The sequence below is a fragment of the Bacillus rossius genome, chromosome 3 (genome assembly GCF_032445375.1).
Source record: "Bacillus rossius redtenbacheri isolate Brsri chromosome 3, Brsri_v3, whole genome shotgun sequence".
Lineage (NCBI taxonomy): Eukaryota > Metazoa > Arthropoda > Insecta > Phasmatodea > Bacillidae > Bacillus > Bacillus rossius.
The window spans coordinates 49,465,048-49,537,136 of record NC_086332.1 but is presented as its reverse complement, the minus strand read 5'-3'; the positions used below and the strand labels follow the sequence as shown (position 1 = coordinate 49,537,136).

Sequence of the window (72,089 nt, the reverse complement as noted above, 5' to 3'; positions counted from 1 at the left end):
TATAAAGTTTTATTGAGTCTATAGCTATTAAAATACAAAATTAAGGTATACATGAAGAAAACAATTAATAATAACGTTTTCTTTTTGAAAAAAAGGCTGCGTTTTTTTGGTTTTCGTTCATGATTTTTTATTTCATCTCTGTGTATCATCCAGCAATAGTCCACCTTCATATTAACGTCCCAACTGCCTTGATATCTTCTTTCTATTTCTTTTATGTCCTGATGAAACCGTTCACCTTGTTCTTCACTGTAGTCGCCTAGATTTTTTGGTAAACAATCAATGTGAGACTTCAAAAATGAATTTTCAGACTCATATTACAGCCTAAATTTTTATAGGCGTTTAACATTTCCTGGACAATATTTTTATACGCAGGATCTTTTGTGTTGCCTAGAAACTTAGATACAACATTTTTAAAGCCATGCCAGGCATTTCGTTCCATGGTTGTCATCACTTTTTCAAATTCTGTATCCGTAATCTGTTTCCTGATATTAGGTCCTGTAAATATTCCCTCTTTCAACTTCGCATCAGATAAGCTAGGGAAACATGAACAAAGATACTTGAAAGTATTTCCATCTTGTGGTAATGCCTTTACAAACTGTTTTATCAAACCAAGTTTGATGTGTTGGAAGCAATATTTTTTCGGGATCCATCAAGCTCGAATTGATGACATATTTTACTCCAACTTTCAATTCTATTCTAATTTTCCAATCAGTTTTTTTCCAATGTAAATTTCTTGCTCTACTGTCCCATTCACAAATATAACAGGGGAATTTTGTGTAGCCTTGCTGTTGACCAAGTAGCATGCATATGATTTTTAAGTCACCGCAAACTAACCATTTGTGTTCGGTGTATTTTATTTTCTCCAAAACATTTTTCAAGTTTTCTTAAGTTTCTTTAAGATAAAATGAATGAGCTACAGGTATCGATGCAAATTTATTGCAGATATGCAAAAGGACAGCCTTTAAGCTTCTTTTTGAAGAATCTATAAAGAGTCACCATTCTTGTGTATTGTATTCGATATTGAATTTTTGTATTAAACCACCAATATCACAGCAAAATACTAAATTATCCTCTTTCTTAAAATACTCCACAAATTCTTGTTCTCTGCTTCGATACCAATAAAATGTAGTTGCAGCATCTAATAAATTGTTTTCTTTTAGTTGAGAACCGAGAAGTTCTGCAGCGTCCTTAGGTAATCCAAGATCCCGTACCAAAACATTCAGTTCTTGCTGTTTTAAAGGTCGAGTATCATTTGTAGGGTGAAAAATTTCACCACTGCTTTGAAGATGATCACTTTGTTCTGAGTTTTGTGATAAAGGCATTTTAAAGTTGTTAGTGTTAGTAGGAACTGGTATGGGTAATTCGGGTTCATGTGGAACTGGCTTTGTTACAGACCAAACATCAAGATACACACTTACAAATCAAATATGAACTTCCTTTCCACAAGAATTGTCAGAATATATAATTAGACAATTTTCTAGCACCTTAAAGTTCTTAAATCAACTTTTTTTTTTTCATATAGCAAATATTGAATTTTCAAAGACATGGAACTAAATGTTTTTCCTTTTTGTTCCCCCTTCCCACCCATGGTTATGACTACAAATATTGAATACAGCAGGATGATTTAAAATAGATACACTAAAACTTTACCAACATGAAGTGTTACTCTATGAACTGGCCTAAACAATCAATATATTCCAATGAAGAGTATTGAAACAAAAGAATAACTGGCAGAGTATTACCTAGATTGCTATTATTTTAACAGCAAACTTTGAAGGCAGTTTAAAATTTTTAATATATCTTCAAGTCAAGAAAATGTTTAATAGTAACTCGAAATACGGTCACAAGTTCTGTTTTTGAATGTTTGATGCAAGTCTTATTCAAGTGTGGCTTATTCGTGTTAATACAGTAAAAAGATAATGATGGCTTAGAATTAGATGATTCCTGACTGTGAATGAAATTCTGTCATTTAATTTAATAAAAGTTGAGAACTCTTATTTATCACTCAAATGAAGTATTAAAAATTAATCAACATATTGTATGCTTTTGTAGTACATTTTATTTAAGAATTGTTTCGATATGACTTTACACATACATAATATGTTGCTATGTCTTAAGAGATATATACATATATATTATTTGTTGTGACTAGTGTAAAATAATTATTGCAAACACAGTTGCTTTTAACTTCAGACAAACCTTCAAATGTGTACATATTGTACCTTGGAGTCAATTTTTATAACAAACCACTAAATAAAGATGCAATGATGAAGAAATGTGGAGTATTTTGATAAGTTGTTTATACTGGCCAAAAAAAAATACTTTACCTTATTTTTCTACAGGTATGGTTAATTTTCAATAAATTTTATTTGGCTATGGTTGCTCATGGCAAGGTGCATCTACTTTTATGAAAAGCAAGATGATTTGGGGAATGTTTGGAAAAATTCATACAATTTTACTTTACTAATAATTTTCGTTGGTAATGTACCGTTAATTTGATTCCATTTCAATTCCTATGCAACCCAGTGCTGACGGTTTGTTTTTATCGTCAGTTATATACATCTTGTCATGTAATCAGTACAGAAATGCCTTTGTGCTTTGACAGGTAGCACCAGGCAATAAACATAGAAATGTGAAATTAGGCAGAACTTGAAAACTTACAAATAATCAATTACTGTTGATCAAGCAGTAGATTTATTTATGTGTATAGTTATTCTGCTTGGAAAACTATGTTTGTTGAATATTTATAAAAGTTGTAGTGTAAACTTCCAGTAATGTAGTGAAATTGTTTTCCAGGGAGATCCATTAAAGACCGGGTAGTGCAAGTATTGTAAGCTGTTCTCCAAGACATTTGTTGAAGAACTGGTGGGGTGAACCTGAAAACATTCATTCCATGTTTGAGAGATGTTACTTAATGTTGTTAATTATGTATGTAAAGTAATTTTGTGTACAGTCTGTGTATATTATGTGGGGAATCAAGTTAATTTGTAAATATAGTAATTGGTAGTACTGGTGAGTGGAATCTGTATTGTGTAAAAGTGTCTCCTTGGTAGTTAATTTTTGCAGATGTGTATAATGCCTGCTAACCCTGCCAAATACATAGCTTTTTAAATTAATCATAAAATATTCATCTAAACATACTTGCTTTAAATTATTTAATTTTTTCTTCCACTTGACATATTTATATAATTATCATACGAAAAAATGGCAATCTGTTTTGGGCAAAGGTTGATTTTTAGTATAGAAGTTTTTCTTGTGTTAACTGTTGCTGTTTGAGTATAATGTTTTATAATGACATTAGAAAACTGTAAAACAAGTTTCTTATTGCCAAACCAAACTCTTTGGCTGTGATGCAGTTAATATAATGTGGAGTAAATTGTATTTCAACATGTTGTAAATCAAAGGGGAAAAAAAAAAAAACCAACACTGCCAAAATTCAGCTGTTCATTATTTTTCTACATGTATAAGTAATTTTCGAATGAATTTAATTTGGCTATGGTTGCTTATGGCAAGCTGCATGTACAGTGGAACCTCGTGATTATGAGTACAGAATACTACCCTTCGAAGTTAACACCAGTTTGTAATGCATGTCAGTTTCACTACATAAATCACATTAAACGAGTTCTTCCTTGTTGACCCTTTCATAAGTATGAATGATTTAAATGGCATCTTCAAACAGGGAAATAAAGCAGTCAGTTGGAATTAAAACAAAATGCTCAGAGTGTGCATGCTGGGTGGCTAGGCCAGTGGACTGGATCACTAGCTGGTAGCAGCCGAGCTAAGGGGTAGTAAGTGGGCGGAAGTCTGGTGACAAACAAACAACCAACCTGTTATTTCCCTTTCTGTCCCGTTGCTTTTACTTCTGCTGTGCTTGCTTTTGGTAGAGAAAAGGGGGGGGGGGGGGGGAAGTGTGTGTGTACATGTGATCTTGTATTCTTCCCCCCCCCCCCCCCCCTCCCTACAAGCAACACAAGCAATCTTCATGTATTCCAAATACTACCTGTTTAGAACTGTGCCCCAACAACATTGTTTTTGCTTCAATATTACTATTCTATTAATAGCAACAATTCACGCATGACTTGACAGAATTCAATGTTTTTTTTTTCTGCTAGATATTTTCATAACAGAAACCTACATGTATAGAAATAGCCAATAGTGGTTAGTTAAGAGAGGGGAGAAAATAATTTTTTTTTTATACTAAATAAGAGCTGGAAACCAAAAAATTATATAATAATTTTTGGGTGTAAAATTATTAAAATCATATAAGAAAAACCTCTACAATAACCAATTCTTAGGGGGAAAATATATTAAAATTTAGGCTAATTTGAACGTATGTATTAAAACAATGTATTTAGCAATTGTAAAAGAAAATAATTTTATTATATTTTGTTGTTACTACAGTAAAACCCGTTTAAGACGTCAGGATAATAAAGAACGAAAATTTTCTCATACACTTTATCTTAACATAGCTCTTTTAATATGTTTTTAGGTTTTTTTGATTTTCCCGCTTAATAAGCACTAAAGAACACACAATGCTTCAATTTTTCTAAAAAAAATCTTTCCCCAACACTTGCCTGAATGCAACTTCACTGTCGCCAAGGTTAAGTTGTACTATTATCATTGCATGTAGTGCACATAAGCGCCATCATTTATTTCTCAAACAGTTTTTAACATAGCAAAATAAGACCGTCAGCGTTTAAATTGTGTTATACCTCTACACACATACAAATTTAAAAACAAGTTAGGATTTATTATGTATTTTACATTTCCGTAGAAACAAAATTAAATACGCATTACATTTGGCGAACCTCTGTAAACATAGTTTGTTTTGTTATTTGCGGGCCTAGTATGTACCTAACTAATTTTACACCAATTAAGTTAGGAACTGTTACGGAGTTTAAATGAATAAATACTAGAGATGGACGAGTTGAGGTTTTTCCGGCATCGAGCCGAGTTTAGCAATTCTCAATTCATATTTCGAGTCGAGTTCGAGCCACACAATTTTTGAAGAGGTCGAGTCAGTTTGAGTTTAATAATTTTATATTTTTTTGCATCAAATATGATAAATAAAATATTACTACACATCCATTGATATAATATTTTAAATTATTAATTAGCAAATCATTATGTTATTTAAATATAAAAAAACTAAGCTTATGTGGTACTCACTTTTCTTAGAACCTTGAGACAATATTCATTCTTGAAATTACACTTTTTAGTTTTTAACTTCCAAAAATTAAAATATAAATTTACAGAACATGCACTTTTTTTTTACTAAGACTAGTGTCTTCTAATGTTACTTTTATCACTATTACAGGTAAGATGATACCTGTAATTAATTTCCAAAAACAGTTGTGTCTTTTGTTTAAAAACTAACATTATCGTGCAAGAACACTAGTTTCTCGACAAGTTTTGGGCTCAAGTTTTCCCTTCTTTGTATGACAGTTAAACCTGCTTTGGAGAAGAGTCTTTCACTAGCAACTGATGTTGCTGGTATTCCCAAGTAATGTTTTGCCAGCTTAGAAAGACGTGGGTGACTGTTTTTGTGATCATTCCACCAGTTTTTGTGACCATTCCACCAGTTCAGTGGGTTTTCATGAAGTCCAATAGTTGGTAACTGCAAAAAATCATCCACCTGGGAAAAAATACATAGGTTATATATCAGTAGTTATACTGTTTCAGTTAATTTACAGTTTTCATTTAGGTCAACAATTTTATTTATCAGGATTGAAGGCTATTTGAATCTTGTAATACGTACCTCTCTTTCGACATTGTTGCTGCTCTTTTCTCTCTTTGGGTTCAATTATTGAACTTTTTTGTTGAGAAACCCCCAAAGGTTGTTCGTTAATGTTGAAGAACTTGATGAAACAGCATTCTCTATGTTGTGACTGCTGCTTCCTGAAGCATTGTTCTCTTGGTCAGAAGACTTTGCTGCTGTGAGATTAAGAAGTTTATTCTTGATAGCCAATTCTTCATGCTGCTCAAATATGATCATCTTGTATCGAGGATCAAGACAGGTAGCAAGTTTATGAATCATTGATTGTTTTGTTTCATAAAAACGAGCATGAAATGACTTTGAAAGACACCTGGCCAACTTCATTCCACTTTCCAGGTCTCCAATGTGGCCATTTATATACTGTTTCAGTCCTTCCTCCAAACTATAAATTAATGGGAGCACCATTGATAACGTTGGTGTGTTTTCCTTGCAGAGCTCCCGAGTAGTCTGAAACATTGGTTTCAGAAGTAACACATAACTCTCAATAAGCTGCCATTCTGTTGCAGTGAAATTGTCTTTTCCACTCTTTGCAATATCTGCAGATACTGCTTCTCTTTGTTCTAAAAGTCAGCTGAGCATCATATATATGCTGTTCCATCTTGTTTTGACCATTTGATGGAGGGAATGTTGTGGCAGACCTAGTCTAACTACAGTGACTCCAAGCGCTCCCTCGATTTTGTACTGGATTTGTAGTGCCCAACAATGGATCGACATTTTTTGAGCAAGCTACCCATTTGAGCCTCTGTTACTGCATCATTTATACCAAGTTGCAGCGTGTGAGCCATGCATAATGTGTGTGTTATTTTTGGAGACGCAAATGTGAATGCAGCACTTAAATTTCTAGCATTGTCACTGACAACATAGAGAGGAACCGCAACATCACTGATTTTCCAGTCTTCCAATAGTTCAACGACTTTTCCATGGATAGCTGATCCAGTTTGTTCACCTGGAAAATGTGAGCACTGTGGTGTCGTGTTTTTCATGATGAAATCAGTTGTCAGATAGTGAGCTGTCAAGGATAAATATGGATCACGTGACCTTGAAGTCCAAAGATCCATTGTGAAAGATAAAACTCTCTGCAAGTTGTATGTCTGTGCACAAAATATCTGAAACTTTTGTTTTTGTTTCATGTAGGGATGGGGCGAATCCTGATTTCCTCGAATCCGAATCCTAACTCGAATCCTCGACTGGAATTGCCGAATCTCGAACCTAAACCCGAATCTTTTAATAGATGATGTCCACATATCTAATGTAAGTGAGATGTATTCTGCTTGCACTAAAAATCCCTTGACTTTATCACATAGTTTGGTACATTTCTGGTGTAAGTGTGTATAAAAACAACAATTTTTTCTTGAGAAATTTCAGTTTTAGTACAGATTAGCGGTTAGGATTTTTTCTATAAATAAGCTAGAGGTCTGCGAGCCTAAGAATTTTACTTCGAGCCGAGCTCGAGCTTTTGTGGTACAGTTACACTTTTGGGAAATTATTTTTATCTTAAACTTAGTATCATGTTTGAATAAAGTATTAAAATGAAGTGGGCTTATTAATTTTGGGTAACTATTTACAGTGTGTGTTTACATTTTGCACTGCTAGAAAAAAAAAACATTTTTTTTTCATTGAATCTTACCTGTTTCCATTGGTTCATTAGTAACTGATATCATCCAACTAACATAACCAAGTATATGTTTGTGTAAATGTAACATATCTTTGGAAAAATTTCACCCTTGTCAATTTTTCTGGAGTCCTTACTGAGCTTCAACAAACTTAGCACCAAAAATCATGTTGTTTGAAAAGTACATTCACATTGTTTCAACATTTCCACTTTTCAGCACAATAATTCTGAGAGAGATTGTCACAGAGTATTAAATTCTGTTCTTTAATCTATCATTCAGAACAATAATTTGTTCTGCACGTTCAGGAGTTAAATTAGCTCTACGATTGGAGATAGTGTCTCTCGCTGGCAACCTGCTTGGCTGAAATGCTTTAGTAAAATTGCTTAACCTCAAAATTAGTGTCATAAATATCTGTAACTGGTCATTAAAGTTTAATCAATTGAAAGTAATAAAAATAAATTATTTTACTTCATTCGATTTACACTTGCAAAAAAAACATTACACACAATAAACCTACATGGAAATTAAAGTCTTTTTCAATATCCTGAAGTCTGAAATATGTTTACTCATGTCATTAAATGTAGAGCTGTGCTGTATTGAAGAAGCCGATTTTGCCAATATTTAGTTGAATCGGCATTTCTGCCGACTTCCGATACAGTACGCTCGTTAATTTTCGGCCGATATTACTGAAAAACGAAAGAGACTGCCATAACCTAAAAATCCACGAGAACCATTTTCACTTTTCGTAGTAGTACTGCATTCTTTCAGATCGCATTATTTCTTAGCAACATGTGCCAACCGTACATATCAAAGTTTAACATCCTTTTTTTTTTAACAATGTTTTTTAATTTAATATGTCATAAATAAATAATACATTACTATCACGGTAAATATACATCTCAGTTGTTACGGTAACTATAGTGCAAATATGGTAGCTATCATGCTTCTGTAGTAATTATGGTATTCTACAAAGAATCTTTAGTTCTTTTTATGGTAATTATCTTAAAATAACTATTGGGTTTGTACTGTAGTTATGGTACATCATCCATATTTCTTCGTATGTTGTTGTTCATTTGTCTTTTCTTCATATTTACGTGTGCCGCCATTATTTGAGACAGGAAGTTTCAGAAAAAATTTTAACGGACATTATATCACACATTTAATGGCGTAAATGACGAGACCTCGAGCAATTTAAACGCTTTATACGGAAAAACCTACCATGCGGGACCTCGTAAGCGAGTTTTACTGTATTTTTTTCCTGTAAATAGTAAAAACCGAATCCTTTGACGAATCCTATATCAGACCCGCCGAACCTTCGAATCCCTAGGATTCGGCGGATATTGGATTCGGTCGCCCCATCCCTAGTTTCATGGAATAGTTCAGGTACATATTGACGTGGCCGGGGGTTGTTGTTAAGATGTTAGGCTGAATTTTAATGGGCGCCACCACGTGTAGGGGCACGTGGACCCGGCAAGACTCCTACCCCAGGGCGTGACGTCGCCCGTGTGGAGACGTGACTCGTTTCCCCCCGAATACTGTCTATGCAATAACCAGACCCACAGCCCGCTCTCAGCGTCGGGCACGCTTTAATCCCTACCGTGGGCTCTTAAGGCGTCCCACATGCCCCTAGGTACTCGGGTAACACACACGTGGTCAATCACAACACAAGTTACGCGTCTGGGTTTTTATTGGCCTTGCATACACATAGGCACGATAACTCCTTACATACTCCTAGTCTCGTCGTTTAACAGTCAAAAGCCTTACGGCGCAATAGGCTTAGGTGAGGCCGGCCACCACGTGGCCGTGGTAGAATGTTCGCAAAAGTTTCAAGTCCCGTTACCGGAGTTAACAGATATTAATCAAACAGTCGGCTCCCGAGGTAGGCCCCGGGGATACACGAAAGCGTTTTAGAGTACTTACTAGTCGACAGAATTACTGGATCAGTTGAATATCAAAGTTGAAGTCCCCGGAGTGCGGCGTGCTTCCTACCTCGGTGAGCGCTAGAGATCGACTGGGGCGAGCAATGGCCGTCGGGGTGGCTAGACAATGACGCAGCGCGCCAAAACGGATGGTACCGTTATTCGGGCCGTATTGCGCCGAGGCTTACTCAAGAAAACCCTAAAAGCTATTCTTTAATCTCTTACATAGAATTATAAAATATAAGAATTACATTAGAAATTTATTATGCAGTTCTAAATAAAAGGTGAAGATCGGTTTTGCATTATGGCCTCGGCAAGTCTACGTCTCTGGCGGCCTGCAGGATACGTCATCAAGACACTTAAAACTTACGTTAATTATTGAAATGACAAATATTATAAAAATAACAGGGGTTAAAAAGGAAAGCGAATTACAAACATCCAATTACTAATAATTTAAGGGTACGAAGCACTGATTCTACTGCGCCCTCTTCCTGTGGTTCGCGGCGCCCTCACACGCACACACACACATGTCGGCGGGAGATTCAAACGCCAGGGAAGGAGGGGAGTGGCAGGGTGTGATGGCATATCGAGCTGGGCGTAGCCCCGGACGATGTCAATATTAAAACTCTTGAGAATTGTTTTCTCGAAGGGATTTCGTACCGTGGCTCAAGTGTGTTCATCAGTTCTTGAAAACCATTGTTATTAACAATAGATAATGGTTGATAGTCTTCTACATTTTTGAAGTGATGAGTTTTGCACGAGCACTGTTTGCTGGTAGTGGGAGTTGTTTAATAAAAGTACTCTCAATACTAGTCTTCTTTTCCAACTTCGGCTTGGCCTGATTGGCAAGATCAACAATTTCGTCATACTTTCGTTTTTGTGATCTGTAGATGTTCAAGTGCCATATGAGTGCGAAGAAGTTCAGCATGATGGTGTCGTAAATTTTTGTACACGCGTTTCATTTTGCTTGCATTTCATCCAACTTCTCGAAAAAATTCCAAATTGCAGCCCTGGTTTTAGATTTTGGTCCACCAAAAAGTTAGTCACTTTGGTTGCTAGAACCTGCAGCTCCTTCATCTAAACTATTTGTACAACTTCTACTTCTCTCTTCTCTTAAACATTTTGAATTTGGAACAACTTAATTAGATACCTTGTTTCTACCGTGTTCCGATTTTTTCTCCATGTAAAATCCACTTAATATTTGTATCAGTATTTACTTTTGCCGATATTCGTATGCCGTTTTTTGCGGGAAGCCTTCTTTTCAAAAAGACGAGAGAGCCAAACGCCCGATCGTGCATCTTCGGTTTTTTTTTGTTCTTGTAAATAAATATGGCGGTGTTGATAAAAGGATACTAATGGTCAATTAGGTTAGGTTAGCTAAATTATAAATACTTTAAAACATTGTGGACAGTTGATTTGGTTAGGATAGCTACATTAAAGATACAGAAAAAAAGCATGAACTTCGGGGAACTTCGGGTTTTGGCTCTCTCGTCTGTGAAAAGAGGGCTTCCCTCCGCGGCAAGATTATTCGCCCGTAAGTGTTACAACTACAAGAATATCAATATGTTTAATTAATAAATATTTCATGCATTTGATTTGGCAATTAGTAACTGATTGCCAAATAAAATGCAAGAGCGTTATTATTATATTTTATTCAAACAAAAAGAAAGTAATTTTATCTTAAACGTTATTGACATGCAGCGCTGCGTAGCGGCGCACAGCTAAATTTAGTTCCAAAATGCAAGGCTGGCTGGCCTAACACACAGCCATTTTTACGCTTCACGGCTTGGGTTTTTTTTTACTAAATATGAGGTTTGTTTGACTCGAGGTCTCGTTTTGACCTGTAAACTCTCAGGGTGCCCTTTTCTGGATATGGCGGATGGTCGTTTTACTCGCGGGGGCAAGTTGCTCTCAGGTCACTCAGGTCATGCTCTCGATGCTCCTCCTCTCGAGGAAGAGTTGCGAGGGCAAGTCGTCTGCTGGTTGTTTTGGCGCGACTTTGACGATTGAGTCAATATGTTATCAAGCTACATTTGGTGATGACGGTAATATTTTAATAGATGACGACATTGAAGCGGAAAAACATTTCAATATAACTTATTTGGCGTCCTTTATTTAACAATCGCAAGATTTGCAATCGTTTCCTAGTACAGGTTAGCTTATGCATACCACAGGCGGTTTAAAGTCAAAAAGCAATATTTATATTTTTTACCTTCATCAAGCTCTCTCATAATTTGTAGTCCAATATTTGGTAAACCAATAGCAGCTTCATCTTCAGATGAATCTTCATTTCCAAACAAATTTCTCACAATGTCTGTTATATTTTCCGCCATCATTGTTTTACAACAAATAGCGCTTTCTTCGTGTATTAAAAGTTACCGACTCTTTTTGCCCTCGGGTCAACTTGCTCCCAACTCTTTCAACTTCCGAGGAGCATGAGAGACCTCGAGTCAAACAAACCTATTATAATATAATTATTCAGTGTTTTTATTTTTAGGTTACGGAAATCTCTTTTTTATATGAGTTATAATAAACGGGGCATGATAAACGTGAAAATTATTAATAGATGTGCGTTTTGGTACAAATTTTTCTTCAGTGAAAATCCATTGACGTATCTTGTAAACAAATGCGGGTACCGTATTTGAAGTAAACACAGGATGTAAAACAAAATGAAAACAGTGATCCAAGTTTTTTTTTAATATAAAATGGTCATGTGACACAGTAAAACTCGCTTAAGACGTTCCCACGTAACACGTTTTCCCGTTTATTTTAAGTTCAAAATATTATTCCCTTGATCACTTCCATATATCCCTAAGTTAATATTTCCCTTTCATAATGTTTGTCTTTATATATGCTTCCCGCATATAACGTTCAGCATTTGTGGGGAAAAAATAAAATAATATCGTTTATCTTTAAGCTTTTGAACAATTTTTCATGTTAATTTTAAAAATTTACATATTTCCAAACGTTTAATACAGTATTGGTCCGAATATAAGGCGGCCATTTTTACATAAACGAGAGATGCGAAAATTGGAAGACGCCTTATTTTTGTACCCAAGACGTCAGCACCGCTAACATTATTTCCAAGCTGAAAGCTACAGTAGAAGCATTGTTAAACAAAATGTTCACGATTTTTTATATTAACTAAAACATCGTTACCTCACACGGGGATAACGATAAATCCACCCAATATTGCAGTAATTCACAATTGTTTAAAGTTGAAAATTAAAATATTTGTTCTTGAGTAAAAATGTGAATGTTGAAGCATCTCAAAATGGCAACCTTTTATTACACAATTCATATTTGTACTTTGTGTACAATCGCGCGTTAACAATTACGGTAATTTAATTTCAGATTTTTAACGGAAATATTTGTACTAAAATATCACAGCTATTTTCAGAACGATTGTTTACGTTTACAAACAGAAAATGTTAAGAACATTTCGGATATAATGTTTGGAAATTCACGGCTGCCAACTGTCTTTCCACAATATTTCTTTGTTGTAAAACAAATATTGCCGAACATGCACGAAGACGCTATATTTACAGAAATTTGGTACGTTGCTTCAAAAGCTATTTTAATAATTTCACAGTAATCTACGCTTCATTTATGTAAAAACCTTTCAAACAACATAATTATCATAGATTCTTCTTTAAATTTAATTTCTAGCATGTAAAATATGTATATAGATGTATAAAAGACTTAAATTGTTTGCAACTAATTGTAACATCAAAACAGTTGAAAACAGTTATTTTGGAGAGAGTAAAAAAGTTAGGTTATTTTTTGAAGCGGTGTCTGTTTTTACGCAGAATTATCTTTTGCAATTAATTTGAGGAAAAAAAGGTTTTATGGTTATTTCAGATCTATTTCGATTGTTTGTCATAACTATGTTTTGTGAATTTTTGCGTAATATTTAGATTTTTGTGGCACTGTTACAAAACAAATCATGTCATACCCGTCCACGTCAAAACCGAAAATCAAACGAAAGCCCCTTTCTTTGGAGCAAAAATTTGACATAATACACAAAATCGAAAATGTTCCACGCACTCAAATTGCGGCTCAGATTGGTATTCCAGTATCAACGCTAAATACAGTTTTTTACAGTAAAATGACCATTCTTCAGCAATGTGCCACTGAGCAGGTAGGCATTAAAAAAATCAAAACTGCGAAATATGAAAAAGTTGAGAGTGTACTAATGGAATGGTTTCGACAAAAACGTTCCCTTAACATTCCTGTTAATGGCCCGATATGCTGAAGAAATTGCACTGAAACTAAATGTAGAGTTCACTCCATCCAATGGCTGGATAGACGGGTTCAAGAAACGCTGTGGGCTTGTCTACAAAAAAGTAAGTGGGGAATCCAATAGTGTCAACATGGAGGAAGTTGAAGCCTGGAAAAGCACAATTCTTCCAGGGTTACTGTCGACATATAAACCACAGGATATCTTCAATGTAGATGAATGTGGCTTAATCTTTAATATGCTCCCTGACCGTACCTACACTTTCAAAGGAGAGAATTGCAGTGGTGCTAAGGTAAATAAGGAGTGAATTACTGTTCTTGTTGGCGCAAACATGGATGGTACTGAAAAGTTGACACTTGTTGTGGGCAAAGCAAAACAACCCAGATGTTTTAGAAATGTCAAGACCCTTCCATGCACTTACCGCAATAACAAGGCTGCATGGATGAGACTGGTGAGATACTTCATGAGTTTTTGATTTGCCTTGACAGGCGAATGGCAGTGAAAAACAGGAAGATTCTTCTGTTCATTGACCATTGCTCTGCTCATACAAAAGATATGGAACATTTGAAAAATGTGCAAATAGAGTTTCTTCCTGCAAACACTAAAGCTGTATTGCAAACAATGGACCAAGGCATCATAAAGGTCTTAAAACAGAAATTCCGAAGGAGTCTTGTTTTGAGGTTGCTACAAAGGCTTGAAACCAGCCAGCAAAGGTACAAGTTGTCTTTACTGGATGCCACCTCAATGCTGGCCATGGCATGGTACTTGGTGACCACAGAAACAATTGCCAATTGTTTTAAGAAGGCTGGGTTCACAACTGAATCAACATCATGTGAGCAGGATGTAGGTGGTGGTGATGAAATGAATGACGACACATGGTCAAGACTTCAGGACAAACTTGCCATCACCACCAGTTTCAATGAATTTGTCACAGTAGATGATGTTTTACCACCCTGCGGCGAGCAAGACTGGACAAACTTTGTGCTGAAGTCCAGTCAGTCGATGAACAAGAAGAAGAAGAGGATGAATCTGCTGCAGATGAATGCAAGCCCCTTCCAACATGTCGGGGAAGCCATGCAGTTCTTGGACAATTTTAATCTCTTTTTAGGAGGAACACCTGATGTTCCTGAGTCTGTCATGAGGAACTTGTGGGAGCTACAAAAGTTCACCTCCAATTTGTGTGAAAAAAACTCAAAACAAAAAACCATCACTGAATTTTTTCACAAGAAATAAGCTGTGAACAAACTGTTAATTTATTGCCATTGATTTTTTTATTAACATAATTATTTTAACACATGAAAATCTAATTTTTTTTTACTTACCCTATTAATAAGTTTTCCTGCTTAAGAAGCACATTTTGTTAGGTTTTTCCAATATTTTCTTAAGAGGGTTTTACTGTATAGAGGTTTTTTCTATGTGATTTAAATAATTTTGCAGCCTTTTTTAATATTTGCTTATTTTTTGGTTCAAGCAGTTTACAATTTTTTTAAAAACTAATTATGGTTTTGATTTTTTATGGTCATTCAGGTCCCCATAATGAAAATATCTGGCAGACAAAACAAACCCCCATCAAATTTCGTCAAATTGTTTAGATTCTATTATTGTTTTTATATTCTTGTCATTCATGCACAATGCGACCTTTCCTTCCTCTTAAAGACTGTGAATGAGATTATAGTACATTACACGAGTGAAAGCAAAATAACCCAACTTAGTAATACTACACTGCCATTAAGTTTAGTATGGTGTTAAAGGAATGAGGTTTTAGTATTTTTATAATGTATATTTAACAATATGTTTACAGTATTTAACACAAGTATATTTCAGCAAAATTTTTATTCATCACCCCAAATTCCATTACTAGTCTTGCAGCTTTTCTTAAAATACGAGACGCTTGGGTTGTGAACCTGCAACATAGAAATCTGCATCATAAGGAAGACCAAGAAAACACTATATAAATCACTATTTGGCATTTAGAAATCATTAATTGCTGCATATTGACAGAAATAGTAAACCAAACTGCAGCAAATCCTTAAAATTTTAGCTGGGAGAATTCCAGATTTTTTTAGAGGAAGGATAGGAAAGTGTTTTTATTGTGGGCCTTTACATGTATATGTTCAAAAACACTTTATGGCCACAATCCATGGTTTTACAAATGCAATGAAACATAAGTATTACCATGTTACTTTGCAGGGAAGAATTTTTCTGTTTATAATGTTGCCAACGAAAAACTAAAATTTCTGGTTAACACAATAACAATATTCTATAACCACAGTTTCCATGAACTATTGTAATTTTAAAATGTGGATGTGGCATTTTGATACAAATTTTTTTAAATAACTAATGGCTGTAGCGCATCAAAATAATAGGCTGATTGACTATTTATGGTGGCATATAAACATTCACAAGCACAATCACAAAAAAAGCCTTTATCCACCATCTTAAACATACAACAAAAATTCACTTTATTGTGTTGCATTTTACCTTGAACTCTGGCACAAACCAAAGTCATAATGTGTGACATGAGTTATAAAATTGGCATTCAAGGTCTGCAGTCTATGAAGTAGACACACAACCAGCAATTGCACACATGGGAGAGAAATCCAGATATCCTCAATTTATCAATGCAGAAAGATGCTGAAGGTACAGAAAGTCAGCAGACTGCAACAGTGGCTGGCAACCCATCTTGTTTGGTGACTGTCCCTGTGGTCTATGCTAAATTCATTATTGTTGAATGATTGTTTTCTGTACTAAATCCGAATGCCAATCTGTTTCCAGTAAAAAGACTACACCTTCTGGCTACAGAATTTAACTCTCAGCAAAAGATGATATCCAAATGTTACTGTTAATTTTAAACAACATAGAACCAAAAATGACTACATTCCTGTCTAGGTTATTGTCTACACCAGCTTCACTTATTTCAATAGCCAGGTTTAATTTCTGAAACTAATTGGAGGGCCTAGTACATAATATGAAATGATATTAAATATGTTACAACACCATTTTAATGTTGTATAATTTTTTAGGATAACTAATAAATACAATATGTGTATATATAGATTACCAAAATATACACAAGATTTTTTTTCATATTTAAACGAGAATATCCTGGCTTCACCGCCAGCCTGCAGGCTGTCAGTTGGCCATCACTGATTCTACACTGTACGATTGAGTAGCGAAAGAAGACTTGTCAGAATGAATGAATGAATGAATGAATAAAAAAAATTGATTGTGATGACTCTGTGAAGACTTACTATTGCCGGACTTTAGTCCAGCTAACACGGACAGGTTTTGGTTATGGACAGAAGACCTCTGACAATAAGGCCTCCAAGATTATAGATAAGTCACTTGGGGTACCAACTCGTAAATTGACAGTTATTAAAGAAATGTGACTCCATGATCAATACCACTAAGTAACTTTGTAATTAGTATGCTGATAAAGCCTGTAGCTGAAAAAGCCTGTAGTTGACAAGTACACCTACCAAAACCAGGTCACAGCTGGCTGTGGTTAGTACTCAAAACATTCTTGATTCCTTCTGTTCCTATCACAAGGCTCTTTGACACAACACACAATATCCCTGAGCTGTCTAAGAGTGGTGGACTGGAAGTGGTTTAACATATAGTGTTGTCCCATCCATGATACTCTCAGCAAGAACACTGATTTTACCTGATTACATACATTACATACAATGATGGAGGATGTCTTGGTCATGAGGAAAAGGTCGTAGGTTTGTTCCCAACCTTAACATGAAAGCAGAAGTCTCCCGCCAAAAAGCTGGAGATTTGCCATTTAAGTAACCAACATCAGCAACAAATATGGTTTTTAATTAACCATGACAGTATCATTAAAATATATGACTATTCCAGCATATATCAGGGCCAGTTTTGATATAATAAGCAAAATTAAACATAATACGAAACAGATCAACTTTTCGCAGGAACAAGCCAATTTTAATTTAGAAAGATAAGTTATTTTCAGAGATAATTTCTGTACCTCTGAGGCATATGGTACTATGTTACAGAAACAATATTTGTTTCAAGAAAGCAGTTTAAATAATTTTAAATTGTGCCTCACTTATATACTCAACTATTTTCTACACAGAATTTGTGAATATTTGACATATCGTAGATCTTAGTGTTGTATGCCATTAGAAAGAACATCAAACTGTGGTGAAATTCAGGGTTAAAAATGCATTTTGCTTTTGCCCAAAAGTGCACACAGAATACCTCTGAGGTACAGATTTAATCTGAGACTATAAAATGAAGTGAGGCATGAAAAAACAAAATTCATGTAAGCAAAAGGCTAATTTGTGACTTCCTGCATAATTACTGTTAATTTAAGAACGTTATTGTGACCAGTCCTTCAAATTCATTACTTTTTCATAACTACATAAACTATAGACACCTGAAACCTTATATACAATATGTCTGAGCATTCTGATTAACTTTTGTAAAATCCACATTCATGAATCCTGAATATGAGCACAAAAATGCTGTCACAAACACAAGAAGCAGAGTTACATTATATAAGTACTTAAAACATGCCTTTATTAATTCAGCAAATGAGCACAGTTTAAACATGCAACCAATGACACTACAGATGCAACTGACTTCCAGCACTATTGTCTCACCTAGTTTACATCTACATGCAAGAGAATTACGGTAATTACGTCCTTGGCTCCTTGCACAAAACAGCCTTTTATTGTTTTAAATTAGATCCAAGACAAGGATGTTAGTGTAGGTTAGAGATTAGTAGTGATAATGAGTTAGAAAATTTATTTACTGATTTTATGGAGGGGGAAAAAAAGGGTAGACATTTTATAATCAACATAATATAATAATATAAACTTCAGAAAAAAACTGCCTGAACTGAACACGGCCTGGTGCATGCCCAGTCGAGTTGACAACTTATTATAAATGGTAAATAGTTTAAAATATTAATATCTTATTATTATTAAGAATATAGTTGTGCTTTACCATTCAAACCCCTGAGTTAATGTTCCACTTACAGTCAACTTTTTGAATAACTGACCAAATCTTTAAGCCTGAGTATGAAAAAAAATTATTTATATTTGAGTGTACATTTTTCAGATGATGAACTAGGTTTCTGTATGTATTGTTTAGTTGAGATGTTTGTTTTCTCAACTAATGTTTTACATTATCTACAAAATATTAGTACAAAATGAAATAAAAATTATTTTGTTATAGTCAATATGCTTGATATGTTCTGAAAACAACATTACAATCCTACCACACAAAAAATGAATCTTATTTTAATCTTATGAATCTTTTTAATGACTTAATGAGGTAAATAGGCCTGGGCGAACATTATTTTTGTACGTAGTTCAAATTGAATTCAAGTACAAATATCAAAATATTGTTGTATAAGAATATCAAAACTTAAATATAAGAATGGGGATGGATTTTTTTTATAAACTTTTTAATGACAGCTTTAAAGTCATATTTTAACAAATATCATTTACCCTGAATACAACACAATAATTTTTACCAAAACTGCTGAAACAAAGTGGGGGTCACATTATAATCACAACCTTGTATCTTGCCATTGGGAACAGCTTAGTTGTAAAACTTCAGGCTCCGCCTAACTGCATCACTCATGCCACTTTAGTCCGGGGCTTCCTGAACCACTGTATAGGCGTGACAGATGAGAGGATAACACTTGGGGTATGGAATGAAGTAGAGGGTGCAAATGGAGTTTGTAGCAGGGATTCTGACTGCTTCTTTTCACTGTGGCTGCTGGGGAAGGCACCCCTCCCCTCCCCCTCTTCTCCCACCTTCCCAGATGGAAACCCCCCGCCTCCCCATATCCCGCATTCTTTGCTTTCCAAAAGACCACTTTTGAACTAATGTTATAAAACAAAATTTGTTTCAAAAGATGCCTTGTGAATCACTAAACTGACGAAAGTCGCACCAGAAAGAATAAACTTACTAATTAAAATAATTATCAAGTGCTAAGTACTTGAATTACGATTTCCACTCCACTTTTTATTAACTCAATTTTGGGTAAATACGGACTTTTAAATTGGTTGGTGCGATGCATATTTTACGTTCATAGTGACTAATACTAAAACAAATACGTTTTCTTTAATTATTTTACTTTTTTTTTTTATGGTTGCAAACAGTTTACAGTTCACTTATTTTCCCCTTACCAAAAAATGTCCAAATTAGAGATCATCTCATAGTCCAAACTTCAGACTGTGCATAAATGTTAAATTAAACTCTAGTTAATTACATCAAGCCCTCCATATATATTTTGAACTGTGTACTTATTTATTTTGTGCAACAATGATTTTTAACCTCAATCTTGATAGGTACATGAGGTCATAAGCAACATCTTCACTACACTTTGAATACATTTGAATATTCGTTATTGAATACGAATATGTACTGACTTATTCATTTTGATATTCCAAATAATGACTTGCAGAGGACAGAGCAATAAACAAGTTAATTATTCGCACTCAAATTTAGAATATTTATACTCTGAAATAACGAACATTTAATTGTAATGAAACTGTTGTAAGTATCCACATAGAGGCTAAGACTGTTAAAGAGTCAATAAATATAAATTTGTACATATTTAGTTTAAGTATAATCTTGGCTTAATATAATAAGGCATAGATTACTGAGAAAAATGCACAGTAAACAGCAGAGAGACTGAAATGCAGATACTAGCAAGAAAATTCCAATCTGGAAATTTTACGACGATCAGTTTGCCACTGCAGAAAAACAAATCTCCAAAATTCAGATGAACATTGCAAAGAAAAACTCCCCAAAAATCCAGAATATTACATTATTTATAGAGTAGTTAGATACTGATATTTTAAACTATAAACATGAAATATCCTTTGCTGTTGCATAAAAGCAGTTATAAGGTATAATTCTAATATTGCAAAATTCATATTTGAGAATACATATTTAGAAATTCAAATTTAATATTAAAAAAAACTTATCTGCATAGGCATTTAAATTTTATAGGTGCAGAATATACAAATAAAAGTGTAATGTAGATTTTGAGCTTTGAAAATTTTTTAAAAAACTGCAAAAAAAATCCCTTTTGGCACAGCCTACAGGCATAGGTAGATTTCGAGTATCTATTTCTTTTGAGAATATTTTGGAAACTTCTAACGGGTGCGGCGCGGAAACATACTGATTTTTATTTTGCGTCAAGCGGTGAGATGGGGTCGGGAGAGGGTGGGGAGGGTCTCGTTCGAAAGGGCAGTCCATGACGTGTTGTCACCCGCCTAGTCGGTTGCTGCCATGCGTTGGAGCAACGAACAGCACGCATTTGCTGTCTAGACTTATTTTTCTAATGGCCGTTCCATTATCGCCACTCAACCAGCGTTCTGTATTCGGTTCAATATTCGTCCTGTAGGTCCAGTTCCAGGTCGGCAATCGATTGTTACGTGGGTAGACAGATTGAAAGTGAGTGGAAGTGTGATGAAAAGTGGGACAGGAGGTCCGCGGACTGTCACTAACCCCGAAAACATTGAGAGAGTGAGGCAGTCATTTTTGCGCTCTCCACAGCGTTCAGCACGTAAAAACGCCGCTGCTCTGGGGATTTTGGATCGCATTGTGAGACGAATTATTCATAATGAACTGAACTTTTATCCCTACAAAATGGTTGTGACACAAGTGCTTAGTGAACGCGATTTTATTGCTCGCCGAAATGCATGTGAAGTACTCCGTGAAAACTTGCCTCGTGTTCTTGAGTGATGAGGCTCACTTTCACATTTCGGGCAGTGTAAAAAGCATGTGCTTTATTGGAGTGATAAAAATCCGCATGAACTTCATCAGCGGCCACTTCACTGTGAACGAGTAACTGTGTGGTGTGCAGTGTCAAGAGTGGGGATAATTCGTCCTTATTTTTTTTGAGGAAAATGAACGTGCAGTCACGGTAACTGCGGCTCGTTACACACAAATGATTGAAGGATTTTGTCTGCCTGCACTCACAGAAATGAATGTTGGGGATGTCTGGTTTCAACAGGATGGAGCCAAGGCACACAACTGCGATGTTCAACGGATCTTTTGAATCAAAATATCGCAGAGTGCCTTATCTCACTGAGTGACGACCTTGTTTGGCCCGCCTGTTCCACCGATTTGTCTCTGTGTGACTTTTTTTTAAGGGGTTATCGGAAATAAATTGTTTACAATGACTGTCCCAAGGACCCTACCTCATCTGGGGGGGGGGGGGGGGGGGGGGGGGGGGGAAACCAAGCTATTGCCAACATATCTGTCGATAAGCTTGAAAGAGTTTGCACAGAACTTCAGAAATCGGGTAACACAATGCATTGACAATGGGGGCCATCATTTGATGAATGTCATCTTTAAAACTATATAATGGAAAAATTTCAGGTGATATATATTACAAGAAAATTAAATTATAATGATATCTCTACTACTTTATTTTTTATTGGCCTTTCAAATCAGCAAGTTTCCGCGCCGCATCCTGTATAAATTCCTGGAACATTTTAAGAACTTAATGTACATAACATCCTTTATGTTTGCCAATATTCAAAAAGACCAATTTAACATTTTCTCTTATATACATGCAGCAAAAATATTGTGAATGTTTTTAACTTAATGCATCCAGCATTGAATATCTAAACAAATTTCATATTATGCCTACTAAGATAGTTATGCAAGTATTTTTTATCTTCAAACACTATTTTTCATCCCATGCACTAATATGTGGTCGTATAAATTTATTTTGGACAAATGTTTAAGGTCACATTAAGATGGTTATGAATAAATTTCGATGAATATGATACTAAGAAAGTCTAACCTTTTTTTATTTCAACCCTGTTTTTACAGTAATAGTTTGTCATCAAAAATTGTTTCAGTCAAAGGTTTTAGATACAATTCAGGCATTTTTCAATAAATTAAAATGGATCCAATTGTATATACCATTTGGTCTTTCTACCTTTGTTATTTCCACCCCTTGCAGTAATGGTTTGTATGATCAAAAATTGTTTCAGACATAAATTTTAAGATTTACAACAGATTTTAACAGATTTCATAGTGTACCTACTAAGGAAGTTAGGAATATATTTTTGTTTTTCTAAATTCTACCTCTTATTTTTTCAACCTCTTGTAGCAATGGTTCATCTAATCAGAAATTGTTTCAGACAAAAGTTTTAGACAAAAATTATAAGATTAATACATAATTAGTACAAATTCAATTTTTGCCTACAAAGGAAGTTATAATTTTTTTGTCCTCCAACCCTTTTTTTTCAACCCCTTGAAGTTATGGTTGGATGCATCAAAATATAATTCAGACAAAAGATTTTGGTATTACTCCTACGAGTTATAATACATTCAAACGGATGTGATATTTTCCATATTATGGGAGTTATTTTCCTGTTTTTGACAAAACCTTCCCCATTTCTACTCTTTTGGTCGGATATTGCCTATTAACGAACTCGACCAAGATTTCCCACAATTAGATTTTATGTATCAGTTTGAAAGTGATTTGTGAAAAATTGTGACAGTTATCATGTCTACAAAATTGGGATTTTATATATGTAACTTTTGAGTTGACTATGGTTTTGAGGTCTATGGACCATGGGAAAAAAAAAAAAAAAACTATATACAGTAAAACTTTTTCGGAAGTCGCACCATGGTAACGGTTACAATAGGTAGTATTTCTTTGAAATATACCTATACATTACGGCAACTGCACTTTCAAACTACAAGCCAATTCTGAGCATGCCTTTTAGATACCAAATGATTGTTAAAACACCAGTGGAGAAGAGGGGGTATAGTGTGGTGGGAGAAAAGGGGGGGGGGGGGGAAAGCGAGAAGGGCTGCAAACTTGCTCTTGCTTAACTGAAAGGGGCAGATGTTGATGTAAACATGGACACAAGACACAGTGAATGCTTTTAGTATTAGGTTAGGTGGATAATATGATAATATATTCTGTTGTTAAAAATTAAATAACCCATGCTGTTGAATGTTGGCAGGTTACCTGACAAATGGGATGACCTTCTAGTATGTGAACTAAGAGACATTTGAGAAAGGTAGTCTGCAACCAAAAAAATGGATATTCACAAAATAATATTGTAGAGAGCTATTTAAGATTTTCTAAGCCACAACACTGCTTTATTTGGTCTCAAGTAAACACATTTTTATAGAAGCGATATATTGTTAGTAAAAAAAATACACTCTCACTTCTGAAGTCAACAAACTGATACTACCATGCTGTTTTTTTTTTTTAAATGAAGATTCTTGTGTCTAAAATGACAACAATTTCATAGTGTAATTTTTAAAAATGTTTTAGATTTAATGTAACCATCCCGGCTCGTGCCCTCCCCATTTTGCAAATGACTTTATTAAAGGTTTTTTTTTTTTTTTTTACCAGAAATAATATTTGGTTAGGTTTTCTGGTACAATGTAAATAACTGCTGTTTGTTCTACTAAGAGGTATTTGTGCATTTGTAACATGTTTTACGAAACAATTTCCATTTATTTCAATTTTTAAATATTTAAAAAACAGAGAATAACAAGAATTTTCAGAAAATAAATTTTTATCTGTATCACTTTGACTGCTTTTGAGAATATAATAAACTAACAATATTTGTGTTAGCACACTAAGCAGTGTGATCTTATATGGGTAATTCTTTGCTCTTTGTTATTAATAGTGATGGTTGGAATCCCATTTTTCTCAAATCCGAATCTCGAATCCGAATCCCAAACAGTACCTCGAATCCACCCCTCGAATCCGAATCCAATTCTCAAGGTTTAATTATAAAATAATTTATAAGTTAAGAGAAAATATAAACATTATGCAGAATTATATAACCCTTTAAATTTTTATTTAAAAAAACAAGGATTTTGACAAGGTCTGGATCAAGACGATTCCGTTTTTGGTCACATATTTTTCCTGCAGTGCTGAACAAACGTTCAGAGAACACTGTCGCAGGTGGTGAACACAAATATTTTTTGGACAGTTTATGCAGCTTGGGTGAACACGCAGACTGAGTTTTCCAGAATGTTTATTTCTGGGTTAACTGTAGGATCACGTAATAATCTGGTCACTTCATCAATTGCTGTAGAATCCGACTTGGTGGATTTAAGGCATTCAGGCATTATCTGTGAGTACAGTGATTCATGTATCCACGGAATTCGGAAAATGAAATTCAACATCCGACGGAACAATATTTTGTAGTTACCAACTTGACATTTGTTTAAAGTCCCAAATGAAGGTAAACGTTTTCCTGAAATATTTAATGGAAACTGAAAGGTGCCATCTAGGCTTCAATGGTTTTAGGCCATAAGAAATATTGTCGTGCGCCTTTTAAAATTAAGCCTCACTAAAGCATAGTGATTAATATGCCCGAAGTTAAAAGTGACGGGGCGTTTTCTCTAGTTTACCCATTAAAATTTTTTATATTAATATTAGTTATTTTTTATGTTTCTCAAAATGATTGGCTAACAAATTCATTGGTTGGCCATCATGGAATTCTCAGATAATACATATGTTAACATTGGTAGTCTACACAAACCAAACTTGGTCCTTAAAAAATTCATAAATAGAACGTGTATCAGAATATTTAAAATTGAATTGCGATTAAAATAATAATTGTATAATGTATTAATTTTTGTCATTCATTATTTCATTGTTATTACTACATGTGCGACCGTAACTTGTGATGAAAGTCGGCATTATTGTTGTTTTACTAAGTAACAGATTTCTCAGTAAAGTTATATATATATATATATATATATATATATATATATATATATATATATATATATATATATATATATATATATATGTATAAAAGATTCGGTAAATATGTAGTTGAGCGGTATTTGCGAAAAAAAATGTTAAAAATCCGAAAATACCTTTATTAGACGCTCTTTAACTTCCTCTTTTCATTAAACGTGGCGGAGGTAAGAAATTCCAAATACTTTAGGAGATATCGAATTTTTTAATTTCATCATATGTAGTTGAGCGGTATTTGCGAAAAAAAATGTTAAAAGTCCGAAAATACCTTTATTAGATGCTCTTCAACTTCCTCTTTTCATTAAAAGTGGCGGAGATAAGAAATTCCAAATACTTTAGGAGATATCGCCATTCTTATTTTGCATACAAGACCTGTGTTTATAATTCAACCGTCGCCATTTTTTTATTTTGCCGTGTGTTTGTGAATGCCTAATTAATGAAAATGATCTATTAGGTCAGTCCAGTTACATTATAAATACTTTGAAACTAAGCATACATTAAAAATAATATGAAATTATTTCAATGGTTCTTTAGTTTTAAAGTATTTATAATGTAACTGACCTGACCTAACAAACCGGGACAAAGGATGAACAGAAACAACTCACGTAAAATTTTTTTGTTACTTATTACTTGCGCAACAATAAAAAATAAGACTTTAAAATTAGAAACGTTAAAAACTCGCCTAAGTTGGAGGCGGAAATTAAATACCGTTAACAATAAATGAAGTAAATAATCACGTATTGGTTAATTTGAATTCTGGCCTATCACGAAAAATCACGTGACATCATTATCCAATAAAAAAATAGATGCTCTTAAACAAGAAACAATGGTGAAAGCCACATGAACGCACTGCTATAATTGTGATAAATTTAAAAATTCGATATCTCCTAAAGTATTTGGAATTTCTTACCTCCGCCGCTTTTATTGAAAAGAGGAAGTTAAAGAGCATAGAATAAAAGTATTTTCGGATTTTTAACATTTTTTTTTCGCAAATACCGCTCAACTACATATGATGAAATTTAAAAATTTGATATCTCCTAAAGTATTTGGAATTTCTTACCTCCGCCGCTTTTATTGAAAAGAGGAAGTTAAAGAGCATAGAATAAAAGTATTTTCGGATTTTTAACATTTTTTTTCGCAAATACCGCACAACTACATATTTACCCAAGATTCATATTTAGTCTAGATCCTAAATGTGCTTAATTTTATTTTTTAGCATATTCTGAGAATACATATGTGATTTATGCCTTATTTAATGCCAATGTAGCGACAATGCATCCATGTTCATGAATATAAAGTAAGTTTCCCAAATCAGTACATGCTTCATAATTTTTTATATAATAACGAATTAAAAGTACAATGCAGTAGAACTTCGTTTATCCGTGATGCGCTAATTCGCCAATCGGATAATCCGGGACGATTTAAAAGAGATGAAAAAAAAGGGAAGTAAAAATTGCCAGCGCTTAAAATTAACGTCACGCGGGCCGGCGGCCCGCAAACACTGCAAGCCATCACTGCAAGCCATCGTGTGGGCCGCCAAACCTGCAACGCTGTTTGTACCGACCCTTTGTGTCGCCTCCCTTTCAGCTGTCACATTTGTCACTCTTTAAACTTAAGGGGGATGTCCTGACTTCTGCTTCCCGTCTCCCTTTGTTTGTTTCCACCCGCCAACGCAGGGCAGGCGCCTGGCGAGTGACGTGTCTGGCTGGCATTCGGCTGTACGAGGTTGGGGGGGGGGGGGGGGGGGCAAGGTCAGCACGATCTTATATTTTTCTCTTCGGCTGTTGTAAATGACCGTGAACTAATGGCTAGGCAGTGCTGTATTTTTTTAAGCTGAAACACTAATTCGAAGACGGCCGGCCCTTACCGTGAACGGCCTTAACCCAGCTGCACGCCGGTGTCTGAGAAGCTTGACAAGACCTTCCGCGCTTTTAATCGCTAGTCCGTGAAATTCGGTAATCCGTGATTATCTCCGTCCTGACCATCACGTATTAACGAGGTTCTACTGTACCTCAATAGGATGTGTTCCAAGGAAAATGTAAACAGGCCAAGTAAATTGTAAGCATTTAAGTTTTTAAAGTAATACATTTACATCACTATTTTTCCTCTAATCCAGAATCTTTTCCCTCGAATTTCGAATCTTTCGAATACTAGAGATTCGGTGGGATTCGAGGATTCGAGGATTCAACCGGCCCATCCCTAGTTATTAAAGTTATTTCAGGTACTGTTAGGTCAGTAGCTGTACTGAGTTACCCTCTTTTATCGCGTAATCGTCACACCTATATTTCAGGGCGTCAAAATTTGGATAAAAAAAACCCTCTCGCGTGAACATTGCATGATGTTTTTGGTCCCACTATTTCGAGCGCTTTGTGTGGGTATTTTTTCCATACAAAACAATATGTTAAAGTAGAAATCTAAAATTTATTCGGACATTACCACTTACTTATTTAATTAACGGAAATATGAAGTTGTCTTATGTGTAAATTTTTTTTAAAAGACGTTTTTAAACCTTATAACCTTTATCTGTTTGTGTCGCCACAGTGTACCGCTTACAAAAAAGTAGCCAGCGCTAGTTGGCATCATTCATGTTTGGTTATGTTGCTTCCTGTATAGGGAGCGCACACATAGTCGAATATCGATATCTTGCCGATTGCATACAACGTGTGCTCTCTGTCGAGTGCCAAGTTAACTACATTTGATGGCCCGCACTGTTTTGTGGTGTATACTATGACGATAGTTATGCGTTCGTTCAGTCTCACATTCGAATAGCAGATTTTAAATTTGAAGAAAGGTTTTTGTTGCATGACTTATTAATTTAAATTTTTTTATACTTCACTTTTTAAAAAAACGTACTATCCATGAATGGGTTTGGTTTTTATGAATAACTTTACCTAACAATTTTTTTTTTTCTCACATAAATATCACACACTTGATTTTAGTATAAGTGCAACGATTATGCAATAAAACACGGTAGCTTTCATAGCTGCACATATTCTGTTACATTTTCCCCAGTCCTCTTCCAACCAACCTTGGGAGTGTTAAAGCAGTCATCCACATTTTTAAATAGTATCTTCTACATTACTGATGCCAGATTATCTACTGAGCATGTATTGTGATTATATTCTGAGGTGTTACATCTACCTTCATGGCTAAGTAGTTGCCAAGTCCCTCAAGATTACCATTTTTTAAAATAAAAACCTATACACAAATACCCTTAGAAATATCTGTAACAATCTAAAGAAAAAACATCTTCTACAGCTTGAAGAACAGTAACAGTACATTAATGATCATGATCAAGGTCCACTATAAACCACAGGAACCAAATTGTGGCTTGCCGAGGACTGAGTGGTAATCTACCTGCTAACTTTAAATGGTTTCCTTTTAACAGTTTTTCATGCAAAAACTACTACATTACTGCTCAATAAATTGAACGAAAATACTTTACCAATTTAAATGTTCAAAATAGAGGGAGATCATATATTATATCATGAGGTAAAACAGAAGGTGGTACATAAACACAAACAGGCATACAAAATAAAAATTAAATTACCAGATTACAGTAAACTCCCTATTATCCGCGCATGCTACAAAAAAATACAGCTCATATGTAAATCTGTATTTTATTACAAGTGAGCAAATTTGAACTCTACTGACGAGTGTATTGTGTGCAGTATACAGTAAAACGCCACAGGCGAGCCCAGTGCGAAGGCGCAGATGACTCACGAAGCGGCTTTGCAACACATCGTCGGACTGCTTCACTATTTAGAGATGCGCAGTTTGGCTGAAAAACTTATGTTGCGGAAATTCAATCAAGAATTAAGAAACAATGTTTCCAAAGCAAGAAACAAAAGCAAGTGACTGATTTTTTCAAAGAGTTGTGCTTTTTTAGTGTCTAATGAAGTCTCTGAGTACATACAATATGTACTGTATCCTTGTTACGAAGTAAGTACAGTACCAAGCATTTTTATGTTTACATCACTGAAATGTATTGTATGATAATTATTCAGTAAAATACTAAAATTTTAGCATCATTTATTGATTTTTACTGTTAATTGTAACTTTTACTGTACATAAATTTGTAGATTTTTAAGTTGAAATTAATGTTTCCTTTTTTGTTTCCCGTTTTCGGCTCTTTTGCGGATTATCCGCTTTTTTACTATCCGCGACAGCCCTGCCACTTAATTTCGCGGATAATCGGGAGTGTACTGTATTTAGTCATGTTAGTTTAAAAATATTAGGTATTCTAGAATGTACTGTATTTACCAGCAGAAGGGCAACTAACTGTGCATATGGTTTGCACCTACATTTTTTGGCATAAAAAGATAACATTTTCACCATAAGGGTTGCTTCAAATAAGAGTCTGTCTTCAGTAGACTTCCATGGATACAAGTGAAGTCATTCTGTACCGCTTATTAGCTTATTGGGGTATAAGAAATACGACATTGCTGTTGACCCCTTGGTCTTTCTTTGTCTGTTTACTACGGGAGGGTGTGTGGTGGAGACAGCAGTCCTACGCCCACATCTCCCCTTTCCCCTCATATTTACAACCCCTCCAATTCCCGCAATACCTAACAAAAATAAATAAGAGACTGCTATTTTTTATACCTGTATCTTTTCGTCTATTACATTTTATTCATTTTGTCAGTTCCTTCTATAAAAACCAGCAGGCACATTACTGGCAAACTTGTGTGGAGCTGGAGGAACATAAAAGGTGCACTTCAAAACACCAATGATGTCTGCAGTTTTAACGTGTTCAGTTGAAAGCATGGGAAATCTCATGCAAAAACATTAATTTTTGGGCACAGTTGCACATAAACAGAGGGAGAACTGTCATGACTGCCACATGGCATCACACACTCGCACTTACACACTTGCTCACTCTGGCCGCTTTTTTTTTAATTTTTTTATTTTCCTGTACGCTAGTGCAGCAGATACATCACTTGCTGCCGTCAACCCCTGGCACATGTATAATAATTGTGCTGTCATATTTTAATCAAACAAATTATACTTACTTGTGGGGTTATATATATTTATTAAAAACCAACATAGCCTTGTTATTAACGGACATATTCAAGCACACAGTGAAAGATTAATTATTTTAAACCAAAAGTGAAAAACTTGCATAAGGATAGCATGAAATATTTTTAATACAAAAATTGGCATTAAATGTATGGTTCTTATGCAGGTAAATACGGTATATGAATACTCACACAACTGAATTTTCTACATTTGGAGAACATAAATTACAGTCATCATTAGGCTGTGCAAATCTCAGTTTTTTTTTTTTAAAGTTTGAATTGAATAAGAATAAAAATACCAAATTATTCTCGAATATGAATATTGAATTTGAATAGTATGAATGAGAATTAAAATCTAACTAAAAATTTTTTTTTCACATCAATGTAACGATTACAAAGGGAAAGATAAAGTATATTCGTAGTGCCTTCTGGGAAATTACACACATAATACCACAGTAGATTAGGATAAGTCAGCTACAATAATTATACATAAAATGTTTGTAAAAATATTTAAATAATGAAAGAAAAAATTGTGTTTTTAATTATGCAGCTAACCAACCAACCTTTTATTTCAGTTCCTATTCACCTTATGTTCAAGAAACTGCTACTCTATATACTGGTCAAGAAACTATTTGTGACCCACAAAACACTGCGAAATTCAATCCATTAAAAAAAAATAGTGATATTTTTATAATGCTGTGTTTCCGAATAAGTAATATTTAAACACCAGTCATTCACGAGTTTTCTTTGTTAACAGTAGCCAGATGAACTCTAGAGATGAATTGTATTTTAGTTTTGCAACATTCTTCTGGAATTCAAAACCATTATTTTTTTTTATTTTTTTTTTGGGACCACAATGTCTGTAAATTGTTTCAAATGTTGTAAATTGAGTGTGATTATATATTTATATGCCATTGAATCTATGGTTTTCACTTCTTTTAATGACCATCGCAATGGAATGTCTATGTTTTGTGTTGTTGGGTTCCATGGTTGTTGATTCATTATTTCCCACATATGGTGTGTGTGACAAGAGAATACAAATAATAGTTTGTTTTCAAGTTACAAATGTCACAAATATGCAGTGTTTTGAATCATATCCGTGATATCTCCACAATGTTTGGCGAGACGGTTATAGAAAAATTTTTAATAAATATTGCATGTTTAAAACATTGATTACTGTTCATATTTTTGATTACGGAGTTCCATTAAAATATCAAAAAAGGGTATTTATATCACACAGTGAACATTGGTATATGACCAACTCACGAGGTATGCTATGTCAAATACTCATAAGTAGGGATGGTGATTTTTCGTATTCGCGAAATAGATGCGAAAATATGCTAAATTATATTTTTTCTGCTATAAAGTTCGAAATCTAGACTATTCCAAGATAAATGCGAAATCAAGGTAAAAAACGTAGATTTGTCTTCACTCTACACAATTTTTTTTACCGATTGTATTTCGTTTCAGTTCAGTATCAAAAGAAACCATCATTTTATGGCGTATTCAGCACAAGTATCTTATTGTCACGTCATTCACAACAACTATTGTTCGTAAATATTGAATGAAGAATGGCCATCCGTGCCTCGCGATTGTAAACAAAGAAAAGAACAACTTGCTGGAAGATTGTCCGTCATCTTGCAGAGTACAAGTTTTTAGGCCACCATATTGCGACATCTCTGCTTCGCCGCGCTAACAATTGTAAGTCCCATTTTCTGGCTGTGTTTCACGTGAAAGCTGCGTTCTTGTGTAGTCTGTGGAAGGTAGTGTTTTTACAAATACGTGCATATCGTGAATGTGTTGTATACTGTTATTTCTCATGGTAAAAATGGGACGAAACGTCATTTTCATTCGCAATCGCATAAATGAATACAAAAGTGAACAGTTCTACGAAAGTGATACGAATATTTTAATGCACAATTTATGTAATCGCTGTCTGGAGTGGAAAAAAAAAGCTGTACTTGAAAAGCACATTAAATCTGAGGGACATCAGACTGCAAAGAAAAAGATTCACCGAGAAGTCGGTTGAAGAAAAGAAGTCGGTAAAACGGCAAGCAACGGTTTCTTTTTTAAAAATATACTTTTCTTCAGTAATGTAAAATGAGAGAATTGACTAAATCGTGTTTTTAAAAATGCTACAAAATGCTAAATTTCAAATTCAAAATGCTAAATGTCATTATTTTAAATGCTATAAATCACCATCTCTACTCATAAGAAAACAAATATTTGTTGTTTCAAAGTGTTTGTATTTGAGATCAAATTGAATACAAATAATTAGAGACAAAATTTTATGGTTTTATTTTTAGGCCAAATTTATTTATAAAGCAAGAGATTTTTATTTTTTATTTACTCTGTTTATTCATAAAGATAGCACAATTTTCAACCGAAACAGTGTCATTTTGACTGATGCATGATGCATATTGACAATATAATTTGTAAGAAGCATGTCTTAACTACTGGGAACACTACAAATAAATCGGCAAATAGGTATATGCATTTGAAAATGTACCAATTTCGTCAAGTAATAAAATAGTTACTGACAGTTGCTTTATAAAAAATTATTAATTTTTCCAATCTAATTAATACATAAATTTTGGTACAAACTCCATGCCAAATAATTTACATTCATTGAATTTAATATATTAAAATTACATTTTTGTAATCTAAGTTGAGTTTTGATTGAATAAGCTTATTAATTTAATGATTTTTGGGGCATTTCGGTGCTTTACAGTGTATTAACTTGCATTTTGGTGCTACATGGTGTAGTGACATGCTTTTAGATGTCATTTTGATTTTATCGCGATTCAACATATAATCTTGTTCCTATGAATAATATTCATATTTGAAAATTTGCACAGGCCTAGTCTAGTCATCATTAACACTTACTAATATTCTAGCTTTGGAGTATATACAAATTAAGTATTTAAAACTATTCAGTCAAATTACCACAATTCACACATAACCTTACCTCCTTCTAATGGATCCTTAATCTTCCTCTTGAGGTTAGGCTTATCTTTCTGCTTGTTCCGTATGGACGATGGCAGTGGCAGCTGGGACCCTGGTGTAGGATATGGCTTGTTGCTGCATCAACAAACATTATGACAATGTCATTTTGCCACGTTTGTGCTATACAAAAATATTTCAGACACAAATTACCAAAACAGTATTGACTACTATTTTGATATTCTGGCTTAAGATGGAGTTATGTCTATGAGTTCATAACCTTGCAAAAAATCTTTTTACAAAGAAACCCTTTTTTTAACACTAACCCTTCCCGATTTTTACACAAATGTACAAGGAATGACAAAAAAAAAAAAAGCTCAGAAAGTATACGTTCTTTAATTTTGTACATTCCTGCATTTTGTGACTTTTTTCTTTGAGAACTGTACAATTTTGAACTTACCATTGTTTACAAAACTGTATACACTACATATATTCTTTTTCAAAACAAACTATGAACTTTTAAATCTGTACAAAAATATTACTCCTACTAACTTCTCAATAGTCTCAATAAGTTCCATTAAGGCTTCTAAACTCCAAAATACTTTTTTATAAGAGGATATTAAAGACCATTTTTTATTAATGGCTTCTTTCAATCAGCACCTATTAAATTTTGAACTGATGTGTTGATTAGTAACATTGAGGTACTTAAATAATTATGCTAATGAGAATGTATTAAGTCAATCAAATTCAGTGTAAATTAAGTTTGGGAGTAATTAGCACCTACACACAGCTAACGACTGTGTTTAAAAGCACCTGAAGTAAGGCATTTCGAGGGCCTGCTGGCAAGTGCAGCGGTCCAAAGGCATGATGGACAACATGCTCGCGATCATGTCCAGGAGGTCGTCGGATGCCGCGGTGAAGATGTGCCTCAGGGGCGTCCCGGGAAACATCTTGAACTGGATGAAGTCAGGGAGGCCCGTCACACCCTGGTGGCACATGACAACTATGTTTTACTGTGAATACAAACATTCGCTTCTGCAGTTCATAATGGTGCTGGAGAGGATTTTGATAATGATGGTCTGTGACAGTGGTTCTCAAAGTGCACTGTAGAAGATTTCTGGGCACCATGTGTGTACTTACGAACGTGCATTAGAAGTTATAATTCATTTAGATTAGTGATGGGTCAATTCCTGTTTTTTTCAGGTTCTCGGTTCAGTACCGGTTCTTAAAATTCGGTTCTCGGTTCTGACTTAAAAAATAAAATAAACATTATTCACACATTATTTATGAGGTGTTTCAAGTAATAAACTATTTATTGTTTTGGCTACAAAAAAAAAAAGCACTAAAAAGCCTCTATCCAGACTTACATGTTTAACAATTTACTATTTATAACACTGAAAATAATAATTTGTTTGTTTTGTTCTGTCCTCATTGTTTTTATTGTATGCTTACAAAGAAATGCATCGGCATAATGCTTCAGTCTTTAAAGAGGCTATCATTGCAAATTAAAAGGTTTAGTATAGTTTTCAAGCTACAGCAAACACACCAACCTATAACAAATGTAATATGTATTAGTGAAAAATAATTATAAATAATACATATAGAGATCACTTAATGAAACTAAAATTTACTATATTAATCTAGCAATTACCTCAAGAAATCTACATACACCCTCCTTTAAAACCTATGAATAAAAAGAAAATATTGCAATAATGGAAATAAATTTAATGTGGTAAACTTAAAAAAATTTAAATAATAAATTCTTCAACAAACTTATTGTCTACATCAAATTCAGTTTGTTTGCACAGTCAACAGTAAATTACTGCCACACATCTGATGCCATTTCTTACAAAATTTGCACTATTTTGCCAGAATAATTATACTTTACAAAGTGTCAACAAGCATTTTGTTTGACCAGTCAATAATAACGTACATCTACACTTCCATACACCACTTTGCTTATAATAATAACAATAATAATAAAATAAAAAAATGCCCCTTTCAAAGCAATCCCATTTGCCTAAAAGAAAAAGTTACTAGCCATTCCGCTAGATGGCTGCAGATGCGGTGAACTTGCACTCCACAGCACTGCACAAAAAGCTTAAATTTTTAGGTTGTCAAAAATTATTACGGAAATATTTAAAATCAATCATCAATGCTATTAAACAAATATACTATGGAATTTGCTCTTTTAATGGTTCTTTGCACACCAGTCACCCATACTTACGTGTCAATGACTCAATTAGCTGCCTATTTTAAAAACCATTGAAACAAACATGGCATCTTTCTGTTCTCATATCTCTGCTGAGGCATGTTATACAGTTGCACACATCGATGAACTACATGTATGGCACCTTCAACTGTTATGTTTTGATTGAAAAACGTACTTTGTTTACAGATGTGATGAGAATATTAAATATTTTCATGTGTAATTTATTTTATAGTTAGAGATGAATATTATTCCACTGAAGTCAAAAAAAATAATTCAAATGTGAATTAGATGTGAGTTGAGCCATTTCATGATGCAGTTAAGTTGTAGTGAAGGACTATTTTCATAAGGGTTTTGCTATACTGCTGGTACCGGTACCGACATTTTAGCTGCGGTTCTCGGTGCCGGTTAAAATGCTGAGAACTGTAGGAACCGAGAACCGAGAACCGGTACCGACCCATCCCTAACTTTGATTTAAGACACTGAACTAATTTGAAATTTACTGTAAAAAAAATTAATTATTAAATACTCAGTACATATTCATTATTAATCCAAACGTGTGTGTATATATTTAATTAATTTAGTAAAATAATCAAGATAAACTTTATTTAATAATGAAAATCAATAAATATGCTGAATGTGAATATAAACTCACTTATATAAATATACTTGAAAAACGTATTTAATAACAATTTATATCACTAATATTTACAATAAATAAATGTTTTTGATTATATGGACCTGTACTCAATATCAATCACAAAATTTCATAATGGGACTCGCACGTAGTTTCGCACCTGCCGCTAGAATTCACTACCAGAGCAGCTACGTGGACTATCCAATCATTTGATTTGTAGTGATAATGGGATAGGGTAAATAGGAGATACCCCGAGAAAACCTTAGGAATCATTGGATCCGGATTGTAACTATCCTTGCCCTTCCAGAACATGAACAGTTACGTCCTCGACACTGTTAAGGCGTCCGCCTAGCTGGGATTGAATTGCCACATTTCGCTGGTTGGCCAGGTAGTCCTGGGCAGCTCACAGTGACCGAAGCTGGAACTAGTCTGCAGCTGTGGTCACACCACGGGGGTTCCAGCCATGTCCCCCCTTCCAGGAAGAGTCACGGCCAGTAATAGGGTGTTTATAAACCTCCCACTACTGCTGCTGTTTTCTTCAACCTGCAGGCCATTGCTCTCACTAGAGACGCATCCTACTCTCGAAAAAAATCCTATACAGGGTGTCTACTGAGTTACAAAAATAAAAATTAGTGACTTTTTCTTGACTTTTTCGTGACAATTTTTACCGAAGTGTGACCACGAAACTTGTCAAAATGGTATAATTTTTAAATGTTATAAAATTAAGTGTAGCCTATACCTTACATGAAAAATAAAATGAAAAATTGAACGTTTGCTTTTCTTTATCAAAATGTAAAGGCCTAAGTGCCGAAAAAAAAAGACTTAAGTTAAGCCTACAAATCAAGGTTAGTTTGAAACTTAATTGAATATATATAATTAGATCTGCTTTCCCGCATGCCAATTTTTCGTCGCACTTTAAGCGCTAAAACATGATAACATTTGTTGGCAAACATTTTCAGCACATTATATCATAGAAAATATTACAATTCCATTCCGTAGCACTTTAACCTCTTCGAAAATGATTTCAGTTGTAAAATAAAATGTGGCGGCAATTTAGGGATTTTATGTTTTGTAATTTGTAAACATAGTCGTTAAAAAAACCAAAACACGAAAATACATCACACATTTTGTGCACAAATGTTTGGCTTTATTTTATCCCAGCCAAACATAAATTTACGTTTCGTACACACAAGCAAACAGTAAACAAACAAACTCAACGCTATAAGTTCGATTATGAACGATCGCCATTTGGCTAACAACTATCGATATGGACGCGGGTCACGTGCATTGACGCCTTGACAGCTACAATCGATTATGCGCGATCGTTGTGCGCTCTGTAGAGTAAGAATGAAACTGACTACGCAGTGGCTGCCACGGAACGAATACTTTCCTTTTTTTAAGCGTGTAATATACGAGAATTGAATAAATTACGTTTTCACGGCATTCTAATGGACTTTCTTTTAAATAAAGAAGAGCAAATCGCTATTATTAAAATTTTCTCGACATTCTATGTGAAAATTATGACGTTGTACGTAGGAGAATAAAAGCTGCACGCAACATATTAAACGGGATTTTAAAGCAAACGTCTTATGGCGAAAATGGCGGGACTGGCCTAGTTAAACACGGGAAAATATATTATGTGGGAACATCTTAAGCGATGATTTTCCTGAAAATGCAAGATGCCAAAAGCACAAAAATATGGTATATACAAGGTCAGTGCACAAGAAATACACATTAGCCTTGTAATTAATTTTTTCGTGACTTTTACCAAAATATACTTAAAAATGGTGACTTTTTCGTGACTTTCGTGACCTAGTAGACACCCTGCTATACCTAAAGTAAGAAATTTGCTATTCAGTTTTTTTTTTTTTAAACAGTGTCTAGGACGTAACTGTTCATGTTCTGGAAGGGCAAGGATAGTTATAATCCGGATCCAATGATTCCTAAGGTTTTCTCGGGGTATCTCCTATTTACCCTATCCCATTATTTGATGATAAAAATGAGAAAGACTTGAAAAAATACTAAAATAAACTTCGGCTTGGACCAGATTTTGACAAGGAAATTTATTAAAACATTGACCACTTTGTTAAAATTCATTAAAAAGTTAATACTACATAGTTTATTTTTTATTACCTATGTAAATTCCTGAGGATTTATTTCCTAACAAATATAAATAATTTAATATTACTTTAAGTAAAAATAGAGTTTATGGACTGAGCTATGTATTTAATAATATTATGGCAATACAATAAACAATTAAAATGTATTTTTTCATATATTGGCTTGTACAATTTTTTCTTCTTTAGAGTGGTGGTTCAAAATGAGCCACCCCCGAATTTACGAAGGTAGCGTTTTTACGAATGTAATCTGTGAAACCGTGAGCATATGCAAAATAGAGGTTCTAGTGTATATGCATCACAGATCTTCCTTTGAGTTTGCGAAACTGTTTCCCCTCGTCTTTTCACTTTCCAGATAATTATTATCTCATTAAGAGGAGAGATCTTGCTGTGGGCGAGAGATGGGGAGTGACACAGTGCCTCAACATGACACTTCTTCCCTTTCAGCCCTTCCTCACCACATCGTAACTGTCAAACCTTAGATTATCACGTCAAACAGATCACATCCTGCCGCAAGCAATAAGCCAGTGAGTCTGATTTACATTTGTCGGTAGCCAGATAGTTTAAAAATAAGTTCACAAACAAAAATTTTTTTGGTAACGTTTGTACCCCATCATTCTTTGTCAAAACATCAAATTAGTTGGGGGGATTGTAAAGCAGTAGAAGCATAAAGGAAAGAAATTAGAATTGTACACACCTGTAATAATCATACAAGTGTGTGCTTGTGCGAGGTATCTTTATATAGATTGTATGCAAAGCACCATACTAACTTAAGTAGTAGTTTCCTGTTTCTGTTTGAGGCAGAAAGCTATAGTTGTATTTGTTTGCAATAAAGGAAGTGGTTGAAAATACTTCTCAGTATCAGACCCGGAACACTAGTACATACAGTGTTTCCCGACCACTGCACGGCCACTAGCATAAAGTCAAGCCTCTGTATATGAGTCAAAAGAGAATGGCAAAGAAAATAAATATTTAACGTACCTTTAAAGGAATACAAATGTTAATAACGGCGTACATTCAGTATGGAATAAAATTGGTAATTGTTACAAAAGTCCTAAAAATTATAAAACCGGAAAAAAAAATGTAGCAAGACACCAAAGAGAATGTGTGTGGAATGGGGACGGTGGTACTGACTGGCCAAGAGCCCTCGGTCGGGGTACCGAGGGCCTGGAAGATGTGAGTCAGCTGGTCCAGGTCGGAGTCCCCCGGGAGAAAGGGGACTCGGAGCAGCAGCTCGGCGAGGATGCAGCCCACGGCCCACATGTCCACGCCCGTCCCGTACATGCGCGCCCCAAACAGAAGCTCAGGCGACCTGCACACACACACATGCTTGGGCCAAACTACTCTGCAACAACTCAGGACTCACTATCACCAGCACGCAGATGCACAAGGCAAAATACAGATGCTAACAATTGTAACACAAAATAAACACTTGTTACTCTGCAACTTGCTGGAAAATTAATAAATAAAAAATATATATTTATCTATTCTTGTATGTTGCTGATAAAAAATTGTCATTAACATAAGAAAATTATTTTGTATTTATCTTTATCAGCATACAATGCATGTCCTTTTTTTTTTAATTGTGGAGAGAGCAGATAAGATTAATACAAGTATGCACCTCGACATATTACCGTATTTACTCGCATATAGGTCGCACCCATAATTTGAGGTCTTGAATTTGGTATTTAAGATTCCCCCCATATAGGTCGCACCGGTAATTTAATGACGCGAACGGCCGGCGCGCCGTGCACAAAAGATTAAACGGGTACTGTAAAACTCCACTACTACGAGAGCTGATAATAGCCTGATAAATTGTTGTAACAACAAGTACTCGTAATAACCGAATATAGAAAATTGAAGTCAAGTTAGACTCCTGACTTCTTAAAATGTCTTAATTGTAGACTATAACTCGAAAACAGTGCTTTGTATTGAAAAAATGCACAGAGTAAAAGTTGTAGTAAATTTAATTACGAATAAAAAAGGCCCGTTATAATTTTTTTAATCTACAGCGGTTTTTGTTATGGGTTCCGATAAATACTCACGCTAAGTGAATTTACGTCACGCGAGTTCGGCTATGCTAGCCGGCTGGTTGTTATTTTCGTTCAAAACGTGGCGAAGGAACTTGTGTGGATCAGGCAAAAAACATTCGGCTATAAACGAAAGATATAAGAACAATGCTATCCTGAAATGCTGTGACATGTTTTTGGAGTAGATAATCACAGCGACAGACCGACAGGATGCGCTCCCGCCCTTGCCGTCAGCTATGTTTATTTCGACAGCTCAAGCAATTATCTTTTCCACAACCCTTCACAGCGTAAAAAAAAAAAAAAAAAAAAAAAAAAGAGAAAAAATAACACGTTCAAATGCAGATGGAAAAGTAACTATGCAGTAAAATAAATACATATATTTACGGCCCCGCTAAATTTTCTATTCAATAAAATTCAAAGTATTAGTGATTTTTCAGCAGAAACTGCTGTGTGATTAATAAAAAAATTGTATCATAATAACTTAAACTTATAAAGTATTTACTAACGGCGAAGGACAGTCGTATAAGCCCATAAAAATATTTATTTTACCGAGAATGGACTATACAACCTGGCTTTTGCCGCACGTGGTGTGGGAGGGGAGGAGGATGCTGACAGTTTCTCACGCAGAAGGTTGAAATAAGGGAGGGAATGTGTTGAAATGTTAGATGGAAAAGGGGGGGGGAAGGGTGTTTTTACATGGTTTGTGGCTCTGGGAGGGATGAGCCTTGAAGAATTAGCAGGGGATGGGAGAGGTAAGCGTCACGTCACGTATGACGTCAAGCCGCCGCTACTGCCAGCCTGGCCCCACGAGTTTCTTATGCTCTCGCAGAAGCTACCACAGTGGCTTTTCATGCAGGCGGGTAAGATAACATGACAGCTGAGACGGTTTTTCTTGCGATAGTGGACGCGCCGAGCTCAGCTGTCTTTTGTATGCCTGCCTGCATACAGTACAGCTCTCGCCAAGATAAACGTGAACACATAGCGCCCAACAAAGTGTAACAGACTTGTTTTTTAACAGATTTTACTCAAATTTTCGACTTTCTCTGCTCAAATTTTTTACGGTTTCTCAAAAAACGGTCGTATAAACGGAATGGACGCATCAGAGGGGGGTCGCATCGACGGGATTCTACTGTATTCCAAAAAAAATTCCTCAAAAATTTTTAAAAAATTTTCTTCACATATAGGTCGCACTTCATTTTTCCCCCATCAAATCTGGTAAAATTGCCGGGACCTATATGCGAGTAAATACGGTACTTATCAGAATAAATATAATTACCATATGTTGTCAGTTTCACATAGTGTAGGTGTTACAGTATATAAAACTTTACTTGTTCTATTTTGTAATGTTGTGCACATCTGTACAGAACATTTTTTTTGGGTGTATGATGTAAATGGAAATTACCTGAAATTAATTTATAATTTTACAATTTTGCCAGACAGACACACCTATACAAGACGAAATATAATAATACAAACACAAAAACCAAATGTCATAACAAACACTAAAAAATACAGTAGAACCATATTACATATAATGTTCCTGCTTATAACATCATACTTTTAAAGTCCCAATACTTTCCCCATACGACAATGTATTTATTTACTATATATAACATTTCACGAATACTGGATTTTCTGCTTATAATGTTTGCGTCATAAATTTCAATATTCCAACACTTATCCCACCTGTGAAGTTTAACATATTAAAAGATTTATTATATATTTAATGTGCATTTTTGTTTACAATCACTGCTATACTATAGATATAGATTGTTCAAATGGGATTGTATGGCAAAACCAAATGTGTGTCAGAACAATAGTGCTACATGTTAGCGCTGGCTAATGCTCTGTATTCAATATATCGAAGGTACATATCATTTGCAGTTACATGTCTGTTGGCACCCTTGTCTTGAAGAAAACAAAAATACAAATCAAAAATACAAATCCTTCCACTCCTTGCCATTTTAGTGTGTTTTAAAATGTACGTACATTGTCCTACAATACTTTAGTTTGTCAACTATTCCACAATGACACAATATTTTTCTATTGCTGATATAGAATTTAATTTATTTCATCATCATCATCGTCACGAATCGTGAATAATTTTACAGAAATTTTGCAGTGTGTCTTTAAAGACAAATAAAATTGAAGCTGGAAGCACAATGAAATTGAAAAACTGTTGGTTTGGTTAAGACAGAAAATTTGAGCAACGAATGTATCCATCAGTGGTTATAAATTTAAATATTTCATATAGGTCAATTTGTGTGTGTGTGTTGTGTTGTGTGTGTGTGTGTATATAGTGAGCTAGAGAGACACACAGATAAGTTGAGATAGAGCGAGATATAGAGAATGAAATGGGTTAGATAGAGATATATAGATGTATAGAGATTTATATATAGAAGAGATAGAGATAGTGGGAGGTATATATGTACATATAAAGAGATAAATAGAGATAGAGAGATACATAGATATAGGTAGATGTAGCTAGAGAAAATATATATTTAGAGAGATAGATAGATGATTTGTATATGTGTAACTACTTAAAACATATTACAAAACAAAACTGAATGAGGCATTGCAATGCATGCCGAGCATTAGCTAGATAATGGAATCTTTTCAATATTAGTAATCTCTTATTTTTCAGCTTTTTTCTATAGTGCTTTATAGAGTCTAGATTACATACAGACCACCAATTTTTAGATATATACAGGTAAATAACTATACACTGGCAGAACGTCTGTCGGGATCAGAAAGTGATATAAATTATTTTTTCACACTTGACATTCAAATTAAGAAGACAATTACTAACTACATCTGATTTCAAAAACGGTCTCCACCCTGTGTTCAGCCCGGGTAACGCCGGGTACTGCAGCTAGTTACTAAATAAATTAACTGTATAATGCACTCAAAATCTGAAAAATTTACTACTGCAGTATATACATATCCAGGGCTCGATTTTAGCGCCTGTCCGCCTGCCCGGGACAGGCAAAATCTCGTCCGGGCAGGCAAAATAAAAAAGGCAACTGTCCGGTGGACAGGTGCAACTTGTGACGCCGAGGTTATTCGCACGCACTAATGCAGCAGAGGTGATTAATAACATTTATGCGACCACGACCGCAAATAAAAGGTCTTTGACAATATCTATAAATAAACAATAATGGCTGCTCTTTTGTGACGGACGACTCTGGCTATTGTATACCGCGGGAAAAACAAGTAGGTTATGTACAAACCGTACTGAAATCTTCTGAATCATAATTCTTAAAATCTTACGTTCACGTCATGATTTACGTAACATAGTCGTATTCGTATGCTAGAGATGCAATACGTCTCACACCGATGATGTTTGTTTTTGTTGCCATGTTTTAATATTTCGTTTCAGTGCAGCCAACAATTACGTAATTTACCGTTGTTTACTTTCAAAATATAATTTTTTAAATTTATTGTCTTTATAAATCGCGACTTTACTAATTCCTTGCTCTACTTTAACATAGTTTGTTAACAGAAAAGCGTTTTCGCGTGGTTAACATTTCACGGCGTACTCCAGATGCAGCTGACAGTGGCCGCAGTGACTGCGACTGCTTGAAAATTCGCTGTCAACTGTTGCATCTAAAAATAAACATTACTTGTTTACAGAGGACACGGTAATCTTTTACAGTTTATCTTGTCACGGCGATTGTTTAAGTATTTAATTAACTGCGTTACACAATGTGGAAATTCATTACTGGTTCTTCAAACCCACCAGAAAAGAAAAGAAAAACGGACGAGGACAAGTCAGAATATAATGTTAAATATGACAAAATCGCCCGGTCCCGTACCTTTTTAACGTCTTGGTGTTCCGAGTTTCTTTGGCTTCGTTACGACACAGAAACAAAACAAATGTTTTGCAAAGTCTGCGAAACGCATTCAAAATCATCTGGATCAGTTTTTGTTACGGGCTGCTCAAGTCTGTAAAGACTGAAGTCTATAAAAACAGACTGGCGAAACTGTCTAAATGATGATACACTGTCTGCCCTCATGCGTGTTCAAATACAGTCACTTTATGAAAGTGAGTTTGATCCAGCACCAGCAATAAATCTCTGGTATCATAATGTTCAGAGAAAACGTTGACCCTTTCAGCCTCCTTATCGAAGATGTTCAAGAGAGAATCAGCAAAGTAATTCGTGCAGTGACTCAAGAGACTCGTCTGAAAATGATGATTAAATAAGGATGTTAAGTGTGTGATAAAAATAGGTGCAAAATATAGCAAAAATCCTTTTTTCTCACTTTTTCAGCGACTTTCAAATTTTTTTTATTTGGGTAAAACAGCGGACAGGCAAATTGGATGGCGGACAGGCAAATTTTTGATTACACCTGTCCGTTGGGCAGGTTAAAATATTCCTTAAAATCTAGCCCTGTACATATCTATAAATAGAATCTTGCTTTCAATTATTTTTATTCTTTACAGGCTATTGAAGAAATCAGTCCAGTCTCTTCATTGACTTTTTATTCTAGGTTATAAATCATAATATCATTATGTACATATAAAAATTAATAGTTTTAAAAATCAACAAACAACAATTAATTTTTTTTTTTCAATGAAAACTGCAAACACAGTTCTGACCATTACCTATACCATCGCGTGACCACTTGATGTGTGTATATTCTGTTTGGAGAGCCGAAACACTTAGCCAGGCCGAAATCCCCAAGCTTCAGCACGCCGCTGCTGTTGACGAGAAGGTTGTTGGGTTTCAAGTCCTGCACATGTTGTCACACGTGCCTCAGGTTAACCATCAGTAGAATATTAAAGAAGCTACAAAGATGATAATACAGTATAACATAATTCTGTCTGACAGAAGTTTGTTTATACTTGGAGATACAACTTGTACACATTCCTGATATTTGCCCCCATCTCTTTATGAGCATAGATACTGTCATTTCTCATGATACCTGTAATGCATGTCTTAGGAGCTCAACAGAAAAACAAAAGAAACACACGAGAGATGCGGAAGGCTTGAACAAAGGAACCCACCCGATGCAAAATCCAATTGAGGTGGAGGTACTCCAGACCTTGCAGTGTCATCAGCATGTATGCCTTGATGTTGGCAGGCGTGAGAACGATGGTCGTGTCCTTGATGATCACTTCAAGGTCGGTGTCCATAAAGTCGAACACCAGCGACACATTTGACTTGTAACCAAATACATCTGAGGAGGATCCAACATCACACACTCAACTTTAAAAACTAAAAACTTTAGTGAAAATGCTTGCACATTTACAAATAAATTAATCATGATAAATATTAAGTGATAAATTATAAAATACATTACAATATTTGCAAACCACCAAGCAATAATCATTAGCATAACATCACCAAGCAACACAATCTTGTAACTGTGCCCTTACTGCTGTTTAGTTGAAGATGAAGAAAGAAAGAAAGAAAGAAAGAAAGAAAGAAAGAAAGAAAGAAAGAAAGAAAGAAAGAAACATCATAGGTCTGTGGGATATCAAAGGAAAAGAATTCAGACTATAAATGCCACATTCTGTAATGAAATGGAACACCTTCAAAGACAAGATAAAAAAAAAAATCACTTACACAGAGACATACAAGTTGAGATGCATTTTTAGAAGAGTGTCGATGTTTACATTAGTACGTAAGCATAGGTAAATTGTAAATTAGGTACTTAGCTTAAAGTGTTACAAAATAACTTTTTGTTTAAATACAAAATAAATCCAAAAAATTAATTCATAATGACAACATTTCCAGCTGCCCTCTTGCTTCTTTCACTTAGAGCGCCAACAACTCAACTCAATGTCCGTTCCATGCCACAGCTTAGTCAGGCATGGAACGTGGCACGAACCTATGACCAGCCCAGCCAATGCTAACCAACGCCCACCTCAGCACGGAGGCAGGCGGCACCAACTAACCGAGCAACCCAATGATGTTGGCGTGCTTCAGCTCTTGCAGGAGCTTGATCTCCCGCAGTGCCGTCCTGTTGATGCCATCCTTGGCTTCCGCTCGACTCCCTAGCTTTATCTGCAACACACACAACACACAACTGCACAGCAGTGGTATATAAGCTTTCTCCCTTATTAATATTATTAATTAATGTTTTTTTTGGATGTTTTCCAGTTCAATTTTTTTATGAAAAATCATACATACAGCAAGTTTAAGATTATCTAATTAAAAAACTCAAAATTCATGCATACAAGTACAATAATTAAGAAATGCATAGGAATGTGAAATATATTTCCAACTATATTAGAAAGTAGGATTGTGCAAAACTGCTATTCTTAAACAAAACAAAAATGTGTTATTAAAGCCGCGTCCCCACGGGGCATGAAAAACTAGCGCGAAGCATGCTTTCGTGGGTTACAACTTGTGTGAACCAAGTGACATGGGTTTACCCTAACGTCACGGGCAAGCGTGGCAGATTACGCCTCAAATTAAACATGATTGATTTTCAGTCGAGAGTTCGCCTTCTGCAATGCAAGATGGCAAATAGTAGCATGACGAAAATTTGTGCAATTAATTTTGCAAGACATTGAAGAATACAGACACCGAGATTTGAAAATGGCAGCGGCTACAGGCATTTCTGATGCTCAAAATTTTTGGACTTGCACTTACAGAGTTATATCAAAATTCAAAAACTTGAGTAGTTCACATTGTCAGGAGTCAAAGAAAATAGCCGAAAGTGAGTGGCCAGGAGCCGGCACTGATGTTTTCAGGACAAAGTCTTTAGGTGTGAGGAAATTAATTCTTTCCTTCGCCCATTCGTGCAGCAACGACATAATAAAATCTGCTTGTGATATAAAAGTTAATATTTTTGCTACAAAATAATGTGTCTATTTTCACATCGGTTTCTTGTATGCAAAATACATTGATGTAGTATATAGTTTATAAAATTTAAAATAATGTTCCACACAATATACATTACTGTCATGCTACCATTTAATATATTTTGCAGTCTCTCATGTGACTAGATGCATAAAGTCAGTTGAAGATTTGTTTTTGCACTTACTGCTTTTCTTATACATCTAATTTGGAAATCAGTGATGAAACATGTTCCTGAAAGTAATCAAACTGGCCTTCAGACTCTCTTAATAATTTTTTTTTAATTCACTAGAATAAATATTTCTTAATTCTATGTCAACCATGTATTGTGCCCACAAATTCTTTTCAGTCTCCACTTTTTAACCCACTATTACCTTTATTCCAGTTTTCTTTCAGTTCACACAACCGATGCATCTTTTGCACTAAAATAGCACCAAAAACCAAACTGCCCACAGCACAACTCTCCATGATCAACTTAATCACGCCTTTGTTAGCCCTGCAGTCTGTGTGAACTGCTCACAACCCACACGGACATCAGCGCCAGCACACACACCACAGCAAGCACGAGATCGCAGCACGCATACGTTTTCACGCTGTGTGGTATGTGCAGCTTTATGTTTACCTCTCAATGAAAAATCTTTCAAAAATTATTAGACATCACTTGTGCTAATAAAAATATTTATAAACTAACAATTAATTTAACAAGTAACATATAATTTAAGTATTAAATATTCACTACTTCATAAAATTATCAGACACTTGTAGAAAAAAAAACATTAAATTAAAAATCAAATAGCATTATTTATTATAACTATAATTATCTTCCACATACATAATAATCTTAAACTATTGAATTTTACCAAGACTGTTATGAAAACTAAACATTATTTCACATGTAAGTTTGGCAAAGTGAAATTTTAAATAATTTTGAATTAAAATATTAAATTAATTTGAAGAAATATTTAATTTGAGTTGTCTTATAATGAAGATATAATTTTATTTAAGACCATCAACAGTTGATGTTACCTTATATTTGTATAAATCTTTTATTCAAGGTGATTTTATAAGTGATGTCGCCTTATACAGTAGAACCCTGTTATAATGTTTTTCAAGGGAGCACAAGAAAAAAACATTATAAGCAGGAAATCTCAATTTAACACTTAACAATGTTCGAGCCTTGTACCAATGGACTAACACAGCTATGTAAACAAGTTTAATGTTAAAACCAAAGATAGTATACTTGATACATGAATTTTCTGAAACAAGCCAACAATTTTCAACTTCGTCTTGTTCCCTGGTTAAATTTTGTTTGTCTTTAAAGATACACTGCCACATTTTTTGTAAAATTGTCTCACGATTCATGATGACAACATTAAGAGTGAAAACGTCAACTCCTTCGCCACCTGAAAATGTTTAATTTTGGAATTCCTATGTATGAAAAAAAAACAAAAAAAAAAAAAACAATTATTTGTAAGCAGTAGAAAACACTTTTAGTTATGCCCTCGCTCAATGGTTGGCAACTTAAATATCGTAGGACTATGTACGTGCATCTGAATACCCATTGGGTCATTCCAAATCAAATCATCCAGAGAAAACAAAATTTTGCACCCCACCCTCTCCGATTTTTATGAAATTTTTTTTACAGCATCTATGAACAAATATAACAACGCGTGTTTTTTATTTTGGCCAAATTCGCTTTAGTTATTATTTTATAATTTTTTTTAGAAAATGGTGCATTTCAACCAATCTGTTAATTGAGGTGCAAGATGAAAAAGGCACTTTTCAGTAAAAATTTAATTGTGAAGTTATTATTTAATACTAACTAATGAATTTTACAATTCTTACTTGAAATTTCATCAGGGTTCCAAAAATCAGGTTAAAAATAACATTAGACTCATATTAAACCCTGTTTCCCCTCTTTAAAGTTGGCGCAATGTAATTTTTTTCATCTGTACAGCGATTTCCGTAAATGTTCATAACTTTTTTCTAGCTTATCCAAAGAGGCTGAGAAATGTCTCATATGAAAGAGAATGAAAAGTACTATAATAATATAAAATAAAATTCATGGGTATTTGATGTTATCATTTGATAAAAAGGGAAAAAAATTATTATATTGCTGAAAATATGCAGGTTAGCTCTAAATCATTATCAAATCAATAGTTAGAACAATCATATTAATTTTATTTATTTATTATTACACATAACACATAGTTTGTGTACACTTTAAAATTAGTTAACCTTTTACTTGAGATTTACATTTACAGTAAACTCTCGATTATCCATGTTAATTAGAACCCACCAATGTAAAAACCCTGGATAATCCTTTTCATGCTAAGAGCCCTCGAATTTGGATTGCACCATATATTTTCCTTCAGTAGAATTCTGAGCACAAGAGAAGTCTTTGTATTTTTTCTCAGCTATTGGAATGTAAACCTTACAGCAATGCCCCCCTCCCCTTCTGCTGGAGAGGCCGCCTTCTCCCTCCTTCCTTGTATTTAATTTTTTTTTCCTTGGTGGAAAGTTATTATTTCTTCTCAGTCCCTTGCCAGTTAGTCACATGACCATAGAAAAAAACTGTTGGTGGGGAAGGGGGGGTAAGGGGGGGGGGGGGGGCTGGGCTTCAAGTGTGACAAATGTGACAGCTGAGGGGGTGAGAGATAAGAAGGGTCAGACCAAACAAACACCTTTTTGACATCATTTTTAGAGAGAGAAGTGACTCACAGCAGCAGGGATGTTGAGCCCTCTAACCTCAGTTAGCTCTGTGACCCTGTTGTGACAAGAGCAGCATAGCACTAGCAGTTTTTATCATTGGTTAATTGTGAACAAGAATAAAAATTATGAAAAGTAGTTTTGTAAAATAGTTTTTTATAGTAAATTAATTTATACGTAAAAGAAAACAGTGTGAGTTTTGGATCAAGTAAACTGTGCAGTAAGTAGTTAGAGTAAACTGATTAATTGCTTAAAAACAAATATTTATTGATATTTTAGTGATATCAAGATAAATGGCAAATTGTTAATTCATGCAGGCTACTAACTGTAAAAATGAGTTCAGATGAAGAGTTGTCATTATTACCTAAAGAACAGTGTAGTGTGGGCCTGATCACCGATTCTAATTGTCATAGTATCAATTTTACGGATAAGAAAGAAATTCTGTTAGTTTCAAATTTACCAGATCAAGTACAAGAAATCCTTAGTTGGAGGTTAGCAAGAACCTTGACACCTAGTTCTGATGTATGCTTACATCACTTTCTGTACTATACAGAATATTATGAAAATTATCAAAAAAAGTGTTGTGACCCAAACAATGTCCACAAAAAAGTCATTAAAGCAGGCTTAATTAAGACCGATTTCACTGAAATTTGCTAAAACAGTAAAAAGCAAAAAAGGAGCAGTGTTAGTTCCTGGCAAAAAGATTTGTGACAACTGCAGGAAAAAAATTGTTTTAGACTATGATGACGGTGACGAAATAAGTGATGGTTGCAGTGACAACTCCCTTGACAGTAGCATGTTAACATCAGTAAATATTAAAAAAATTGATCCACTGCACGATTTAGACACAAGTATGGCAACACTAGGAGTTTCACCGATAAAAGTAAAATTACCCTCAACAGGATCCAAGGTTAAATATGCGAAACGAAAAGTCAGTGAAATTAAATGTAAAATAAAATCAAAGGTTGCACATGTCTTGACTCTACCAGAAAATGAGTAAGAATCTGATGATTCAAATTCATCAATGGAAGCTGTATCCACAATAGCACAAAAGGCCCAAGATTTTGACAACCTTGTCAATGCTATTAAAGAGAAGCTCATAATCACCCAAAGTAAGAGAGAAAAAATTAAAATTTTAGCTCTGACACCCCAATCATGGTCGAGGAAGAAAACTGAATCAGAATTTAAAGTGACTGAATACATGGTTAGAAAGGCACACCAGTTGCGTCAAACAAGAGGCATTTTGTCTATGCCTGAGCCAAAAGAAGGAAACAAAGTTCATATTGATGTATTAGAAAATGTCAAAGCTTTTTATGAGGATGATGAATTTAGTAGGATCATACCAGGAAAAAAAGATAAAGTTAGTATTGCAAGAAATGTCCATATTCAAAAGTGTTTAATGCTCTGTAATCTAGAGGAACTGTACTCAGCTTTTAAAGAAATGTACCCTAATGCCAAAATTGAACTATCAAAGTTTTGTGAACTTAGGCCCAAGTGGTGTGTAACAGTTAATCAAAGAGGAGTTCATTCAGTATGTGTTTGTTGCATTTATCAAAATCCTGTACTACTTATAAGTCCAATGAATCTGGATAAAATAAAATTGAAAGAATTAACTAAAATGTTAATGTGTGAAGATGTAAAAAGAGAATGCATGTTAAGAATGTGTGATAAATGTCCTAATTCTGACAAATTGAATGATTTAGTTAAAACAACACTGGAAGACTATGATGATAAAGACCAAAAAATATTCAAGCAATAGACAAATACTGACCGGAGCCAGCTTCAAACAATGACAATAGTCCTACCATTGTCCGAGTACATTACACTTTTAAATGAAAAACTTGACAGAAAATGTATCCCAAAACGAAGTTCTTTGCTTTATGGATTTTTCAGAAAATTACGGATTTATCCTTCAAGATGAGATTCAAAGTTATCATTGGTCCCATGCATCTTGCACACTACATCCAGTAGTAGTTTATTACAGAGACAATGATAGCTCCTCTGTTTCACAGCAATCATTTTGCTTTTTATCAGATTACATGAAACATGATGTAAACTTTGTTTATGAGTACAAAGCAGAATTTGCAGTTACATGAAAGCAAAACAACCAAAAGTAACAACAATAGAATACATCACAGATGGCTGTGCAGCACAATACAAAAATTTCAAGAGTTTAGTCAATCTTTGTTTTCATGAAGCAGATATTAGTCTAAAAGCTTCCTGGACTTTTCATTCCACAAGCCATGGAAAATGTGCTTGCGATGGTATAGGTGGCTCAGTTAAACGATCTGTTACAAGACCCAACCTCCAAAGACCATATAAAGACCAAATTTGCACACCAGAAGAAATGTTTAAGTTTTGTAGCAAAATCTTTTCAAAAATAATATTTCAATTCATTAATATAGATAGTGTAGAAAATGTAGAACCAAAGTTGACTCAGCGTTTTAGTGAACATAAATCTGTACCTGGCACAAGATCTTTCTATTTTTTCCAACCTCTATCTAATACTGTAATAGCAGCAAAACGGATAAGCAGTGACAAAGATTTTTCATCGAGGTATAGTTTATCGCAAAAACTAGAACTTCCAAATTTCCAACCAAATACCTACATAGGCTGTGTGTATGAAGATAAGTGCTTCATTGAACTCATTTTGGAGCTTGATGATGACAATAAAGATGCTTATATCAATTTTATGCACCCTCACTGGCCATCACAGACATTTTTTTGGCCAGAAAACCGAAATGTTGGAAGAGAGGATAAGTGCTGGGTCCCTTTTACAACCATAATTTGCTCCATAGATGTTCCACAATTAAGTGCTCAAGTTGGACGAATGATGTTCATTCTGTCTAAAAAAAAAGTGTTAAAAACATTAATGCTGCCTGGCCAAGGAAATATTAAGTTTCATAACAACAAAAAAGGTAAGCCAAAAAATTAAATAACTTTATTAATACCTATAATTTTTAACACACTTTAACTACCTACTCGCCACTTGAATGTTACCTAAAAATCCTAAGTAGTAACCTTTACAAAATTAAAACTATATGATTAGTTTCATTAGCCTTTTAGTGTGTATAAGCTATTTGTTATGTGTAATAATAAAATTAATATATTTGTTCTAACTATTGATTTGATAACGATTTACAGCTAACATGCATCTTTTCAGCAATAGAATATGTTTTTCACTTTTTATCGAATGATAACATCAAATACCCATGAATTTTGTTTTATATTATTATAGTACTTTTCATCCTCTTTCAAATGAGACATTTCTCAGCCTCATTGGATCAGCTAGAAAAAAGTTATGAATATTTACGGATATTGCTGTACAGATTAAAAAAATTACAGAGCGCCAACTTTAAAGAGTGAAAAGAGGGTTTAATATGAGTCAAATGTTATTTTTAACCTGATTTTTAGAACCCTGAAGAAATTTCAAGTAATAATTGTATAATTCATTAGTTAGTATTAAATAATAACTTCACAATTAGATTTTTACTGAAATGTGCCTTTTTCATCTTGCACCTCAAATAACAGATCAGTTAAAATGCACCATTTTCTAAAAAACTGATAAAATAAAAAATACGCGTTGTTATATTTGTTCATAGGTGCTATAAAAAAAATTTCAAGAAAATCTGAGGGGGTGGGGTGTAGACCCCTGGATGATTTGAATGGACTGGAATGGCAAGGAAGAGAAGAGTTGACTAAGGGTGCCAACTGACACATAACTATGAACATTGTGTACCTTCAGTATATTGCATAAAATTGTATTTTAACAAACTTCATGTATTGTATGGCAGTGATTGTAAACATAAACATACATAAAGGAAACTTTTTATCGTAAGTGTTGGAATAATTAAGTTTTAAAACATTTTCCCCCCATTTATTGAATGTTAGAAAGCAAACATTATAAGCAGGAAATTACACTATTTATGAACGTTATATGCAGGAAATAAATACATTGTCCTTATGGGGGAAATATTGGGACTTTAAAAATATGACATTATAAGCAGGATAACATTATATGCAGGAACATTATAACAGGGTTCTACTGTATTCAAGGCCATTCTACATGATTCGAGAGTATGATACTTAACATTTAGTAATTAAAAAAAATTACTTGTCTGTAAAGTCGGTTTACGGACGATAGTTTAACGTGACAACATCATAACAAAACATTGATGAAATGATTGCATACTTTTATGAATAAAATTGAATAATTTTTATTGAATTATCACTATTTTGTATAGATACAAAGAAGGAGTGAAATGAAATCTACAATTTAATTGATAAATTCACTTTTATTTGCACTCATTAATTCAAATATGTTAATTACTTTAACGAAGAGATTATTTTAACTATAACTTTTATACTTTTTGCTATTTAACTTCTTCCAATCTGTGTTATTCTGATAAGGATAGGACGATGATAGGAAAATTAGGAAACGAATGGGAGTGTTTCAAGTTTAATGTGCCTCGAAAAAGTCAAATCGATGGTTGTTCCAATCGAGTGGAAGAGAAATAGATGCGGCGCAAGTGTACAATGAGCGTAACGGGACACAGCGTAATGGGACAATGTGCGTAACGGTACACTTTTTCGTGCGTGCAGCCAGCGTTCATCGATTTATTAGACGTCACGTCAAAATGACAGAAAATATTTTATTTTTCCCTATAAAAGAATATACTTCACTCCTAACCAGTATAATAATTTAATATAAATAAATGAACATCTCTTAGGCATTTGAATACTCAAACAAATCAAAAATGTATGATTTACTAACTTTCGCCAAGATTATTTCTCATAAAAATCAAAAATAAACATTCCAAGTTTTTGATATTAATACTACTACAGAATATTCACACAACCATATCAGAAAGCACTTTCCTTTAATGATTTCAAGTATTCCATTCTGAATTACAACTCTAATTGACATAATATATAAGTGAAGACAGTACAAGGCTGTGATTTTCTATGTGTAAGTGGAACCTCCAACGGAACAATGCACTAAAATGGCCAAGTACTAATAAACAATAAAAAAAAATTCATAAATAGAACATGCCCAAACTTATGCACATAGTAAGATTTTATTTTAATTTAAAAATTCCCATTCCTATTTATGTTAAGAAAACATTCGTATCCCAACAGCTGCTACCTTTACCAAACTATATGTACACTAAGACTAATTAGCATGAAAACATAATCATTTAAAACTCACACAGCAAAAGTCACTACATCATAAAAGCTTTTGTGTAAATAATTTAATGCCAGAATTTGATATTAGTTTTAAACTTTTTATTATGATACTGAAGTCAACCGGGCATGAGCCCCAGAAGCCTGGTCAGCCTTCGACACCTTTCCCCTCACCCCCCGTCCCACTTCCCGTACTGGCAGCCGCTCCGTCTTGAGTACGTAGTCGTGTGTTTGTGTTTGAATAGCACACCACGGACGTCAAGAGGGCGCTGTAGCAGCAGTGCACCACACCCCTTTAACTAGAGATAAACATTGTAATTCTCTTTTGCTTATTTTTCCCCAAATGGCGTGTGACGGCAGATCGGCTGGGAGTGTTTTATGTACTTTAAGTAATTAATATTTAGTTAAGGCATAAACTACAAAAATACGTACCGAACATGCACAAGGCGAACCGAAGTCCGCCGAAGCCAGACTGGTTATCTTTAATAATAAATTGTTGTAATTATAGTTATGTAATAGTTTTTACCATGCATTAGGTGTAATATAATTATTAAGAGTGTTTCATGTTTTATCTGTAGCTTCCTGTGGCACGTAATCATAAATAGGTATAACAGTAATTGGTTCGGCGCGAAGACGCCATGTTAGGATAGCAGACCCTGAGTTCACTCCAGTCCTTCGCCAGCACCGACCGAGAGCAGACACATTAGCACCCCGGGGACCTCACCGCTTACCTGCACTGCTAAGTAATTCTGTTAAATCTGAATCATCTTAAATATTTCGTTTGTGATTCTTCGGGGCTTCTATCGGTCGGGGGGACTGTTTAAATAATTGTATGAGTGACCACTATGGTCATTTTTATGCTAGTTACCTAATTGTAGAGTGTGACCACGTGGTCAGGTCGCACCACATGAACCGATTCGTGCCGCAGGCGTTGTGTGATGTAATCAAAGGTGTAGGAGAAGTAGCAACTAATAAACCAGGGCATACAATTTTGTTTGTATTTGTTTATTTCAACATCCTGAGTGTGACGACGTGTGGGACGCCGTAAGAGCCCACTGTGTAGGTTGTGAGTTGAGACTTGCTGTGTTTTAGCACCCAAGCCCAACCACAGTCCCCCACATCCACCAGGAACAGTCAGGCCCCTCGGAGACGGAAACCACACTACTGTTTAAATAAACTTTCTCCAAAACCAAGGTCTCCTCGAGGCACATCTAACTGATCCCAAAATCTTTAAGATGTGGAGCCAAATAATTTGTATTTATTAATTTTTACTAAATTATTTGGCCACTAAATTGGCTAAATTAGTAATTAACACACAAGGAATCTTAAGCTATAATTAAAACAATACTTTAAATATTACAACCAACAGTCTCTGGGGCTATCTTTGTTCAAGTCCGGGTATTGTTTATCTGGGCAGCCCACTAGGAATTAATATTCTAACTCTTGCTGGTTAAACTCCTTCTAGAATCACAGAATTAAATAGTCACCGCCAGCCCACTAAAGAAATACTGCATGTGCTATCACCGAGTTCGCCGCGCCGTTAACGTAAAAAAAATATCGTAAACACAGTTTTTTGTTTGGTTGTCCAAAAAGGCTTCTCACTTAATCACAAGTCAGTTGGTACGATGAACATCAGGTGATAAAGTACTTACATTGCAATGTCTTGATTTGCGGCCGGGATTGAGGGCAAAAATTGTGCCATCACAATTTTACTAGCCGCGATGCCTGCCACACTTCTCGACCGCCCTTAAAGGCGATAGGCGCAATACCTCATGCAGGCGGACATTGACCTTGGCCGCTGCTTAAAGTTGACGTTCTGGTAGCATTAGTTGTAACGGAATAAATCAGCAAAGCAGCAAACACTAGGCAGCAAACAGCAGAAAACAGGCGTGTAAATTCTTCAGCGATGTAGGCTTCTTGGTAAACCTTCACCAGTTTTGCCGCTTACCATTCGAAAACCAGCCTCACATTCAGGCTAATTCAAACCAAAACCAAAATCCCCGGCGACTCCACATTACGTTCCACCATCTAATATACTTGTCCCGCGGGAAAACGCACACACCACCTACCAGCCCCGGGGCCGGTTCATGACTCCCTCTTTCTTCCGTGCCGATAAACTGTGCGCACAACGCGGCGCTGTGTGGCGCCGCCAATGTGGCATCATAGACTATAAGTAATTCGTCACTTCAAAAGTTTATTTGAACAACCCCACTCGTAGGCTCGCCCACAAATATATAAATCTCTCTGCCCACTTTGAAATATAAATTACTTATTAAACATCTTAACATAAAATAACCTTAATAATTAAATTACCATAGGATAAATTATTTCTCACATATATTGGATTGTTCTGGAAAACTAAAGGCCTTCGGCAAACCAGAACCTGGCCATGACCAACAATAAATTCCCTAAACGTTTCAAATAAATTAAAAATAATACAAACTTTAAAAGAACAAAAGAATTAAACTTAACTAACAAAAATTACCATAAATTACTTAAACAAACCTAACCATAAAAGCAAACAGAAATACCTTAAACAAAAGTGGCACATGGCCACAAGGTGAGCAGTGTAGCTCACTGTGTAGGTGAAGAGCGTACCCGACGCTGAGAGTGGACCAGTAGCGAGTACTAGGATTGGCTTTACAGGGGTTAAAATCACGCCTCACATGGGCGACGTCACGGCCCTGAAAAAGAGTCTCTCCCGGGTCCGTGCTCCTTGCACGGTGGAGCCCACAAATTAATCTCAGTACATGTATCAATGCGAACCCCCGCTTAGCATAAGGACAGTTAGGCCACAGCCATGTCAATACTAATCAAAAAACAACAAAAACATTTAATGGTAGATTCACTCCCACTTAATGAACAACGTGTGTAGCTTTCTTTGATGCATTCATTCTAACGCATGACCACTCAACATAGGGTACAAAAGGTATCTAAATAAATAAAATATAAAAAAAAAGTGTAATCAATTTATTTCTTGTTCAAGTAGGTACTATTAACCATTTTGAACGACAATAAATATTTAAGTATAGATGTATCACAAAAATAAATGTGTTTCGTAAGTTTTAAATTTAAAATAGCATTTCAATGATATATAATTGTCATACCTACCTACAACTATGTAAAATTTAAAAAAAAGTATTTATATAGGATGTATCTTAATAATTGTCCATTCCAATAATATTTTGATGCTGAAATTATTTCCAGCCTATAACTTTAGTTTATTTGTAAGAAAAGGAAAAAAAAATATTAAAATGTTTGTATGAAAATGACTACGGCATTCACTTTCTCAATCAGTGTCCAAGAGGAAGTGCATACAAGATGATCACGTGTATGTGCAAACAAGTGTAAAAGTTGAGTGTACGTACACATGCTATGCGCAGATGTAATTGGCAGCAAGGAATCGCAGTGAATTTACTTATATGCATATGCACGCACAATGTTTTGTATCCTGCTTATTTCGATAATAGAAAACAAAGTTATGAAACCTATTTGACACAAAAATTTGAGTAGTCCAATAATTATATTTATTATAATATAAGGTATAACAACATTTTAAACAGCTAGAATATACAGGATAATTATAAAGTCCGTGAAACATTTTAAAAAATTGGTACAATGAAATGGCTAAGAATTATGTAACAAATTATATACCACGTAAAAGAAAAACTCTCAAAGTTTTTTTTTTTTTCACTAGTTATAAATGTTATATGTGTCCACCTTGCATCACATGACACACATCTAATCCTTTTCTGCCCATACCCGACCCAGAATATCAGGAGTGATGGTAAGAGCAGCTGCTACGATGCGGTGTCTCAATTTGTCAAGGTTCTGTGGTAGAGGTGGAACATAAACACTATCCTTGATGTATCCCCACAAGAAAAAATTGCAAGGTGTCAAGTCCGGTGATCGTGGTGGCCATGGGAGTAGCACTTGGTCAGCGGCCGCCCCACGGCCCATCCAGCGATGTGGCAACGTCTCATTCAGATAATCTCATACCACATTGTGGTAATGAGGTGGAGAACCATCTTGTTGGAAGATTAAGTCCCTGCTATCAGCTTCAAGTTGTGGCATAAGCCACAATTGCAGCATGTCGAGGTAGGTGATACCAGTTTCAGTTCTCTCAGCGAAGAAGAAGGGGCGATAAACTGTCTTGTTTGACATGGCACAGAACACGTTAACTTTTGGCGAATCTCGGACGTGTTCGAGAGTTGCATATGGATTCTCTGTCCCCCATAGGCGTGTGTTGTGTCGGTTGACTCTTCCTGAGAGATGAAAAGTGGCTTCGTCACTGAAGATTAATTTTCTTGCAAAGTAATCGTCTTCAAGACGGTTCTGCATGGCAGAAGCTGCAAGTTGTATGGCTTCACTCTTAATCGCTTACGAAGAATTTTCCACACTGTTGGCTGAGGGATGTTCAATTCTGCACTAGCCCAATAAGTTGACTTCTTGGGATTCCGCACCATCACGTCCCGTACACAATCCACTGTCTGTTGTGACACGCCTGGCCGACCCAACCGTTTTGCGTGGCACAAACAGCCGTCTTCCTCAAATTCCTTGTACCACTTCATTATGCTAATGTAAACTGGTGGTGTTTTGTTAAACTTGCCACGGAAAGCTCTTTGGACACTCACTACCGATTCGCTATGGGCGTATTCAAGCACACAAAAGGCTTTCTCTGCCTGGTTCGCAGCCATTTTCAGCAACTACATGCACTAGCGCCCCTGTCAGTTGTTTTTTAAAATATCTTTTTGGTGCTACATTCAAAAAAACTTTGAGAGTTGTTCTTTCACGCGGTATATAATTTGTTACGTTATTCTTTTCCATTTCGCTGTACCAATTTTAAAATGTTTCACGGACTTTATAATTATCCTGTATAACATTGATTAGAACTCAAAATTACATAAAGAATTTACAACAAAAGAGTTAAACAAGATTAGTGCAGTTAGGTCAGTAGTAATACCTTTTTTACTGCAACTATTGTATCATTCACAGAATCTCTAGCCTTGAAGACAGTTGCAAACTGAAACACAATAACAAAAACAACAGGCATTGATGAAGATGTAAAGATAAACAAAGAAAAGCATTAATACTTTACCAGCTTTATAAATAATTACTAGGAATGTAAAAAAGGATTGGTAATACTATAAAGGAGAAATTATATTTCTACTGACCCAATATTCTACTAAATTTATACTAAGCCTCTATTGTATCTACTTGCATTTTATATACACTTGCCTGCCAGCCTGCCTGTTTAATTCTTGTTTGTCTCTTTAAAATACTTACATACATCATTATAAAAAGGAATAAAAATTTGAAGGTAAGAACATGCTGCCCTAGCTATGCTCATCTCGGAGAAGCAGAGTACCACATTTGCAAAAACACTACATTAAGGTAATTTAGGTATTGGTATACGACTACTTTACTCTCAAGATCAAATCCTTTTTTAAATACTTATTTACTTATGTGTATGGTTTTGAAAGTAGTGTTATAAAACACAAAATGTCATCATTAAAAATTGAAACACACGTAATTATAAGTACATATGAAGCACAGTTACGTTGATGAAATGCTTCAACAACTTGTTGTAAGACACTTCAAATATGAACATAAAACAATACTACAAATACTCTACTCATAAGAGAAAATTAAACAAAAAAACTGCAACTAAAACATTTAATATTCTTCTGTAAACTTCCTTATTTCATGAGAAAGTTATAAATATGAAAATAAAAATTTAAGTTAAACCTTTTTTTAATGCAATGTTGTGAGACAACATTTTATGGTTTAATATTTTGACAAGTTAACAATATTTTTACTTTTAAAGTATCATGTTAATAAATAAAATAATTCAAATATAAAAACAACAAATAGTGTTCTTAATGGAACAATTGAACCTACGCAACTTTTTAAAAAGTGGGGAGAAAAATATTTGATTGATTGTGTAGTTTAAGTTTATTAATGGTGCCAAAATAGTTTCAAATTTAAATTTAAATTTTGGCCACTATCATATTATTATAATACTATTAATATGATTCAAAAAATTAATATGCACTATTAAAAGCCTAAATATACACTTTCGTATAACGTTTTGATGTAGGCCTTTAACCATGTTTTTATGTTATCAGCCATACACAGAAACAGAATTTTTACTTAGTAAGTTACTAATATTTTGGGTTTTTAAATAAAAGCCGAAACTGATGATTGATTAAATGAATTAGGTACGTAGTTTACAAGACAAATTAATGTAACTGAGGTGAATTCCACTGCATTTTGTTTTTTGCCTTGCATTTCTGTGTTATTTGGTGTATTGACTTCCATTTCAGTGTTTGGCGGTGTATTGATTTCAATTTCACTGTTATTTCAGTTGTATTGCTATTCTCCGTATAATCTTGCATATAATTTGTTATTTATACTTTTTTTTTTTAATAAGGTTGACATTCCTAAGAAAAGGTAACTTTGTACTTAAAAGCTCTTTAAAAATAAGGTGAATTAGCCAACAAAATAAGTTTTTTGGGGATCTACAACTAATACTTATTTATTTCTCCATTAACCACTGCAGTATTATAACACAGAATATTTATTCTGTGATTATAATAAGTTTTTACATATAAATTTTTGTATTTAAGGGCTTGTATTCTTGTTTTTAACTAACATACTTTAACCATATTTACATACTTGCTACTATCTGGCTAGAACCCACCTGTTTCAAACATTTTTTGGCGTTTTTAATGTACCTAAGCCTAAACTAAGCTAAGCTAAGCTAAGCTAACCAATCATTAAAACAAACTACCTGTACATACTCTAATTTGAAATATCATAACACCTTTTTTTTACAGAATCATTAAAAATAATGTCAGAAACTTAAAAAAAAAATAGTAATTCTAATGGAGAGCCACTTAAAAAATTATATATATATATATATATATATATATATATATTATTTTTTAAATCATTCTTTAAAAGGACATTAGTATAGTTCATCAGTAGTTTACCATTTTATATATTAAAAATCTATGATATTGTGTGAATGGTTGTATGGGTCATGTAAGCTACATTAAAAATACTTTCAAATAGTGTCAATATTTGGTTAGGTTGGATAAACAACATTAAAAAATATTATAAAATAATTTAAATGGTAGGATGAAAAAAAAAACCAATTTAAAATGTACTTAACTAAAAGTAATCAATTGCCTTTAACATTGTAGCATTTTATAATGTAGCTAACCCAACCTACCCAACTGTTCACTAAATTTCACAGAATTTTTAATATAGCTAACCTTATCAAACTATTTAACGTGATTCACAAATAGTTTAAAATAACTAATCAACCTAACCAGCAGTTGACTTTATTTTATAGTATTTGTAACCCAATCTAACAACTCATAAAATCTGTAAACAACTAAACTACTTAAAGTATTATAACTCCCTCTTAGGAAATTATATTTAATTTTTTTTAGGACATTGAAAAGAGCATTTTGGAATGTTTAAATATATATTTGTCAGAACAGTAATCCTTCAGAAGTATCAAAAATTCAATTTTCAAATTTTCTTTTTTATTTCATAGAAGAAGAAAAAGAAGAAAAAAGGCGGGGAAACATCCGAAAATGGATTTGTTCATTTCCTTGTCTTATTTCTAATGATTTTGTCTAGATGTATTTAGATATTATCAAGAAATTCACACATAATGTTTGCCTGTGCGGTAACTTGGCTGCCGCCATGCTTGAGTTCAGGTAAACTTTAAATGGTTTTTTTTTGGTTAAGGGATGGTGTAAAATTATTGTAAATATACCTATAATTAAATTAAATATAGTGACATAAAATTGTTTTGAGACTAGCTTCAATATGAATTGGTTTTCCATTCCAAGTGAATGTTGTTCAATATTCACTTAAAATGCAAAACCAATTAGTGTGGAAAACAGTCTTGGCCCAGCCGTAACCTAATGACGTTTAACATCCTTGTCTTTTTTCAAAAACCTTCGGTTACAGACAATTCTCTAGACAATTATAGAATAAAGTTGCAGCTAGTATCAAGTAAACAGCAGGGTGGTGAAAACAGGATCAAGAATTTCTCTCGTTGAAAACAAATTCAGCTATGCTATTAAAGAACAACACAAATTTACATCACTATATTTAAAATAATTTTACACCAACGCCTAATACAAAAATACAATTTTTTACATATGGCTAGAATAGTAGTGGAAAAGGGTGCTGGGGCTGCTTGGCAGGACCCTGCAGGGGGCAGGGAGGAGGGTGGGGGAGGAGGCACACTCCACATTGGTTAAGCCAGTGATGGAGTATGGGACTGTGATCTGAGATCCATACCTATAGTACGGTGCAATTAGATCTAAACCTCAACATCCAAAAAAAGATTCCCTCCAACGCCAAATTGTTCTATCCACTCCCCGTAGTATGTAATGTTACACTAATTTGAGCATTGGGGTAGGGAGGGAGGGGGGTGGGAAGCAGGTGAAATGGTAGTTTTTTTCAGTTTTTCACAAATATCTCGAAACCTATTCGGTTTAGCGCAAAAAGTATTCTATACAAAAATAATTTACATTAAAAACGAACAAAAATAGTTATATACATACTTACGCTAAAGTGGACAGTTCCGGAGATATGGAGGGGGTAAAAGTGACAATTTTTTTAAATTTTTAGATTTGTTGGAAAAACATGAATTTATAACTATGTAAACTTAAATAAATCAACAATTTCAGAATGAATTATATGTATTCAAGTAATGTGGATATATCTTCCAACCCTACTTAGCAAAACAATCTCCAAATGTGCAAAAAAAATACTGAAAAACCAAAGTACAGCAGTCATGTTAAATGCAATCTTAAATTAATGTAAAACATGAATCAGGATTCAGTCCTCTCCAAACACTTCACCCTCCTCTTCTTCATCCTCGTCAATGATGAACGTGTCTCTAACACATCCCAGGCCTGAGCAGTTGCCGCACAAGGTCGAACAATTCAATCCACTCTCCCTGCACTCACAGTTACGTACGCGTTCGTCTTTGCATGCACACATGATGATGTTGCATGTGGTCTCAGGTGTTCCCCAAAATTCTTCCACCCCCACTCAAGCGGATTCTTCTTCTCATTGAGCCACTCCTGCACCTGGTGGTAAACTCTGAATGAATGCTGCCTGGACGCTGTTGAAGTGGGAGGAAGTGCAGCCAACTTGAACAACGAATGTACAGGCTGTTTTGCAATTGCCTGCAAGTAACACTGGTAGCGAAGAGAATCTAGATCTTATTGTTTATTGCTCCAAATATGGCAAAAAGGAAATGCTTTCCAGCATCAGTCGCTGCAATCGGCTCAGTGTTGGGGTCGCTGAAGACAAGCTTCGTGCAAAGAGCCTTGTTGGCCTGAACTTTCCTAAATGCTGCAATTTTCCCCTTCTTGTAGATAGCTGAGAGTGTCACATCCTTTGAAAGCGTATACTGCGAAGAGAACATTTTCATCTCACCAATGCCTCGCTGGATAAAAGAAAGGAAGTAGGTACACTTTTTCCTGTTGATTGCCTTTCTTTGGTACCACAATTTTCAATTTGTAAACGGGGGGCGCGTGGACAGTCAACAAGACTAATAAGTCTATGTCATCACCAACAACGGAAGCTCAAAGTTCTTTCTGTTTCATCAATCGTTGTAAGAACTATCATTAAGTCAGCATCACCCAGTGCTTGATGTACTGTGCAACCAGCTCTTTGCAAGTGCACTGTGAGAGAAATTAGTCCCATTTTGTTCTTAGCATTAGATATAAATTCACTTTGACCGAGATTTAAGTGATATGAGTTTTCTACTTTCACTTCAACGTGAGTGGTTGTCCGTGATCTGCGCAAGTGTTCTTCATCTTTTGTGTTTCCTTTCTCATATCCATCAAAAACAACAGTAGGTATCTTGTCAATAATGAGCAATAATATAACTGGTGTATTGCTCACAAATCTGCCTGTAGGTAGCTGGGCGTCGCCATACCACGCGATGAAGGAGGTGGTCTCCATCAATGATGTAGGGCACTTCCTCTGAATCTGAGGTTATCGATGATTCATTTCCTTCTGGCACCAAAACTGATACCATTAAAGATTTGCTTCCCTTTCTCATTAGACCAGATTATACGAAGAGGGATGAAGGATAAGCACATAATTCAAATTGAAATATTTCTGCCAGCCTCTCATCACTCCTTACTGTGCACACCATCCAATGTAAAAGAGTGTTAGGTTTCACACATACAGTGTCGTCGTTAATTGTAACTGACTTAGTGATAGAGGCTAGAGACTTCACAGCTAACTTTCTCTTCAAGTGTATCTCACTGGATGTTTTTCCCTCGATCTCTTTCAAGGCTAGTACTCCAATTTAAAATACTTTATCACAGTTCACGTTTTGATCTGCTACAACCCCTGTTGATAAAGAAGAGAGTTCAGGGGGTTTTGAAAATAGGTTGTGCTCCTCAAGCCAAGAAATAAAAGTTTGCAAGTCTTTAGATTTTCTTTTCTACCTTGCCTCTTGTAGCTCTATGTGCTGCTCTGAAAAGAGACTGCGCACTCCCACAAATTCTTCCATTGCTTCAATTTTCCGAGTACAGTTTGGCATGGAGTTAATCCAAGTTGCAATAGTTGTCGCTGTGATTCCTCTGCCTCTAGTCAAGCCACCAATGCTACTCAAGGATCACATCAAAACCTGTTCAATGGTCATGTCACTCCTCACTCCAGACCAAAACTTCTCAATGCGTTGGAAAGTAAAATAACCACGGTTAACGAACAAATCGTGTTCTCCAGAGTTCATTAAGGTGTGAAGTTCCAGTGAGTTTTGTAGGTAAACATGAGCAAATTTAGCATAGTTTAGGTGACCAGATGCATGAAAAATAGAGAGCATTTGGTGGACAGAGTAAAGGTGGAGGAGAAAGTCCCCACTCCTCTCTGCTCTAATAAACATTCGAACTAGCTCAACCATTTCTATGAACTGAATCCACAGTTTTTGTGTTCGTCCTGATTCTTTTGAGTGTTGAAGTTGCTTTTCCAAACTTTCCACAAAGTTTTTCGCTGCATCTGACTGCTTAAAATCTTCAGCAGTTGCATTACCATGCTTAAAAAATGAATAGATAATATTCAGCTCGTCTTTACCAACACTAATGCAAGCTTCATTTGCCTTCAAAAATACAGTAATGAGTCTCTCTTCGACTTGGAAGAGAGCACGAACGACCCTATAAAAAGCTTTTCCATTCATAATTTTTGGGGGATGGGTAAGGGAAGTAGGGAAAACGATAAGAAGGGAGATGCCAGGTGGTTCAACGGCCCTTCCCCCTCCTCCAACCGGTGTAGTGGCCTTGTATCAACGACCGTGCATGTTCTGAACCAGTCCTTACAAGGGAAACTTTTGAGTTAGGTACTTCAGTTTACATAGTGATATTTTATGTTTTTCCAACAAATCTGAAAAATTAAAAAAATGGGCACCTTTACTCCCTCCATATCTCCGGAACCATTCACTTTAACGTGATTATGTACAGTATAGTTTTTGTTTGTAAATTAATGTAGATTATTTTTGTATGGAATAATGTTTGTGCTAAACTGCATAGTTTTCAAGATATATGCGAAAAACTGCGAAAAATTACCATTTCACCCTTTTCCCACCACCCTCCCTCACCAACCTGACGCTCATATTAGTGTAACTTTTTATTACATACTACGAGAAGTGGATAAAACAATTTGGCGTTGGAGGGAAACTTATTTTTGAATGTTGGAGTTGCCCTTTTTTTGGGTTAATTGCACCGTACTAGTGACTGAGATAAGGGAGATGGAGAAGGTGCAGCGTAGAGCAGCGAGGTGGGTGATGGATGGAAGGGGCAAGAGGGGAAATTCATAGTCCAACAGAAATGATAGGAGTTGGGGTGGGAAGCATTAAAAAAATGGGGGGGAGGGTATAAAGGTTAGTCGGGATGTTAAAGTCGATGAAGGGAGAGGGGGCTGGGGACAGCTGAGAACTAGGGTGTACAGAGGTGGGGATAGAGAGTGAAGAGATCATGGGTAGAAGCTTCAGAGGGAATGGAGGCAAACAGCTAGATGGAGGCATGCCTTCCTTTTGAGAACAGGGAGGGAGTGGAATGGGCTAGAGGAAGGAATTCTGAGGGGTCAGAAATGCAAGGGACCTGGTGAGAAGACTATGGAAAAAAAGAGGAGGGGGGGGGGGGGGGAGTGAGAAATGGGGACTCCTTGTCAACGAGTAAAAGCCTAACTGTGAGTGTAAAATATGAATGAATGAATGAATCAATCAAACTGGGACTCAAGCATAGCAGCAGCCAAGTTACTGCAGAGGTGAAAGTGAAATGGTAAACTACATGTAAAGTTCTAGATGAATGTGCGACAGATTATAAATAAAACAAATAACTGAATAATTCCATTTCCTCTTGTTGCCTCCCGCACACTTTTTTTTTTCTAGACAATTACTGCCAATACTTTATGATATTACCACCTGGATTTTTGGTTATTATGGAGATAAATCCTTATTAAAAAAAATTTAATAAAGAAATCCATTTTTTTTTTTTTTTTTTTTAATCTAATAACATGTTTTGCAACATTGTGGCACTTGACTTCAATATGTTCACCTTTACTTCAATGTTTAATGAGTACATAGGATAGGTACTAAAATTAGCTACCATCCTGAGATCAGATGTTTTGGTTAGGTTGGCTACATTCAATAAAATGTAAAACCTTTGGAAAAGTTGATTAGGAATTACCAATTCATTTTGTAGCCTACTTAAGCTAACCAAAAGTCCTTCTTATTTTAATGTATTTTTAATGTAACTAACACAACCTTTCAAATGATTTTACAGTACTCCTGACCTAACCAACCGTAAAAACTATTTCAAGTAAATTTAATGTAGCTAACCTAACCCAAGCGACCATTCTCACGATATCAATATAAATAGCTGATAAAATTTTATTTTGTTTGTTTAACTTTCCAACTTTGACCATATGGAACACAAACAAAAACAGAGAACTTACTTGACCTTCACCTAAGAACTCAATTTTTTCATAACGTTTTATTTTATCTACCATTATAGTGATACTACATAACAAAAACACAATGCATTCAAATATATAGCGCCATATTAATACCTTGGTCAAGTTCCATATGTATATGATGAACACCAACAAAATACATACTGTAGGATTCCATGATGGTTTTACACTAAAAACCTCTAATTAAAAACATCAACCCAAGATAATAGACACACTTTTTTTAATTAAAAAAATCAGAAATGAATAAAAATAACTTAAATATGTAAAAAAAAAAAAAAAAGTTCAAAAAATTGTTTAACCGGAAAATAATTTTGTTTTAAATAAACGAACTTGAAAAATATACTAAATATTAACCTCACAAAAACAATAAGTATTTATTATTTCATAGGTATAAAAAGAGGATTTTCCGAAATTAAAAAATAATTCCAGCGTTAACTAATTGTTTTATTTACAATAAGTACAATCCATAATTTTTTAGCTAGGCCGTAAGATCTTATGTATATACTTTAACCAACAAAAAAGTGCGCCGAATGACTGAAGTAGCTGACGCAAAAAATGCTTGAATTGAATAATTTTATCTTCATTCTCAATCAAGAAAAAAAATGTTTTACAATAAGCATTTAAAAGTGAAGTTCTACTCAGCAATAAACAAGAAAAATTTAAGTTTTAAAAATAAGTACTTAAAAAAAACACTTATTGAACATGGACCATTGCAGCGAGATTTTTATTAAAAATTTTAATTCATAGGGATCAAACTAAGGATTGTCCGAACATAACACATTATTCCAATGAAAACTAAAGGTATCCTTTACAATTTGTACCATCCACAATTTTAAGCTGGGCCGTGAGATCTTCTGTATATACTTTTACCAACAAAAAAGTGCGCCGAATGACTGAAGTAGACTGCGCGAAATGTGCTCGAATTAAAGATTTTTTTCCTTCATTCTCAATCTAAAAAAAAAAATATTTCAATTAAGCATACGAAATTGAAGGTTCTACTCAGCAATAAACCAGAAAATATTTAAGTTTGAAAAAAAAGTACTTAAAAAAACTCTAGCTAAACATCGACCATTGCATTCCAAATTTTTATGATAAATTTTAATTCATAGGGATCAAACTAAGGATTGTCCGAACATAACACATTATTCCAATGTTAGCTAAATGTATCCTTTACAATTTGTACCATCCACAGTTTTAAGCTGGGCCGTGAGATATTCTGTATATACTTTTACCAACAAAAAAGTGTGCCGAATGACTGAAGTAGCCTGCGCGAATTGTGTTTGAATAAAATAATTTTTTTCTTCATTCTCAACCGAGAAAGAAATGTTTTACAATACGTATAACAATTTAAAAGTTCTACACAACAATAAACAAGATAATATTTTAGTTTTAAAAATAAGTACTTAAAAAAAACACTTATTGAACATGGACCATTGCAGCGAGTTTTTTATTAAAATTTTAATTCATAGGGATCAAACTAAGGATTGTCCGAACATAACACATTATTCCAATGAAAGCTAAAGGTATCCTTTACAATTTGTACCATCCACAATTTTAAGCTGGGCCGTGAGATCTTCTGTATATACTTTTACCAACAAAAAAGTGCGCCGAATGACTGAAGTAGACTGCGCGAAATGTGCTCGAATTAAAGATTTTTTTCCTTCATTCTCAATCTAAAAAAAAAAAAATATTTCAATTAAGCATACGAAAGTGAAGGTTCTACTCAGCAATAAACCAGAAAATATTTAAGTTTGAAAAATAAGTACTTAAAAAAACTCTAGCTAAACATCGACCATTGCATTCCAAATTTGTATGATAAATTTTAATTCATAGGGATCAAACTAAGGATTGTCCGAACATAACACATTATTCCAATGTTAGCTAAATGTATCCTTTACAATTTGTACCATCCACAATTTTAAGCTGGGCCGTGAGATATTCTGTATATACTTTTACCAACAAAAAAGTGTGCCGAATGACTGAAGTAGCCTGCGCGAATTGTGTTTGAATAAAATAATTTTTTTCTTCATTCTCAACCGAGAAAGAAATGTTTTACAATACGTATAAAAATTTAAAAGTTCTACTCAACAATAAACAAGATAATATTTTAGTTTTAAAAATAAGTACTTAAAAAAAACACTTATTGAACATGGACCATTGCAGCAAGTTTTTTATTAAAATTTTAATTCATAGGGATCAAACTAAGGATTGTCCGAACATAACACATTATTCCAATGAAAGCTAAAGGTATCCTTTACAATTTGTAGCATCCACAATTTTAAGCTGGGCCGTGAGATCTTCTGTATATACTTTTACCAACAAAAAAGTGCGCCGAATGACTGAAGTAGACTGCGCGAAATGTGCTCGAATTAAAGATTTTTTTCCTTCATTCTCAATCTAAAAAAAAAAAAAATATTTCAATTAAACATACGAAAGTGAAGGTTCTACTCAGCAATAAACCAGAAAATATTTAAGTTTGAAAAATAAGTACTTAAAAAAACTCTAGCTAAACAACGACCATTGCATTCCAAATTTTTATGATAAATTTTAATTCATAGGGATCAAACTAAGGATTGTCCGAACATAACACATTATTCCAATGTTAGCTAAATGTATCCTTTACAATTTGTACCATCCACAATTTTAAGCTGGGCCGTGAGATATTCTGTATATACTTTTACCAACAAAAAAGTGTGCCGAATGACTGAAGTAGCCTGCGCGAATTGTGTTTGAATAAAATAATTTTTTTCTTCATTCTCAACCGAGAAAGAAATGTTTTACAATACGTATAAAAATTTAAAAGTTCTACTCAACAATAAACAAGATAATATTTTAGTTTTAAAAATAAGTACTTAAAAAAAACACTTATTGAACATGGACCATTGCAGCGAGTTTTTTATTAAAATTTTAATTCATAGGGATCAAACTAAGGATTGTCCGAACATAACACATGATTCCAATGTTAGCTAAAGGTATCCTTTACAATTTTTACCATCCACAATTTTAAGCTGGGCCGTGAGATATTCTGTATATACTTTTACCAACAAAAAAGTGTGCCGAATGACAAGTAGCCTGCGCGAAATGTGTTCCAAAAAAATATTTTTTTTTCTTCATTCTCAACCGAGAAAGAAATGTTTTACAATACGTTTACCAATTTGAAAGTTCTACTCAACAATAAACAAGATAATATTTCAGTTTTAAAAATAAGTACTTAAAAAAAACACTTTTTGAACATGGACCACTGCAGCGAGATTTTTATTATAAATTTTAATTCATAGGGATCAAACTAAGGATTGTCCGAACATAACACATGATTCCAATGTTAGCTAAAGGTATCCTTTACAATTTGTACAATCCACAATTTTAAGCTGGGCCGTGAGATCTTCTGTATATACTTTTACCAACAAAAAAGTGCGCCGAATGACAGAAGTAGCCTGCGCGAAATGTGCTCGAATTAAATATTTTTTCCATTCATTCTCAATATAAAAAAAAATATTTCAAATAAGCATACGAAAGTATAGGTTCTACTCAGCAATAAACCAGAAAATATTTATGTTTGAAAAATAAGTTCTTAAAAAAACACTAGCTGAACATGGACCACGACAGCCAAATATTTATGATAAATTTTAATTCATAGGGATGAAACTAAGGATTGTCCGAACATAACACATGATTCCAATGTTAGCTAAAGCTATTATTTACAATTTGTACCAAACACAATTTTACGCTGGGCCGTGAGATCTTCTGTATATACTTTTACCAACAAAAAAGTGCGCCGAATGACTGAAGTAGACTGCGCGAAATGTGCTCGGATTAAATATTTTTTCCATTCATTCTCAATCTAAAAAAATATATTTTTAATAAGCATACGAAAGTGAAGGTTCTACTCAGCAACAAACCAGAAAATATTTAAGTTTGTAAATTAAGTACTTAAAAAACTCTAGCTAAACCTCGACCATTGCATTCCAAATTTTTATGATAAATTTTAATTCATAGGGATCAAACTAAGGATTGTCCGAACATAACACAATATTCCAATGTTAGCTAAATGTATCCTTTACAATTTGTACCATCCACAATTTTAAGCTGGGCCGTGAGATATTCTGTATATAATTTTAC

The 72,089-nt window shown here is 34.6% G+C and overlaps 2 protein-coding genes across 3 annotated transcripts in view; one reads left to right on the top strand and one right to left on the bottom strand.

Annotated features, from left to right (window-relative positions):
* Positions 1-3,140, top strand: part of LOC134530651 (V-type proton ATPase subunit e-like) — a 14,026-nt gene extending 10,886 nt beyond the window's left edge. Inside the window, exon 4 of the mRNA XM_063365683.1 lies at positions 2,797-3,140. Within this exon, the coding sequence (XP_063221753.1) occupies positions 2,797-2,820 (24 nt within the window). The 3' untranslated portion in view covers positions 2,821-3,140. The remainder of the gene's footprint in view (positions 1-2,796) is intronic.
* A 12,167-nt stretch (positions 3,141-15,307) lies between these two features.
* LOC134530656 (cyclin-dependent kinase 7) lies at positions 15,308-68,078 on the bottom strand. 2 transcript variants are annotated; one of them, XM_063365690.1, is made up of 10 exons: positions 67,953-68,078; positions 59,914-59,973; positions 57,482-57,634; positions 46,151-46,259; positions 45,257-45,429; positions 44,855-44,982; positions 39,353-39,530; positions 34,069-34,241; positions 33,281-33,393; positions 15,308-15,452 (listed from the first exon to the last, which is right to left on the bottom strand). In XM_063365690.1, exons 1-10 carry the CDS (start codon positions 68,004-68,006, stop codon positions 15,424-15,426), a joined length of 1,170 nt encoding a protein of 389 aa, XP_063221760.1. In that variant the 5' UTR covers positions 68,007-68,078; the 3' UTR covers positions 15,308-15,423. The 2 variants fall into 2 exon arrangements, with proteins under 2 accessions (XP_063221760.1, XP_063221761.1); XM_063365691.1 differs by lacking the exon at positions 57,482-57,634.
* Between the last annotated feature and the right edge of the window lie 4,011 nt (positions 68,079-72,089).

What these genes read in the sequence shown, in the direction of transcription:
- LOC134530656 (XM_063365690.1), bottom strand. Translation starts at nt 68,006, where the DNA reads ATGGTAGATAAAATAAAACGTTATGAAAAAATTGAGTTCTTAGGTGAA. An exon ending in CTCGAAATGCCTTACTTCAG is followed by an intron (nt 33,394 to 34,068) that starts GTGCTTTTAAAC and finishes TTGTTGATGCAG; the next exon opens with CAACAAGCCATATCCTACAC. An exon ending in TAAGGATCCATTAGAAGGAG is followed by an intron (nt 15,453 to 33,280) that starts GTAAGGTTATGT and finishes TCTATGTTGCAG; the next exon opens with GTTCACAACCCAAGCGTCTC.